At 41.9% G+C, this 72,089-nt stretch overlaps 2 protein-coding genes across 6 annotated transcripts in view; one reads left to right on the forward strand and one right to left on the reverse strand.

Annotated features, from left to right (window-relative positions):
- The first annotated feature begins 3,265 nt into the window (after nt 1-3,265).
- On the forward strand, nt 3,266-49,219 carry LOC143300632 (Golgi apparatus protein 1-like). 3 transcript variants are annotated; one of them, XM_076614433.1, is made up of 26 exons: nt 3,266-3,857; nt 9,500-9,532; nt 10,200-10,286; nt 11,077-11,295; nt 13,366-13,611; nt 16,164-16,344; nt 17,065-17,300; nt 19,025-19,146; nt 20,688-20,789; nt 22,247-22,412; nt 22,917-23,066; nt 24,308-24,457; nt 24,979-25,092; nt 25,980-26,068; nt 26,633-26,747; nt 27,305-27,397; nt 28,697-28,768; nt 30,230-30,289; nt 31,387-31,513; nt 33,909-34,051; nt 34,686-34,787; nt 35,261-35,531; nt 36,926-37,032; nt 38,334-38,497; nt 39,217-39,230; nt 47,958-49,219. In XM_076614433.1, exons 1-25 carry the CDS (start codon nt 3,288-3,290, stop codon nt 39,218-39,220), a joined length of 3,723 nt encoding a protein of 1,240 aa, XP_076470548.1. In that variant the 5' UTR covers nt 3,266-3,287; the 3' UTR covers nt 39,221-39,230; nt 47,958-49,219. The 3 variants fall into 3 exon arrangements, with proteins under 3 accessions (XP_076470548.1, XP_076470546.1, XP_076470547.1); XM_076614431.1 differs by lacking the exon at nt 39,217-39,230 and adding an exon at nt 42,815-42,887; XM_076614432.1 differs by lacking the exon at nt 39,217-39,230.
- A 14,362-nt stretch (nt 49,220-63,581) lies between these two features.
- Nucleotides 63,582-72,089, reverse strand: part of LOC143300635 (junctophilin-1-like) — a 213,561-nt gene continuing 205,053 nt past the window's right edge. For all 3 annotated transcript variants that reach the window (XM_076614437.1, XM_076614435.1, XM_076614436.1), the window contains 2 exons: nt 71,401-72,089; nt 63,582-67,344 (listed from right to left, as the gene is read on the reverse strand). The exon at nt 71,401-72,089 is cut by the window's right edge and continues 447 nt beyond it. In XM_076614437.1, the coding sequence (XP_076470552.1) occupies nt 67,258-67,344; nt 71,401-72,089 (776 nt within the window). In that variant the 3' untranslated portion in view covers nt 63,582-67,257. The remainder of the gene's footprint in view (nt 67,345-71,400) is intronic.

A 72,089-nucleotide genomic window follows, 5' to 3' on the forward strand; every position in this document is an offset into this window, starting at 1 on the left:
AAGACCCACTTCCTCTACACTGGATGGAACCCTCTTCAACAGGTCCAAGAGAGCCCATACCTAGGAGTCCGCTTTCAGCCGACCTGAAGTGGAGCCGGTACTCACATCACCAACATCTGCAATAAAGCTGGATCGTTGGTATGCTTCCTACGCCGAAACCTTCAGAAGTGCCCACAGGAATGTAGCATACATCTCCCTCGTCTGATCCAGACTTGAATACGCTGCAGTGGTATGGGATCCCTTCTACAGACAGAATGCTGACAGACTGGAACGAATCCAACGACAGGCTGCCCGGTTCATCACGAGGGGCTACAAGTCTAGGAACCCGGGCTGCGTCACGAAAATGCTGGAAGACCTCAGCCTCCCCCCACTGGAAGAACGCTGCAGACAACAGCGTCTTAACCTACTACATAAGATTGCTGAAGGACGAATCCTACGGCTCTACCACCAGGAGAGTTCCTCAAACCAGTCAACGCAGGCCGCCGGAGGATCCACCCAATGAGGTACACAGGCCCTATCAGCAGCAACATCATCGAGCGACAAGTAGTGAACAACACCAGAGCTGGCTTCAGTATTCCACACATCAACACAGAACAGCACAGGAACTCCTATTTTGTTAGAACAGTAGCAGAGTGGTATCACGAGCTGTCTGATGAAGCCATCACAGCAGGCCCCGCCAGCGCAGCACCACCAGCGCATGGTGGATCACCATCAAGGCCTGCCCCAACCAGTTAAAAACATATATATATATATATATATATGTGTGTGTGTGTGTGTGTGTGTGTGTGTGTGTGTGTGTGTGTGTGTGTGTGTGTGTGTGTGTGTTTAGCCAGCTCTTTCCTGGACTGTTAGCAAAGGCTGGCGGGACTACCCCTTCTTCCCATCAAGGGATAGTCCTTGTACAAAATTATTTTAATTTTGTGTGGCTCTCAACTGAAGCGCGCCCCCAGTTTTCCGTTGCGACGATAGCCAGTATTAGCTCCTCAACGTACAAATCCAGATCCAGATCCAGAGAGATCCACTGAGATTTGATTCCATTTTCAGAGTAAATTGATATGCGGCCACCGATCGCAACCTTACACAATTTTACTTAGCTTGATAAATTTACTTAAACTTAACAAATCATTTTGCTCCCATATAACAGTTTACAATAATTGTATGCTCAATGAACGCATGTATATTTCTTCAGGATAGACTTCAGTAATTGAATCTGATTTCCGAAGCATGATCGTATTTGGGGCATTCCACAACAAAATGAATTTCATCACCAAGTTCATTTCTGCCACAGTCTCTACAAAGACATTCTTCACGGAGAATGCCAAATCGTTGTCCGACTTCAATCATAAGTCTATGCGAATTATAGGTTTCTTCTTCGATATCTGACCAATGGGTATGTGTAAGCATTTGAAAACTGATGAAGGCTGTGTATTTTTATCCGAGCGTTTAATTAACGTCTGTTTTGTAACTTGTTTCTGTTCAATTATATATTTGTTACTTAACTGAATTTGAAGCTTCACTCAATGAACGTAGGCTACATCTTGTACAGGCGGCCACGCGCCGGGTACATATTTTCTGCAAATATTCTATATATTAGACTACTGGCACTGGAAAACTGTTAATTGTTTCCGGCAAAACACAACGAAATAACCTCAGTGTGTCAACAAGAATATTTTGCGGCCGGAACAATTGAACCGTATAACCAATCAGATGTAAAAACATCCGCCAGATTTATGCAAATCATTCAGTATGGTAGTAGTAGTGGTGGTGGTGGTGGTGGTGGTAGTAGGTTAGTGACAAATACAAGCTTTGAAACTTATAAACAGTCCCTTCTTTGATCTCATGAATATTCTGTTATAGACTTTGGTCAAGGTTTAACGCTTCATTTACTTTTATTTTATGTATTTATTTGCCGGTTGTTTTGTTGTTGTTTTTTTGTGTGTTTTTTATGATTCATCAAACTCTCTAAAAAATAGTCAAGAATTTTGTAAAATTGTCTAGTTGATTCTTGAAAGTTAGTTGATGGTGCTTGTTTTAAATGCAGTGGCAGTTGGTTCCATACATTCGTAACTCGGTTATTGAAGCAAAACTTTCTTGTGTTTGTATTTGAACGTTGTACAAAAAGTTTTCCATAAGTATTTCTTGTGGAAGTGTACTGAGGTGCAGAGTAAGAACTGACCCCAAGATACATCAACATGACCATTGAAAAGCTTAAATGTCTCAATGAGATCACCACGTATCCTTCTACCCTTATGGGAAAATATACTTTCAAATATGTTAATCGATCATTATAGGACTTAAATTGAGCCTATATATTCGTGTACAAGCTTTGTGGCTATTCTCTGTACCCTCTCAATTGCAGTCGATTGTCGCTTTAGATAAGAACACCATTTATTTTAATTATTGTTTCCTTACTCGGCCACTCTTAAGTGAGGTCGCACCAGAACTTTATATAGTTTTACAAAAATATCACGGTCAAAATTAGTAAAAGTTCTTTTGATAACTCCAATCATTTGATTTGCTTTATTCATGCAGTTATGAAATATGTAGGTCAAATGAAAGATTCCATCAAAAGTGACTCCTATTCGTATTTTTCATGCTCACATGATTTTGCTGTGTTTATGGTATCATTTGGTTGCATTGTTTTGTTTGGATTTCTTCAACCAGCATGCATCACTTTACATTAAATTTGTTCATATTGAACAACTTGAGCCTCAGTGGAGTTTGTCTAGATCTTGTTGCAGGATGTTACTATTTTATACTAAGAAGATTCTACACAGTCTGGAAGGTCATTAACAAAAATAGTAAAAAGTACTGGTCGCAGAATACTTCCTTGCGGTGTTCCACTACGAACGTCTGTCTCGATTAGAGGAGTACTCATCACCAACTCAGACTTTCTCAGTGAGTTTTTCTTGTCCGAATCTCTTGTCCATTTGTGTAAACTACTGACTATACCACAAGTTTTAAATATACAACAAATTCTCCGAGTGTGATTTGTGATGCGTTTGTGCTTCCATGTGAGTAACTTTCGATTTTCCTGGAACAGGGTTGTATAACTCAATTCCAGGGGAAGTCAGCTGAATGTCTATTCCGGCGAAGATCAACTTCGGCACTAAGTTATGAAGTAAGGAGAGTAATAACGAGTTCAAACTGCTTTATTTACATTGACAGCTGTTAACTTCAAGTTTTCCCCACAAACATACACACCCTTTTCACTTCTTAACTGTAGGCCTGCTGTAAGTTGCATGGTGTATGAATATTTACGGTAAAAGTAGTCCAAAACTGTCAAGATGGCGGCCTACCGACGACGTGTCGTTTGCCTTCTGCTATCTACGTTGCTTTTTGTTGCTGTCTCTGTTTGCCAGGGTGATGGAAATTTTCAAAGTAAGAAGCTTTTTGATGATCAGCCTGGCAGAGGAAAGAAAGACATTCCCGTAGGTGACGGTCTCGGGCATCAGCAGAGTTTCCGTAACATGGGTGTTATGGAAAGTGCAGGCGGTGCAGGTCAAAACAGCAAACTTGGAGGAACAGGAAACCTCGCGAACAAATTTCGGCCAGTACCCGACGAAAATCTGGCTGGAGACAAATTTGGTCGTCACGCAGGTATGGACAACCAGGGAGGTATGATGTTTCAAAGGGGAGCAAGAAGTCGAATGGGTGGCAACCCCAACAATCCCGACCTCCACAATCCTGTCGACGTAAACCAAATTGGCAGAGTAGATGATGCGCCCAAACACAGACCATCAAAGATCAAACTATCAAAAACCGAAGAATGTGCGGAAGATGTGCTGAAATTCTGCAGCCAAGGCGTCAAAGATAACAACTTCGCCATTCTTGATTGTTTGCAGAGTGATGAGAGGGTAGGTTTGCCAGCCTTTTTTTCTCTTCCTCTTCTTCCCCACCCCCTGCCCTAGTGGGGTTGCAGGGTATATAAATGCTTTTGTTGAAATAAACTTGAATATGATTTGATTAATAGTAAAGAAGTAATTCCATTGTATGGCAGTACAATTGCTGCAGCTTTTATTCTTTTCAGTATTGTTCAGAGCTGTTGATGTTTATTTGTGTTGTTCCCAGGAAACCAGATTACCATTGACAGTTTTGGCTGATGGACCTATTGTGTCTGAAAATTCTCAAGTGTTTTATGAAATTAAAATGTGTTCCATTCATCACTAATCCTCTGCCAGGTTTTGCAATGAATTGGATGAAATGATCAAGGCATACCCAGAGTTTAGGCTTTGCCTTTATAACCCATTGAAGTAATAGGTGCCATAAAAGGATTGTAATTATAGTCATATTGTACAGTATTTCTTCCCTATAAGTTCAACAAGGATGGAAAGCTGACCACACAAATGAGAGTTCTCCAACAGTCCAAGGCTTTATGGTTTACCTCAATATTTATGGCTTGGTATTGAAAAAATAGAAATAGTCTCTGTTCCTGAACTTTATTTTATGTGCAACTGGAAAGAAAAAAATATAGATAGATAGATAGATATCAGCCATCTTGTCAAAGAACTAAAGAATTGTTGTTTGATTATGTGGATGCTTCCTGTAGTATAAGATATAATAAAATGGCATTACATGCTTTTGACCAGTGCTGATTCAACTGTAAATCCCCCTCAGTAACACAGGGTACTCTTGCATACAAAACATGCAGTGATGAACAGAACACCATGACTTACAACTGTAGGCAAGATTATATTTATACTCAAGAGTTATTTAAATGCTGTACAGGTAGTTGCATGAAGTGCTGTGCATGTGCCTGACTGCTATAATGATCAACTGATGGACTCAAACCCACACAGGGCAGGGAAGTGGATTTGATCAAACCTGTGTACATGAATCTCCGTTGTGTGAGGAAAATTGAATGATGAGGACAGATGATTCTTAGAGAATTACAACTCTAGACATGCTTATATTACTATCATTGCTTGAATCTGTGCAAATAAAGTGTTAGTGAAAGCAAAGAGTTGTCGGACTTATTTATGACAAAAAGGGTCTTCAGTGTGTCTGAAACATAATGAAAAAGATGATGGAAAATTAAACGAATGATGTATGGTGAATTGAATGTAATGTGATGAATGATAGTAATATAAGTATGTCTAGAGTTGTAATTCTCTAATTCTCAGTGTACATCTCTAACCTAATTCAGTAATTGTCCTTGTTTTTTCCCATGCCATTTTTTTTTCAAATGATTTTTGACATGCTTGATATAATATTGGATCAGTGACAAAAGTCTGATTTGTTCACATCAATTGTTGGTACTATTTTGATTCTGTTTAGTAATTTAGTGTGTCAAAACTTACCAAAAAAATGTTTGACAGAGTTGAAGGCAGATGAGAGTGAGGCATTCCACATTGTGTGTTTGCAGCATGGTATCCGTTACTGTTGACATGTTTGAGCCCCACTTACTGCAAAGTTTGTAGCATTGATCAGGCTTTTACAGGTTTCAGTTTGAAGGTTTCAGGATTGAAGAATGATTTTCAGAATTTTCTGACCAACCAGTTCAACAGATATGTCATCTTGTTGGTGTCTGAAGTTTTGTGTGTAAATCAATCTATACATGATCTGTACATTCTATAGCTAATGTAGCATAGGTTTGCCTATGGATATATATCTTTACAATAACAAATTATAGATCCTGCAATAGGTGCACATTTAAACAATAAAAATTGGCGAGTAGTCTGCTTCTTTCATTGTCTCATGTCATGAAATTGCACACATTATTGATTTTGTAGAGTACAGTAATACACGCATGCACCCACGCATGCACGCATGCGCACATACATACACACACACTTCAATAGTCTATCTAAGAAAACAGCATGGGATGTCATTCTTTGCCCTTATCACTTTCTGACTTCGACAAATTTCACTTTAAAAAAAACAAACAAAAAACAAAAAAAAACCTGCAGCCCATTTTGATCGTAATTAGTACTGATTAATGTTTAATAGAAATAGTAACAAATAGGGAAGAAGTTTATAAGTTTGGGAGTTAGGCAGGGAATGAGAGCAGGGTGTGAGACTCAGACTGTCTCTAGTGTTTGCTGAAAGTCCTCTTTGAATGCATGAAAGCATATGATAATATGTACCTCTTGAACCACTGTTAAGGAGTGGAGTTGAATTGGTGACTTGTTAGTTGTTGGATGCCATGATCTATTACTGTATTAGCACAGGAAGATTAGCTGTTCCCTCTGGATGATTGACAGGTCTGTTGTTGCATGGAAGGAAAGTAGGAAGAGAAAAAGAAAGGAAGAGGGCAATATTTAAGAGTCTTGACAAAAGCATGTGAGACTATTTTAAACAGTATGATTGATAAACTGTAGTAAAGTGGTCATTTCCTGCTGCAGTGGACATCATGGGATTATGATTTACAGATTCACAGTGTAGCCTCACTGTAGGGGACAGTGGGCAAATGGATTGTGGGTGTGTGTGTGTGGGGGGGGGTGGGGGGTGGGGGGGGCCTGGCACATCTAATGATCTATATATATTGTCACAGGTAACAATATGTGCCAATACCAACAGCACATATTATCACCAGTTGTGAGAGTAAACAATTCAACAGTTATATGATGATAATGATTATGATGATTATGATATGATCATCATCATGATAAAGATCAAGAGGAGGATGAATGTGTGTGTGAGTACATATGTGACTCAGAATCAGAATTGTATTTATTTGTCATGAAAACTATTATTAGTATTAATAAAGGTCTATAACTTGTATAAGATAACAATAAAGGGTAAAACAGCGAAACTGAGCTTAATATGTGAATTTATATAATGTGGCATGGCCATGTATTTTGAAATTTTTGTTTTTTAATTATGCAAGTTGAGGTTGTGCAGGATGGTATTTATACATGTATATATATACGTATGTGACTATAAGTATAGTGTGTCAGAAAGAGAGAAAGTGTGTGTTCGGGGCTGTGTGTTAGGGGATGTGTGTGAGTAGGTGTTGTGTGAACGCGCAGTACTGGGGCTGGTTGAAGAGATTTGCTGCTCTTGTGTCCATTTCCATGTGAGTGATCTCTGTGTAAGCAGTCATAAAACAGTCCTAAAGTTAGCCTGTGTAGGTGGAAAGCAGGTTCTCATCAGCCTTATGTATATTTTAGAATTAGCCTAAATGTTAGCTTTGCATGTGCACATGAAGAATAATTAACTGCCGAAACAGCTGCCCAGGGTTCAGTGGAATTAGTATGTAAATTGTAATACAGTAATATACTTAATAATGAATATTATAAATCATCAGATTTTGTAAAATTCTATATATGAAACTCTAAAAGACAACTTCCACAAACTTTTAGTTTTACAATCCCACCATCTGGCACCCAAGGATGACGAGTTGTTAGCTCATTTTTCTGACCCAACCAGCTGTCACACTACATTGAAGAGACTGTATTCCCACTTATCTTTCTGTCTCGGATAAGGAGAGTGCACGTGCACACACACACACACACACACACACAAATTTGCATGCACAAAAAGCAAGCATGCCTGCATGAATGCACACTCTCACACACATTCATGTCTTCTACATGCATGCCAAATACACACAGAATGCTCCCTCACTCCCAGGCCTCCTGAACACTCCCCACCCTCCAACTTTGCACATACATACAAACGCACCCTTACACACCCATGTCAAATACATGCATGCACACATCAGCAAATGCACAATTTTCACACTCACTTACACACACACACACACACACACACACACACACACACATCTGTTGCAGTGCACATATTGTCATATATATACTGTTGTCTGTGCAAGTTTCTTTCGTTATTTTTATTTTTTTTATTTTTTGCAACACTACTACCATTATATTTATTATCACCAGCAGTAATACATGCCAAAGTGCAACAACATGTGGTGTGAGGGTTGGCACACATTGTTGCTGGTTACAGTGTGTGCCCAGGGGCAATATGCTGCAATGAAGAAAGAGAGGATGAGTTAACCAGGAACATAAATCTTACTAGTAATGTTGGCATGAATCCAACATCTTCATTTGACCTCTCTTCCTGAGCCTCTGTGTGCAGTCTTTAGTCCTCATGTTGAGCAAAATTGATATGCAGGACACCTCTCAGTCTTTTCTTACTATAAGTATAACCTGAATAAAGTTAGCTCTTGTTCCATTTTCCACAGGTACTGATGGCTGATTTTCTTCCATTGGACTTTTTCTTTTGTTTAATCCATTTTACAAGGACAGCATTACAAGTACAGTTTGACTCATTTTAACATACTTAAATGTTTTGTTGTTGTTCTTTAGACAGGTATACTTGCAAAACACACAGTTTTTCCAGAGTCAGAGGGCATATTTTATTTATTTCATTTTTATGACAATGGCAGACATGTTTTGACATGGCCTTGGCAGGTTATTTTGTTTGCAACCTACAGGTGGTTGTCACTGCAGACATGAGAGTCACAGATCTGGCCAGGTGGTTGTCACTGCAGATGTGAGAGTCACAGATCTGGCCAAGACAGACCCGCATTTATGATTAAATACTTAATCTTTTATATTAGTTGATAACTAAACAGTTTTACCATTTTTGACACTAATGTTTGTAATAGTCTTCTGATATTAAGCATTATTATTATGTGTAGGAGATGATATTTATATGAGTGTATATGCATGTGTGCATGTGCACATGTATATTATATCAAATTCTAACATTTCTAATAGTTATGCAGTGTAACCGTCAGCTATTTGTGTGATATTATAAAATAAATTTAATAAGTATTGGAAGAAATATACAATAATTAGTCACAAGCAGCAGAGGAAAGCAGCATGGTCAGTCCTTTACTTTACCACTTCAGATATGATCTTTTGAAGATAAAACACTATGTTAAAAAAAGAAAATTCTGTGGATTGTTATGTATTATCATTGTATGCTGTTGTGTGATCAGTATTGGAATTTTCTGGAATCAGTTATCAGAAGACCACTATTCAAAGCTAGTAAACAGAACCACCAGTCAACTAGGCAGCCAGCCAAAGCAGTCAAATCAAGGGCCACTTAAAATCCTTAGTTTTCTGACTCTCCAGTTACTGTGTTGGAAGTTTTGGGAGCAGTCAGTTGCTGTCCAATGCACTGACCAAATTGTGCCTGTTTCAGGCGGAACAGACCTGTTTTGAATCATGTTCATTGTAACAACTTCTTCTAAAAAAAAAAGAAATGGGAACAGGAATTGGTGAAATGAAAATTATAACCTATTGTCTTAAACATTTTGTTATACCAAAAGTTAATGTCAGGATATAAGAATCCTGCCTAAGATTTTAGTGGAGGTGTTTAGCATAGGTTTCATCAATCAAGCAGATTGTTTTTAGTGTTCTGTTTACTTTGTGTTTTTCATTGTAGAAAAAACACTTTTTATTATAATCAGAACTTGTGTGTTTTTTCAGGATAGAAAAGAAAATACATAAATTGTAAGTACTAATCTGGGTGGTTTTTTTTTGTTTTTTTTGTTTTTGTTTTTTTGTCTCTCTCTTCATTTCAGACAAACAACGAAGTTACAGAGAAATGCCAGCATGTAAGTATGCACATTGTGTGTGTGTGTGTGTGCGCGCGTGCGTGCGCGCACGCACGTGTGCACATGCGTGTGAGTGCGTGCGTGTATGAGAGAGATAGAATGACCCTGTGCATTTGTTTGACAAACTGGTATGTCTGTGTATCCAGTCTGTTTGGTCTTTCCTTTTGCTGACTATTTTTTGACAAGCAGAAAAGTTCTCTTGTCTCAGTCTGATTGTTTCTTAGTTTTAGATTCTTGTTTATAGCTGTTGATGTTTATTATTTCAAAAGGTTACTCATTTTAACAAAGGAAAGTTTGAGGTGAGTGAAAAAGTTTCAGAGTTGTTTCAGTATCAAACTGCAAGCAGTGGGGGTACCATGAATTACACAGGAGCATATAAAAATGTCTTGGAAACACACAGCATGCTCATTTCTACCTGTGTGGAGCCTTCAGTATTTTGTGTAGTATAAGAATTAAACTTTGAATGTGTTAACATTCCAGATATGTTCAGATTTTGGTGCAGCACAAATTATATAAGCACCACAGCAGTAATTGTGAAGGTCTGTCAACATATGTATGACTGAGGATATTCATACAGTTCACTATTGATTACAACATCAAAGACATTTTGGAATAGTATTTCAAATATTGGAAACTGTGTTCATTTGCTTATGTTTACATTTTGCAGTTTCTGTGGCAATACAAGCGGAACCTTACCAAGGATGACCGTTTTGACACAGCTTCTGGCGAGATGTGCTCAGCAGAGCTGAGTAAGGTGAGGTTCAGTGGTGCGGATGGTCCAAAGTGCAGGAGTTTGCTTGTTATGTATGATACACTAGTACAGTGTTTCTTACTTAGTGTTCTGCTTATAACATTGTATTCTGTTTGTATGTTCACCATCAATGCAGAATGAGCCCTTTATTGATTGGTGTGTTTTTGTGTATGCCATTATAGTTATACTTTTTATAGTTCTGACTTGAAGCATTCTGTAAAAACGCATATACCAGTTGCATTTACAGTGTTCGTGCCTGAGTGATTTTAATTATGTCTTGTTAGGGATTTTGAAAAGGGAAAACTTTTGTCAGCAAACAAGTAGAACTGATATCTCTCTCTTGCACAGAATGTGCTGGAACCACACACAGAAGCTACATACACATGAGTACGCACACACACACATACACACAAATCACTTATTCACAAAAATGCATGCACACACACACACACACACACAAATCACTTATTCACAAACATGCACACACACACACACACACACACACACACACACACACACACACAATGTAACTCAAAGCAAATGGTTCACTAATTCCCTCTTTGTTCATTCTTTTCCAGTTAATTCTTTTTCAGTCTCTCCCCTCTCCATCCCAGTTCCCTCCCTCTCTCTCTCTCTCTCTCTCTCTCTCTCTCTCTCTCTCTCTCTCTCTCTCTCTTCCGTGGTTCCTTTGTGTGCACACTCAAATTTATACTCTTTGTTTAATTAAGAACTTGTGGAGCCATGATGAGTGACTGTGACTACATTGGTGGTGCTGTTGTTTATCTGTTTTCAGATTGGAGAATGTAACCGGCTTCCTCATGGCAAGGGCCTGATCATTCCCTGTCTGATTGAGAACTTTGAAAACATCACCACGCCCAGCTGCCAGAAGTTTCTGAACAAGATGGCGAGCATCATCTTCTCTGACTACCGCTACATCTACCACTTTCATGAGACTTGTGAACCTGACATCAGCAAGTTCGAGTGTGGGCGTCTGCATCTTGAAGAGGATGATGTAAGTGCAAGGGTGTGCATCCACACAGACAGCAGGACGACTTCTGCCCTGGCTCGCCCGAACATAAAAGCACATTTGCCCTCTTTCAGAGATGAATGGCATGTATAGAAACCAGTTGGTCTGCACTTTTTTTTTTCCACTTCCAATATTTACTAGTTATGATAAACATGAACAAAGTATTATTGCTTACTATCAGTTATTGAGAAGACTGTTTTTTTTTAACACTTACACATTCAGCAGGCAAAAATTAGAGAATCATAAACAGTTTCAAGGGACAGTCTGAAATTTTCATATTGAACAAATTGGTCAGAAATGTCAGTAAGTTTTAGATAGCTGAATGAAAATTATGAAAACAAGAAATAAAACAAAAAAATGTGGCACATAAACAACAAATAACACTGGCATTTGAGAAGAAACCTTTTGTTTATAGGTGGACAAAGGGAAGTAACAAACGTATCCGGGCTTGTTCTTTCTTCCTGTCCTGTTCTCCCTGTCTCCCCCTCTTACTCTTTTCCACCACCGCTCTGTCTTATCAAAATAAGTTTCTGAGTTTTTTTCTCTCACTCATTTTATTTATGTGTGTGTGTGTCTCTCTCTCTCTTTCTCATGAGTATTGCTTGAGCAACTGGTTAGGAATCTTCAACGTCAAGATTTTTTTTTCAGCAAAAGAAATAGAAAACTTAACATGTCGTGTACAGTTGGGATGAAAATCTCAAAATCATTCAGCATAAAATAAGCCAAAGAAGCAAACAGAAATATATTCAAATTCCCTGCCTTCAGGTTGGGGGATGGCGGGGGTTAAACACTGGTAACAGTATCTCTGTCTTTTCTCTTCTCTTCCAAAAGTAAAACGTCTGCAGCTATGGAAAATTTCCTTTTGGCTCTGTTAATTTCTATCATTTCCATTGACATGCATTCTTTCCTACTTGAAGACCTTCAGCTTTGATCCCAAAAGCTTCATTTACTGATGCTGGTGTTCATTGTGAGGTTATGGTTGTAGTCATGCCAGCTTGCTCAGAACTGTTCATTGCGTCACAGCCTCTGAATTAATGTCATTACAGAAAATCTAGCGTAGGATCTCTGGTCAGCAACCATTGGATGTTTTTTTTTTCTTTGGAAAAATTGAGAAGTGGTTCTGCATTTAGCCAAATGACCATGGGGCAGCAAATATGTTTGTGTTCAAACCATGCACAGAAGAGATTACATCTTGTTCTTCAAATGCTAATGCAATGATGCAATAAAACGGCCTCAAGGGTGTGTTTGTAACCAAATCACCTTGGGTCAGCAAAGAAAAAGCAGATGTTTTTGTGTTCAAATCATGTGCACAAGAGATTACATCTTGTTATTTAAATGCCTGTGCATGAAACTGCCTCAAGGTTGTATGCATAATGATGCTATTCATATTTTGAGGATGTGGTTTCTTGGATTTTGCTTCTGCATTATTCACCTAACTTTATTACAATACAAGCCAGCTAGGGAGGCATGTGTATGCTAATCAGTATTAGACAGCGATCATACACTCACAATCACACTCATTTGTGACCTCAGGTAGACTTGCACATTTGCACACACACGTACACACACACACACACACCACACACTCGCGCATTCAAGGTAACGTAAACACAGGCATCAACAGACACTTTTAAACCAGTCCTTTTATGGCCCTGTGCGGTCAGCTGGATGGTAAACAGCAATATCAACTCTCTGAATACAGAAGCTGTGTGTGTAGTGTGTTGTGTAACAGAAGCAATTCCTGTGTGTGTAGTGTGTAACTGAAATATTCCATGTTTGTGTGTGTGTAGTGTGTCATGTAACAGAAGCGTTTCCTGTGTCTGCGTGTAGTATCGTGTAACCAAAACGTTCCCTGTTTGCGTGTGTGTAGTGCGTCGTGTAACAGAAACGTTTCCTGTGTCTGTGTGTAGTGTCGCGTAACTGAAACGTTCCCTTTGTGTGTGTGTGTAGTGTGTCATGTAACAGAAGCGTTTCCTGTATCTGTGTGTAGTGTGGTATAACCATAACATTTGTGTAAGTGTAGTGTATGGTGTAACCAAAGTGTTCCATGTGCAGTCCCCGCACTCCCAGGGCCGCACAGTGGCCTGTCTGGCAGAGCACCTGGAGAAGCTGACCAAGAGCTGCAAGAAGCAAGTGTTGAGGGTGTACGAGCTGCAGTCTGACGACTACCACATGGACCGCCCCTTGTTCTACGCCTGTCACGATGACCGTGAGAAACTGTGCGAGGAAGTGAAGTCCGGGAATGGGGCAGTGTTCCAGTGTCTCTTTGATCATCTGGGCAAGCCAGATCTCTCCCTGGAGGTAAGTCTGTCGGAGTGGCGAGTGATTAAGGAAGCAGAGCTGGGAGTGGCTCTGGAAAGAAGTGCAAAGCATGACAATGACCTGGGGTACAGTCAGACAGAGATTGTGTACTGTTAGGTTGGAGTGGCTTGGGAGAGAGGTGCAGAGAGTGACAGTGACCAGGGGTACAGTCAGACAGAGATTGTGTACTGTTAGGTTGGAGTGGCTTGGGAGAGAGGTGCAGAGAGTGACAGTGACCTGGGGTACAGTCAGACAGATATTGTGTACTGTTAGGTTGGAGTGGCTCTGGAAAGAAGTGCAGAGAGTGACAGTGACCAGGGGTACAGTCAGACAGAGATTGTGTACTGTTAGGTTGGAGTGGCTTGGGAGAGAGGTGCAGAGAGTGACAGTGACCAGGGGTACAGTCAGACAGAGATTGTGTACTGTTAGGTTGAAGTGGCTTGGGAGAGAGGTGCAGAGAGTGACAGTGACCAGGGGTACAGTCAGAGATTGTGTACTGTTAGGTTGGAGTGGCTTGGGAGAGAGGTGCAGAGAGTGACAGTGACCTGGGGTACAGTCAGAGATTGTGTACTGTTAGGTTGGAGTGGCTTGGGAGAGAGGTGCAGAGAGTGACAGTGACCAGGGGTACAGTCAGAGATTGTGTACTGTTAGGTATTGAAGTGGCTTGGGAGAGAGGTGCAGAGAGTGACAGTGACCAGGGGTACAGTCAGAGATTGTGTACTGTTAGGTTGGAGTGGCTTGGGAGAGAGGTGCAGAGAGTGACAGTGACCAGGGGTACAGTCAGACAGAGATTGTGTACTGTTAGGTTGAAGTGGCTTGGGAGAGAGGTGCAGAGAGTGACAGTGACCTGGGGTACAGTCAGAGATTGTGTACTGTTAGGTTGGAGTGGCTTGGGAGAGAGGTGCAGAGAGTGACAGTGACCAGGGGTACAGTCAGACAGAGATTGTGTACTGTTAGGTTGAAGTGGCTTGGGAGAGAGGTGCAGAGAGTGACAGTGACCAGGGGTACAGTCAGAGATTGTGTACTGTTAGGTTGAAGTGGCTTGGGAGAGAGGTGCAGAGAGTGACAGTGACCAGGGGTACAGTCAGAGATTGTGTACTGTTAGGTTGAAGTGGCTTGGGAGAGAGGTGCAGAGAGTGACAGTGACCAGGGGTACAGTCAGAGATTGTGTACTGTTAGGTATTGAAGTGGCTTGGGAGAGAGGTGCAGAGAGTGACAGTGACCAGGGGTACAGTCAGAGATTGTGTACTGTTAGGTTGGAGTGGCTTGGGAGAGAGGTGCAGAGAGTGACAGTGACCAGGGGTACAGTCAGAGATTGTGTACTGTTAGGTATTGAAGTGGCTTGGGAGAGAGGTGCAGAGAGTGACAGTGACCAGGGGTACAGTCAGAGATTGTGTACTGTTAGGTATTGAAGTGGCTTGGGAGAGAGGTGCAGAGAGTGACAGTGACCAGGGGTACAGTCAGACAGAGATTGTGTACTGTTAGGTATTGAAGTGGCTTGGGAGAGAGGTGCAGAGAGTGACAGTGACCAGGGGTACAGTCAGAGATTGTGTACTGTTAGGTTGGAGTGGCTTGGGAGAGAGGTGCAGAGAGTGACAGTGACCAGGGGTACAGTCAGAGATTGTGTACTGTTAGGTTGGAGTGGCTTGGGAGAGAGGTGCAGAGAGTGACAGTGACCAGGGGTACATTCAGACGGAATGGTGTGTGTTACCAGGCTGTATCATTCTTTGGACTCATCGTTCAAGATTTTAGCACAAATAGTCAATTGACTGTGATCAGGAATGTTAAATTGCAGTGTCTGTAGAAAGTCTTGATCTCTTATCTGTGGGGCTTATTTGTCTCTTTCACCTTTGTCTCCTTCACATCTGTCTGTGTGTCTGTCTGTCTGTCTGTCTCTTGTTCTTTTGATACACCTTTCCTTTCATATTTTTTCCTCCCAGTTCTTTAGTCTAAGAAGTGAAAATGGAAAATGAAGTGAAAACAAAAACAAAACCCAAAGTCAAGTCAGTGTTGAAATACTTAGAGTGCATAAAATATCAAGAATACATTGCCTAATCGTTTTGGAGTTGACTTTGACACTTAACAGTACTGGTTTCTTTTTTCAAAGTTTACAGCTGACATGATCAGAAGATCTTTTATCCAGTGTTCTGGTTCCTGCAGACAGTGTGGCTGTACTGCGATTCCTGCTGGTATTTTATTATCAGTAAACCTTTTGTCAGAAACATTTTTTTCTGATGCTTATTTTTCCTGAGCATGGAAAAAAATATTTATAAAATTATGCACTATATGCAAACTGAACAGCTTAGTTTTGTTCGGCTTAAAACAAAATATATATTATATATACATGTATATATGCTGAACTAAGACTAGTAAAAGAAGTATGATCTTCCTTTGATGTCAGTAATTCTCTTATTTTTATAAATGTCAAACTGAAAACACTGAAAGGTGGTAAGTAGTCATAAGATTATTTCAAAAAAAATTCTATGGAACTATGGATTGCTGATAGTGAAAGATTTGAGTGGCCAAACTGAGTGGTTTCATTCTTTCTTCAGTGTCGGGAGAAACTGGAGTTACGTCAGCGTTTGATGTCGGAAGATGTGCGAGTGGAGCACACATTTTATTCCAAGTGCCTGAAGGACATTGAGAAACACCAGTGTCTGGGGGGAAGCACAGGACAAGAAGATGCAAAGCGAGCTCATGTGCTCCTGTGTCTGGAGAACGCCCACATGAGTGGTGAGCGGATTCATGGGAAAAGAGTGGTCGGTTTTGTTTGTAAACTGAGTGAATGGATATAAGATATACTGATACAGGGAAAAAAGTGGATGGTTCCAGTTTAGTGTGTAAAGCGTGTGAATATATATAAACTTGCTGATACAGGAACAAAAATGGATGGTAAAAGTTTTCTGTGTAAACTGAGTTAATACATGTAAACATGCTCATACTGTTGGTTGTATGTGTGTTTGCTTTGGGCATGTGGTGTGCTTTGTGATGTGAGAGAGAGAATAAATGAAGGACCAGGGGCCTAAAGGCACACCATTGCTCCAAGACCGTAGTTGCAGAGTGATTCACTCTCAATCCCTTGACTGCTGCTGACAAGTATGATCATTTGTAAAAGGCATGATAATTGCATGCAACTCTTTCATGGGCTAGCAATATTTTAAAGCCACCCTGACTGTTAATTTGCGAATGTGACCTTAGATTCATTCATGACAAGTTGTCAGACCGATCAGTTGGAAGGTAAATTTTTTGCACGTTAATGCTGAGTGATGTATCTCCATAGCACTTAACATCTCATCAGATATTTCCTTCTTTCGAGTCTTGAGAGAATGAAAGTGATGATTTGTGTATATTCTTTCTTTCTCTCTTCTGTTACTTTTTGAGTCTTGAAATGATACACAGTGTAGCTGAATTGCCTCCATGTACAATTCACACTGTTGCAATTTTGGTTGCCAGGGGAGGAGAGCAAAGTGGATCCAAGCTGCGTGCAAGAGATGATCAAGGTGCGGGAGCGACTGCTGGAAGATTACCAAATCAACCCTGACCTGATGGTGATGTGCAGCGATGAGATTGAGCACCAGTGCAAGGGTCTGGAGCCGGGCGGCAACACACTGCACTGCCTCATGGGGCTGGCTCGATCCCAGGCACGCAAGCCGAAGAAGCATCTGATTCGAGATGAGTGCAGAGCTCAGGTAAGTTGGAGCATGGAGAGAGAGAGAGTGTGTGTGTGTGTGTGTGTTTGCGAGAGTGCATGTAGAGAGAGAGAGAGTGTATGTGTGTTTGTGAGATTGCATGTGTGTTTTAGGAGGTGGGGTGTGTTTGTGTGTGAGAGTACATGTGTGTTTTGGGGAGGAGGTGGGGTGTGTTTGTGAGAGTGCATGTGTGTTTTGGGGAGGAGGTGGGGTGTGTTTGTGAGAGTGTATGTGTGTTTTGGGGAGGAGGTGGGGTGTGTTTGTGTGTGAGAGTGCATGTGTGTTTTGGGGAGGAGGTGGGGTGTGTTTGTATGTGAGAGTGCATGTGTGTTTTGGGTAGGAGGTGGGGTGTGTTTGTATGTGAGAGTGCATGTGTGTTTTGGGGAGGAGGTGGGGTGTGTTTGTGTGTGAGAGTGTATGTGTGTTTTGGGGAGGAGGTGGGGTGTATTTGTGTGTGAGAGTGCATGTGTGTTTTGGGAAGGAGGTGGGGTGTATTTGTGTGTGAGAGTGCATGTGTGTTTTGGGAAGGAGGTGGGGTGTGTTTGTATGTGAGAGTGCATGTGTGTTTTGGGTAGGAGGTGGGGTGTGTTATTGTGTGTGAGTGCATGTTTTAGGAGGAGGGTGGGTGGAAGCAGGTGCACATCTGTAAAAGAATGAGCAAGAGGAAATATTGTATGTGTTGGCATGTGTGTGTGAGAGAATGAACAAGTCTGATGTGTGTGTGTGTAACCATGTTTCTTCCCCCTCCCTTAAAGGGTTCATTATTGTTTTTAGCGTTGCTTGCTGTAGTTTGTGTGTGTGTTTCTGTGTGAGTGTGTGTGTGTTATAAGATGAAACATTTTGAAAGGATTTTCTTTGGGAGGGTTGGGGAGAGGGGGTTTGGGTGGGTGAATACCACTTTTTTTCTTCTTCCCTTTTTTTTAATTTTTTTTTTTATATATATAGTTTCAATTAGTAGGAGGTGCTAAAGCATGCAGACTGATCCATATACACTACACCACATCTGCTGTTAACAAAAAAGAAGAAAAAACAGTAAATGAGTAGGTGCCTGACAGTTGCAATAAACCCATCAGGTTGGTCAGACCTTGAGAACCTAACCTGGATTTGCATAAAACATTTGTTGATAAAATGAAATCAGGTAATTGAACAAAGTGGCCATGGAGCAAGTGGATCAGGACAGAAAGGAGCATGTGAGTACTGTCTGTGACAGTTGGCGTGACTGCTGTAGGAGACCAGTGTTGCAGAGGACTTCTTAAGATCCTCAGTTTTCATCTTCCGTTTTCGCTTTCTGTTTTGTAGTCAGAATACATGGTGGGCACATTTTTTCCAGAAAATATTTTCTATTTCACTCAGTTCTTTGATCTGCAGTATACCCTGAAAATTACTCATACAGGGTATTTTACGAAAATGCCTTTTTAAGTGTCCGGCTCCAATTCTCATTTCTGACATGAAATGATTTTCCAGTCCATTGCTGATGCAACCATTTCTGAAATACTATCATGTTGACCATCTTTATGCCTGCTTTATCTTCATCAGCTTCCCTTAATTTCTGTTCTTTCTTTTAAAAAGCTCTTTGATTTTGAGATTTTTTTTTTTTTTTGCCATACAAATTTGTATAACATAGTGTTGAATTGGTTCAACTGTTTCTGGGATGCCAGTTGACTGCTTTACAAAAGAAAGCTGAGATGGGTAACATAAGGAGCATGTAATTGGTGCTGTGACAGTTGGCACGACTGCTGAAGGAGACCAATGTGGCAGAGGACTACCGACTGGACAAGCCCCTGCAGATTGCTTGTGGGGATGTGGTCACTGCTGTCTGCTCACACATTCGACCTGGTGGCGGATCGTAAGTACTTTCAGATCATCTTGTTTGCTGGGGGTGGATTCTGTTCTTAACGTTTCCATTGTCCAAGTGGTTTGGGTTCTTTTGGTTTATATGTATAGCCATGTTCAGTCTCCACTACTTTGAGCCATGGTAGTTTAAATGATAACCTGTGTGCTGTGTTTGACCTTGAGACTTGTTGCTTTGCAGGGTTAAATAAAAACCTGTTTTGCCATGTTCACAGTCTTTATGCTTTGGAACCTTGCTGGGTTAGGCAGCCTGTCTTCCAGAACTGTTGATGAGAATGTGGATTGTGGCAAATGGTTTGAGTAATCCAGTTGTGAGAATTTTCATCCTGGTGAAACAAGTGATTATGTTCATTCTTTCTTGCCCTCCTGTCTGCATGTGTGTGGTAAGTTTTAACCCGGAGAGCGCGATGAGCCACGATCGTGGCTTTCCCGGTAAAGTGCGATGGGCCACGATCGTGGCTCTGTTTACATAAGGTCCGACATCGTACGGCTATGCTCGGCAGCCTTCGTAAAACTGCCTCGTTCTGGTGTTACTGCCTCCCTGCTTGTGTTTGCACAAACTTTGGCCGAGTTTATAAGTCCAGATCTTCGTATTTTTTGTAAACAATGAGTGACACTGAAGTTGACAAAGCTCAGGAAATGAGTGACCTTGTCACTAGTGATGATTCATTTGCTGACAGGGATTCTGGTGAAAACGGCTTTGTTATTTTGACACTTGGGCATGCTGGCTTGCTTGTTGTTCATTCAGTTTTGTGTCTCCAGCCACAAAAACTGGGGGGTGGGTGATGGGGGTGGGGAGGGGTGGTAAAGTGGGTTAGGCATGGGTCTATTGTGATTTCTTGACCAAATCAAGCTAGAAAACTGGAAATTATTTTGATTTAAAGCATTCTTGCTGCTTTTGAAAGCAACATGAGCTAAAAGAAAACATTTATTTCTGTTTTTGCCTGTGATTGCATAAAGTATTGTAGATGTGCGCGTGCGTGGCGTCGGTGGGTGTGTCTCAAACAAATAATACAGTGCTTATAATTTCATTGTTTCAGTTATATTCATTTCATGATTCTGCAGCCAGAACATTTTCTGCACAGTTTAATGCCAATTTTGATATTTTGACTCTATAAAAGATGTGAAAATCCCTATAAACATTGTGGTTGACGTTTTTGGAAAACAAGTTTGCAAAATTTGTTGTTTATATCCTGTGGAATATCTCCAACTACTTACAAGGTACAGCCTTTTTCTTACTTTTATCTGATTCTTCATTCACTCTACTTTCCAAAAATGTATAGGTTTACCTATTTATTCTTACTGATAAGCATACAAATGCCCCAAATCAGAGCACAGGTAGCGGAGGCAAACTATCCCTTTGTTTTAAGCATGATTTCTGGAAGTATGTTTTATTATATCCAGCACTTTGAGGGTTAAGCATTCCTAATTGTTTTTAAATGTTTTGAGCTGAATCTTGATGGCATTGCATGTTAGAAAGAAATTTGTTTTTGATGTTTTTGACTTTGTTGATGGTAAGTTGTTGGGTATGCACAGGATTATCAATTGCTTGATGGACAACATTGATGAGGACGAGATGACGGATGAGTGTGAAGAACGTCTGCTGGAAATCCAGTTTTTCGTTGCCAGAGACTTCAGGTATGTCAGTCATCTTCTCTGTGGTGTAAGAAGTAGTATTATAGGTGTATTATGTGTTTCAGAGCTTAGCTCTGGATCATCAGTGTTGGCAGCAGTCCTCTGTGGGGATGCTGGGGGATCTTTCAAGTTCAAAAGTATCCGCATCTTTTGGAAATGTTATTCCAGCAAATTCTCTTTTTTGTCTTTGTTTCTGGCTTTTCCCTTTTTTTCTGTTACCTCTTCCTTTATTTTCTGCCTTGCCGGTCCATTCACCCACATGTTTTTTTGTTTTTGTTTTTTGTTGTTGTTGTTTTTTTTAATAGAAAACCTTGAATATTGTCTTTTTCAGGACTTATTAACTGGGCTCTCATTATATTGAAATATTTTTTGCATCAAGGACATGTAAAGTGCCTCTTACTTAGCAGTTCTTTGTTTTTCAAACCTGTTATTGTATATGATAATCTTTATTAAGTATGATTTTGCTATGTTAAGGTTAGTCTCTTTTTTTCTTCTTCTTTTTTTAAAAAATCCTCAGATGAAAAATTGATGGAATGGTTAACATTAGAAGCATGCACTAAGTTTATATGCATTAATGAGACTGTACTTGTGCCTTGTTTTCTTTTCCAGGAGTTTGTTTTCTTCTGTTTTGTTTTTGTTTAGTTTTTTTTCAGGTTCTGTGGAACCAATGATTACAATGGTTCAGCCCTGCGATGACCCTGTATGGTCATTTTGCAGGATATAAACATCTTTAGATAACATATTGGCAGAATCATGGGTGCCATCATTTGAGGGCTGTAGTTGTGATGGATCCATCTGGGAGGGGTTGTAGATGGTAGGGATGCTCAGAACTCTTGCCGTTAAAACAGAGAATGAGAGTTCAGCAGCTTGTGTCCTGTTTGTTTTGAACTGGAATGGCTGAACTGAACACCAGTGAAGTCACTCAGCACCAGTGGTGCATCTTGTCTTGGTGGATGGCCTACAGGATTGTCTCACATACATGAGAGTCTTATTCCTGGGATTGGGATGCAGACAAGAGTCTTGAGCACCGTCATGGGTGAGGAGCAGCCAGGATGGGTAGCTGGAGAAAATGCCTCTGGAAGACCAGAGATACAAACATTGGGAAAAAAGGAAGTAAAAGAAAATTGGTTAAAAGGAATGAAAGAAAATTGGTGTATGTGTATACATTCAAATTCAGCAGCACCAGTCTTTCTGATAGTCCTTATTTCATAAAGGCATGCATGAAAGTCATGGTATAATAAACACGGTTAAGAGTATCAGACCGCCCCCTCTCATCCCCCACCCCCACCCCAACCCCCACCCACATATCACACATGTATACTGAAAACATTCTGTAACTTAACCATTCTGGTACTGATGGAGCACTGTCATCACAACCCTAGGGTATCACAATTTAGAATATCTGTATGTGTGTGTGTGTGTGTGTGTAGTATATCTGACCTGTGATGGTTGTCTTGCAGGATGGATCCTGACTTGTACAAGTCGTGCAAGCGAGATGTTCGGATCTACTGTCATGAGAGTGGAAACTGGGCGGACCCAGATAGAACTGACCCTGATCAGGGACCCTTGGTTCTGGCTTGTCTCCGCCGGCACTACTTCCACCATGGCGAGGATCCCAACGTCCCTGTCAGTGTTCTGGCTGTTTTTTTTTGTTGTGTGTGTGTTGGTGGGATTGAGGAGGTGATGGGGGGTTCTTGTGTCTGTGTGTGTGTGTGTGTGGTATGTGTTTGGTTTGTGTTTGTGTGGGTTAGGATGGGAATTCTTGTGAGAGTGTGTGTGTGTGTGTGTGCTTTATGTGTGTATGAGGTTTATATATGTGTGTGTTTTGGATGATTGATAATATGAGAACAGTGTGACTGAGGGTGCATGGAAGACTGGTAGATAGAGGAGAAAAATAGATTATTTTCCACAATCAGCTCATATGTCTGGGTCTCTTCAGCAGGAAAAGCAAGGCATGGAAGTGGTGAGAATGAGCACAGCAGATTCTCCCAAGAGATTTTTTTCCCCATTTTTTCTTTTGTTTGTGTGGTTATCAAGTAATTATCAAGTGTCCTGCACCGCTTTCATTGTTATCTTGTATGAACCTCAGTGTGATGACTGTTGTGACATGTTCAAGGTCTGTGGTTTCAGCAACTGTCCCGAGCCTGCATCTTTGCGGTGCAGCGAGTGATGCGTCGCCGTTCACAGAGTGTGGATTTGCACCCAGAGATTGAGGAGGCTTGTGTGACAGATCTGGGAGACAAGTGCTCTGAAGACAGAGAGGATGTGGAGAAAGGAGCGGTGAGTCAAGTTGGCTTAAAAATAAAAGACACTTGTTTCTGTTGGATGTTTTAGGTGTCATACTGATAATTGAAGATGAACTGGCCAGCTTAGTGGAACGTCTCGACAAAGATGATTCTGCACTTGGCATGGAAATTGGTGCTGAAGAGACTAAAACTCATAATCAACAGCGCCCTGAGTACCACTTCAGACATCAAAGTCAGTGGCTCAAGTTTAGAAAGAGTGAAGACATTCAAGTACCTTGGCTACATCACATCAAATAAAGATTCAGAACTTGAGATCATGGCAAGGATTGCACAATCACCAGCTGCGATAGCAAGACTTTAAACCATCAGGAGAGACGAACATCAGTCTGTGTGCCAAGATCCACCTGTTGCACTCCCTTGCCTTTTCAGTCTTCTCTGTGCCTGTATGATTTAGATGCTCATAGCAGACATATAAAGAAAGATCGTGGCAACTGAAATGAGATACTACTGGAAGATTTTGAGCATCCACTATACAGATCATGTGACAAACAAAGAGGTCCACAAGAAGTTCCAACAAGCAATAGGATGTCGTGATGACCTCCTCACAGTTGTCAAGAAACGGAAATTGATGTGGTGTGATTCCCACTCATCAGGACTTGCAAAGACCATCTAACAAGGGACAGTTAGAGGATGCTGAAGACAAGAAAGACAGGAAGAGGTAGGAAGATGATATCCAAGAATGGACTGGCATGAACCTGGTGGAATCCCATAGAGTGGTGGAGGACAGAGACAGATAGAGGAGAGGTGTGGCGTTGTCTTCACTGGTGTCACATCTTCATTAGAAGACAAGGGATAGGTAACAGTAACAAATTAAATCTTGGTGAGGAGAAACCTGGACAAAGAAAAGCTTGATTTGACTTGTGTAGCCATAAAAACAGGGTTTGTCTGCCTGAATGGTACAGTAAAAATGGCTCTTCACACAAAAGTCTGCTCTTAGACACGAGTAAATATACTAGCATGGGAGTTTGTATCCCACAAATACAGAAGTTGGTTAGTTAATTTATTTATTATCTGTTCATATGTTTTGATGATTTTAGGCTGTAAGTAATTCAAAATAAGGTCTGTGAAATTACATTTGTTATGATTTCAGCAATACTCAAAATACCCCCCCCCCCCCCCCCTTTTTTTTTACCAGAAAATCTTTCCTGCGCGCTCACCCCTCCTCAAATTATTTATTTTCTTTATTCCTTATCCTTTACTTTTTTTCCCTGCTAGGAACTGGAGTGTCTGCAGACTCACTATGAGCTCCTGGAGGCTAAGTGCAAAGCGGCCATTGAGAAGTTCACTGAAGAGGAATCAGAAGACATCCAGATGGACGCCATCCTCATGAAGTCCTGCACGCCCATGATCAAAAAGTTCTGTGAGGTGAGTATCTCCATATGGCAGAAAGATAACATAGACAGAAGCTGCTTTGTGTGTGTGTGTGTGTGTGTGTGTGTGTGGCTAGGTGTGTTTTGTCTGTAAATTGGAGTCTGCTGAACATGAGTTTCAGAAGATAAGAGAAAGCTGCTTGTGTAGCCATTGTTTGTGTCAAGAAAAGATAGAATGTTTGTTGCTGTGGACTCTCACTGAACTTTGCGTCATGACTAAGTGGTTACTGTCATCAGTTGGGAGCAGACGTACCTGAGCGTGGTTTTGTTCGGGATGTTCGGAATGAGCGGTATGAGAGTAATGCCACTAAAACAAAACAAAAAAATATTTTCAAAAAGTAAAGAAAAAAAGAGGGTTGATAAGGAATATGAAATTTGCTTGTGTAAACCAGGTTATTGTGCTACTTTTAACTGGATTCCATTGTATATTCTGCATGTGTGTGTGTGTGTGTGTGTGTGATCTTTGATATGCAGTCAGGAGTTTAAGACATGTCATCTGTGTTTTTGTCCTTGTAGGATGAAATGGAGAACGATGCAGAAGCGGATGATGTTTTGGAGTGTCTGATAGAGCACAAGAACCATGTGGACATGCAGCCAAAGTGTGCAGCCGGCATTGAGCATCATCAGCTGGTACGCCTCTCACTCTCTTTCAAAGGTTTTTCTTCTCACTTTGTGTTTGAGGAAAATTTTTGGGGAGGGGGCAGGGAGGGAGGAGGGGGTTGAGGTGGGGGGGAGGGGGGGTCCTGTCAGCACAGTGAGCATTGGAGGAAGAACCCTGACTGCTTCTTTCATTGAAAAGACCAAGTCGTTGGCCAGCCACACCACCACCATCACGGCTGATATAACTTTCCATGGACTGAGGCTAAGAACTGTTCAACAGTTCCCTTGCTTGGGATTCATCATCTGCAGTGAAGGAGCCAAACCAAAGACCATGTCAGATAGCAAAGACAACATCAGCACTGTCCAGATTGAAACCTGCATGGAAAAAAGGGGGCATTTTTCTTTCTCTTATGTAGAATGGTCTTGTACAAAAGCATCTGCTTGACAAAGATGTGTAAGGGTTGGCAGATGGTTTTGTTGCAGCTACCATTTTGAAATATGCATCTCTGTTTGTTAGGAAATATGTATTTGACCACACACACACACACACACACACACGTACATGCGCGCACACCTGCACAGATATGCATATGTTTATTTGGGGTCTGTCCCCCAACCCTGCACCCCCCAACTCCCCCAGTTGGTGTATTTTGTCGTTTTTTTTTCCATTGTTTTTATTTATTTCTCTTTCATTACACTATTATGGTGACTGTTTTTCCTCACAAGTAGAGAAGGGAAACGGTCATTCCTAGATACGTAATATACAAAGAAATGGCTGTGATTGAATCTCCAGAACTTATCCTTCAACCCTGGATGACTTGAACATTGAGTTGTTCATGTATCACCGAGCCCTTGGCTTCCCCCTCAACAACATTGGACTCTGACTGTTCCATCACCACTGTTGCTCTCTGTTGCAGATTTCTATGCAAGACTTCAGGTTCAGCCACAAGTTCAAAGAGGCCTGCCAGAAATCTGCCAAGAATTTATGCAAGTCGAAGACAACCAAGTGAGTATCCACAAAGAGTACACAGCCATGGAGAGTGTCACATAAATTCTAAGACAATCTATTTATTTAGCGCTTAGGTGTAAATTTCAACTTGGAGAGTAGAGACAGGTGAGATCATCATCATGTATTTAGGTTTTACATCACACACAGCCCTGTTAAAAAAAGAAAGAAAAAAATTAAATTTTAAGTTTAAAAATGTTCCGTTAATCATTGTGTACACATGTAGCCATGTGTTCTTTTGATCAAAGAAGTGTGTATGTCTTCCACCAGCCAGTATTGAGACATTGCCCAGGTATTTATTGACACCTGGGTGGAGTGAAGAAGATCAGAGTAAAGTTCCTTTCCCAAGTAAACCACCATGCCAGAAAGGGGCTTTGAACCCTGGTCACTGCGGATTGTACCTCCTTCAGCAGACAGGGTCACTGCAGAAATATACATGGTGTCCAAGGAGATGGTATTTTTGAATGAGGGCTATGATACAGGACTGTATAGACCTTCGCAGAAAGAACTGAGGCATTGATGCGTTCTGTGATGGTGTTGTAACATGCCGCGAATGTATGGCAGGTATGAGGTGGTGAGCTGTCTGAGTGAACATGTCCGCAACGACACTCTGTTGGACAAGAAACATCGAGTGGAGCCTGCATGTCGCAGACAGCTCAAAGTCGAGCTACTTCAGAGGGTGAGTGTTATCTGTGTTTTCCTTGTACATGAGAGACAGACAGACAGACAGACAGAGAGAAAACATATGCAGGAGTGATAGAATATACATTTAAAGAGATGTGTGTGTGTCTGCATGCACTTTTGAAAAGATTGAAAAACACTGTCTGCTGTATTTTATGTTAGCGAAAATTTATAAACTGCTACTCCCTCCCTGCCTCCTTTCCCGAGCTCCCACTTCATCGCTATAGTTTGCCTGTTATTTAATAAAGAAATGGTAAGTAATGTATTCTTAAAGGTTAATCATTCTGGTATGGTGATTGTTGGTGCAGTTACTCTCAGACACAGTTTTGTTACTCTGAAAATGCTGCTCTAAAGTCCATTTAAGGATAAGCAGGGTTGACATGAAAGAGTGAATCACACACCCTCTCTCTCTCTCTTCAATACTCATTCACTCACACACACACATATACACACACACACATTCTCTCTCTTACAACGGCTCACACACTCATGCACGCACACTCAAACACATACACATTTACAACACACACACAAATGTCTTTTATTCTTTTTCAGGGGGAGAGCATCAAGCTGGACCCAGAACTACACAAAATGTGCTCAGCAGATGTCAAGAGCTTGTGCTCCAATATCAGTCCTGGGAATGCCGCTGTAAGTGTGCAGTTTGTTCAGCCTTTAGTTTTTATAAGTCACTCAGTCCTGAAAACCCTCAACGTGTGTGCCTAATTATTGTGTCTTGTGTGCCTAATTATTGTGTCTTGTGTGCCTAATTATTGTGTCTTGAGACAAAGAAACAGTCTGTGGGAACCCTTTACAGTGTTTCTGGCCAGGTACCCACCCTGTGTGACATGTTTGAAGCCAGCAGATTTTCTGTTCGGTTGACAGCCCTTTCAGCCCTCCTGGTGGAGGAACGAGCTGTCACCTGCTCTGTTGTCACTTGGAAATTCCTACATAGATGAAGGAGACTCTAGAATTTCAGTATTGACAGACAGATCAGTACCTGTTGGCTCCCTTCAATACTTGTTGGCTCTCTTTATTTCCATTATTTCCATCATACAGATACCTATAAGCTATCTTTATTTCTATCAGACAGATCAATACATGTTGGCTATCTTTGTTTCCATCAGATAGATCATTACCCATTAGCTGTATTTATTTCCATCAGACAGATCAGTACAGTTGGTTATCTTTATTTCCATTAGACAATACCTTTGGCTGTCTTTATTTTCAAGAGCTGATTTGTTAGGTCTTGATGCTTGTATGCTTTCATCATGTCAGTAACTGTTAACCCATTGTTTTTCTGGCCCCCATAATTGTATTGAGATATTTTTATAATGTAATAGTGCGCAAGGCTGATAAATGACACAAGGCTTAATTTCTGCTCCAAATACTGTACCTGTACCAGTACCTGTACCTATAGGTAGAGGGCCCTTACAATCGAGCCAAGTACGTTTGTGACCTGATACAAGTCTTCGTCAGATACAAAACATGAGTGTCAAAGAATCGATAGACAGATATACGAAAAAACTTAGCCGTATGAAGAGCACAGGATCAGGAGTCAAGATGGCTGCTGGAAAAAGAGGGCGCTAGTCAGGGATGTACAGGGGAGGTAACCTACTTCGGGAGGTTATCAGCTGTAGCTACTTTCGTTTTCTCCACATAGGCGGGTAGTAGTTTGCACAGGACAGGAATCAGACCCCTGCCAGAGTCTGCACTAGTGGGTCACAGTAAGTTTGTTACTTAAACATAATTTTAGGAAGAAAATTTCCTTTTTTCTGCCCCTTTCTGATATTGTTTTCTAATTTGTCATTCAGTTAATTGATTTAGGAAAAAAAATGTTTACTTTCATGGAGTTCTATGGCAGTGGTACTTCTGTGGCAGTTCTTGTTGCTGTTAAATCTGAGCACTGTTAAAACTGATACGCCTGTGTGTGTGTGTGTGTGTGTGTAGGTTCTGGAATGCTTGAAAAAACACAAGGAAGATCTGAGCAAGGACTGCCACAAGCTGCTCTTCAAGAGAGAGGTGAGTTCTTTCAGTTAGCTGTTGCTAGAAGTCTGTCACCTTTTCAAACACCAAATTTATTCAGATGAAAACAGCTTTAATTATCAAAAGCTTTTGGCAAGATGTATGTTATCTTACGCCCAACAGGACGTTGGCAATGTGTCTGATCGTATTACAGCAGTTTGCAAAGATAGAAAGAAACGAATCTTGTGTTGGCTGAGAGGGGATGTAAGAAAGGAGAGTCTGTACCAGTTGATAAAACTTTTTTTTTTTATTAACTTCAGCTTGCGTGCCTTTAGTATGGCTTAAATCTGTTAACCTCTGAATCTGGAAGCTTTACACTCATTACGATGGAAAAGAATAAAGTCTTCCATTGAATCAGAATCTAAAAAGTAATTCACAAACAACTCACATTTCTCAAACAACACACTTTAGGGACTAGGGAACAGGGCTGATTCAAGAAGGCGGAGATCAACAGTGGAGACATGCGAGCAGATGGTGCAGCATGTGAAGATAGTTTTTATAATGATGTTGGGGCCTTGACATCACCTGACTAAAGATGTAAACATGGCAATGGTAAAGACAGCAATCAACCCATCAGTGCTGTCTTCTTACTTATCATTTGGATGTGTGCCTTATGATATGCTGCACATGATGTAACATTAAAATCTGAATTAATATGAAACAAAAATGAAAAAAAAAGGAGAATGTGTCAGAGCAGTAAATATGGTGTATTCTCAGCAAAGTTAACAAGACTACATGAAATAAAAATTATCCTCCGAGAATGAAGTCGGGTTTTATCAGGTGAATGAAAAGCTTCAAGTTTGAAGAAAAGAAAAGTTTTGTTACTGCGTTCCTCTATGCATAATTTTGTGTATTTGTACCTGTGTGGACTTAATTTCATTTATGGTGGTGGTGGGTTTTTTTTTTATTGTAAGCAGTGTCCAACAGCAACAATAAACATAGTAAAATGGGAAAAAATGATTATTGCTTTCAGATTATTCATAACTCTGATTGTACTAATGATGACAGCTTATTTTTTTGCGTTTTTATTTATTTATTTATATTTTTTTTTTTTTAAATCTTTTGTTCATTTTTTTTACTTCTGTTAGTTTTCTTTATTGTATAGTTAAAGCTCAAGTCAGCATAATTCAAGTTATTTGATAGTATCTGCAAGCAGAGATTGAGGCTTGAATGGATAATCTTGTATGCTTCTTGTGTTTTCCAGAAATGACTGTCGTAATAGGTGGGGTGCAGAAGGAATGTTCACTGATAACAGAAGTCTGCTCCAGAAACAGAAATCAGAAAGCAGTAGTTATTTTGAATTGGGAAACAAGTTAGTATTTGGTTGATGCTTGAATGTGCTCCCTGTGTATGCTCAGCAGATGTTTGGTATGTCGATTTTGTGCACAGATGGTAACCGTGTTAGGGTGTGATGTTTGTCATTTTTGTACTCAAGTTTTTGTTTCTGCTTGCCAACAGGAAGAAGCTTTTGCCATCGCCGATTATGCTCTGGTGCACACCTGCAAGAAAATGATCAGAGTGAGTTTTCCATCTTTGGTTTTGCTGCTAACAAATTCACAAACTTCCACTTGCATAAGCAGACATTCAGATAAATGAATGTGTGTGTGGGTGTGCATGTCTGCAGAAGATGTCACAGTGTATGAATTATGACAGCAGTGTGTGGAGTTGTTTGTCAGACAACAGTGACAGTGCAGATTTTATACCACATTCAAAAAGTGATCTTGAAGTAGAATGCAGGCAAGAAGGTGAAGTGTTTGATGACATGGTCAAGGAGGGCATGGCTCTCATCATGAAAGCACATTTAATTGATATTTGAAATGTCCAGTGTCATATCAACCTTGGAGATTCTATTTGAAACCATCCATTTAAACCATCCTTGAAAATTTGATGATGATACCTTTCAAAACTATGATATCATGAGTGTTTAAGTGATACAGCCCAATTTTCACTGCAACTGCTTTGTGTAGTGCTGGTCTGGAAAAATTGTAGTGCATATGTAGATATGGAGTTATCGGTTTGAAGGTTATTCTCCCCTCAAAGTATATTGAAGGGTGAATGGTTTCAGGGAGATTTGAATGCATTTGGTCTCTATCTCCACAGGTACATGTACAAATGCCTACAGCACACACTAACACATACACACACACAGACCGGATACATATCATACCCATTTAAAAGTGTGATTCTTACCATCACAGATCACTAGTTTGTGCATCACAAAAGAAACACTTGAAAACTGACTGATGTTGCTGCCATGTATGTTAAGATAAAGAGTAGTGCTTTTTTTTCCCCCAGACACATGAATTCAGACAGACCCATTCAGATTGAACAGAAAACTGAAACTGGAAAATGATTTCAAGCTTTTAAAATTGAGAGGGTGATCACAGACACTACCAGTGATGGTGGTCAGTGGTCTTCACATAACTGGATTCCATAGTTCAGGGTAGTTTTACGTTGTTTTTATGTTGGAGCATGGAAGTGCATTGATCTGTGTGTTGTCTGGAGCCTGTGTGTTTTGTATATCTGGCTTTTTTTTTCACTTTATTTATTTATTTTTTTATTCATTATTAAATTTTTGTGAAGTTGTATGATATTTTATTTGTTTTGTTTTTCAGCAACACTGTGATCCTGCACTAACGGAACCAGAAATCTTTGATTGCTTGAAAAAGAACAAGGATGACGATGAGTTCGATGACAAATGTCGACGCATTGTCATACAGCGCCAGATCACACAGTCCAGAGGTGAGCTGGCCTGATTTTCTAAACCACTGGTTCATTGTGAAAACGAGTTGGAAGGAGAGGGTTGCCATTTCCACAGTCAGATCTGTTTTGAAAAGAAAGATATACAGTGCAATGCAGTACAGGACAGGACAGTACAGTACCAACTTGTCGCAATTCAACTTAATACAGTGCAATGCAGCTCAACACACTACAGAAAGGTACAGTACATATTGTATAGTGTAATACATTGCAGTAGAGCAGAACACAACACAACATAGTGTAATACAATAAACTGCAGCATAATGCAGGTCACTGCAGCAGGGCTTAACATAATGCATTGTCATACAATACAGTGCAGAACAGTTCATTCTAACATCACTCTACTCCTTACAACACCATACCACAGCACTTCACAAGACATGACATGACACGACACAATGCGACATGATACGACAGTTTCGACCTGAACTAAGACAGTGATTGCAGTGTCTGTCACTGTAACAAGTGAAAACCTGACAGAAGTGATGATGTGAGTTTGTGTGTGTGAATCAGAATTAAATGTATTTGTCATGAAAACCATAAGTGAAGGTTTATGGGAAGAACAGTGCAGTGGTAAAAACTGTAGGATGTATACTGTCATGCACTCTGAAACATCCACATATGAATTCTGCTTGTCAAGTTTGTACAGCTTCATACTTACACCTATGACTAACTGTATCGTATTATAAAAAAAGAAGGTTAATTCAGACTTATATTGTTCAACTAAACTTGTCATTAACCCCTAGGCTGCCTATATGATGAGATAACTCATCAGCATATTTTTTTTTTATATTGTTCAACTAAACTTGTCATTAACCCCTAGGCTGCCTATATGATGAGATAACTCATCAGCACAAGCGTGTATGCTTCGCTGCCACAGTGACGAGATAACTTGTCATCAAAATATTCAGACTTTCCTGGTTTGCATTGAATTCGTTGACAAAAATACTGGTAGCTTTAGCTTGGGGAATCTTTCTAGATTCTATTTATATCTAGAAACTCCATCTGTGTCATGATGTAGTCCTTTATTTAAACGTTTCGGTTGGGTTACTGCAGCAGGGTTTCCCTGGCTCCTCTCTTTGCTTGCTCAACAAAATGTCGGACACTGTGCTCAAGACATGCAATCGTGGTGCGCTAAATCAACCAAGATTGCTTTCTTTAGCTGATGCTCAGAAAGAATTGAAGCGTAAATTCAAAGGAGAAGACAGTGATGAACTATTATCAGACAATTTGAAAAAAAATAAATAAATAAAGGAGCAATGAAGAGACTGGCCAAGATACAACTATCAGTGAGTGATGCCAGCTGTACAGCTGTAGCAGATGACAGAAAGTGACCAAATTATTAGCAGGACACAGTGTGAATGATTTTCTTGGCACTCAGCCAACGCGGTCTGATTAGAACTGGCTGAAGTGACCGTGTGAGAGGGGTGAAGAGGAGGGGGGTGGAGACTGAGGGGGCGTGGCCTCACATCCATGTTGTCGTTTGCATTGTGTATCTCTCTCTTTGTTTTTCTTCTTTTTTTTTATGGTTGTTCTAGTTTAATTTGTGTGTACAGGTATTATCCATTTGTCCAGAAAATATATTCTAGTGCAAATTACCTGACTAATGTATGTAATGAAAAAGTTGAAAATGTAACAAAAACAGAACACTGATTTCAAAACAACAGCATGTCACTGAAAATATATAAAATTGGAAAACATGTGTTTTGTATTCTCTATTCAAATTTCCTTTCAGAAAATACATACTTTTATGGGTCTTTCTCCAGTAACAAAGAGCACAGAATTTTTTGAAAATATATACCCATTTTTGTTTTTTTTAAAATCATTTACCTTTCAGAAAATATATACTTTTATGGGTCTTTCTCCAGTAACAAAGAGCACAGAATTTTTTGAAAATATATACCCGTTTTGGGTTTGTTTGTTTTTTTTGTAAAAAACAAAACAAAGCAAAAAAAAAAAACCACCTGGCAGATAGATTTCACTTGAATCTTATTTCCCTGGCAGTGAAATGCTTAATGTTTATATCTTTATATTTGTGGAGAACATGATACTCTTCTTCTAACACACAATATATTTTGCATCCTCTTGCATACAATATATTTATATACATGTGTATCTGCCTCTTTCTTCTTTTTTGAAGATCATATGCTCTTGTGTAAAGTTTGCATATGGTGATTCTATGCTCAGTTTTTCTTGGGAAGATCAGGTTCAAGTCTGTATTCTTTAGTAATATAATTGCAGATTATTATCTTAGATTTATTTTCATTTTTCTGCTTTCTCCAGAAGTTTAGAAATTGACACTCCAGTTTGTTTAAGAGAGCAAGATGATGACAGGATGTTGATATGTCAACAATGTGTGTGTTTACATGATGAGCAGATTACCGCCTGAACCCCCTGCTTCAGAAGAGCTGTCAGCAGGATATCCCAAAGTTCTGCTCTGATGTCATCGTCAAAAACAGCAACGATGGCAAGCTGGAAGGCAAAGTCATCAACTGTCTCAAACAGCAGTTTCCCATCAAGGTCACTAACTCAGGATGTTAGGGAGGGGGTGGGAGAGTGTGTGTGGTGTACATGCATGTGCATGCGTTTGTGTGTGTATGACAGTGAGAGTACTTGTTGCTTTGGTTGTCATCCTGCTTGCAGATGGATGTAAAACTGTAGATGTCTTGTTTTACCCCTTAATTGCTGAAACTTGGTGAAGTTAGATCAGTCAGGGTTTAATGCTCGTTGTAAAATTGTAGTGATTTGGACCTCTCTGTCATAAAGAAATGAAAAAGTTGATGATGTTCTTGAACATATTTTGATGAATGGAGAAACTAACAAATACAAAAGATAAACAACCAAACAAAATGATGATGTTCTTGAACGTACTTTGGTGAATGGAAAAAGTAACTGAACAGTTATCTGTTTGATAGAAAATAAAGTGATAGTGATAGTTTAGCTGAAGGTTACTATTTTGAACAAAGTAAGAAAGTTTAAGTGCTTTGTGTTACTGTGTATGTGCTCAGTGTGTGCGCACTTGTGTGGGTGTAAAAAATATAGGAATGTTTTTCTCATGTACTCCATTTTTGTAAAACAAATAAATTAAAAGTTTTCTTTGAGACATCCAAGTGAGCAGGATCTGTTTGACAAAAGCATTTCTCATTTGTTACAGAGACTGTCATCATCCTGTGCGCACCAGATCCGTGACCGTATCAAGGCAGCTTCCACAGACATCCGGATGGCACCTGTTCTGTTGAAGGCCTGTCGAGCTGAGGTGTGTACTGCTTTTTGTTTATTTGGTGTTTTTGTCTGGCTTGTTGTAAGAACAGAAAATACAAAGGAAAAGAAGTTGCTAGAATTAACAATCAAATAGTTGGAAAAACTGGACGGTGATAGTTGGTACTGGTGCAAATTATTTTGGGAAACTGAGGGTAGCTTTCACTGTATTTTGTCACATTTTTGTTGACACTACACAGAGTGTTTGCATGGGTAAGATGAGATAAGAGGTCACATGTTTGTTTACACCAAACAGAGTGCTCAGTGTTTGCTGGGGTCCAGCCCTGAATGGCCCCTTTGCGCTCGGCTGGATTGTAGCAACATGGTTTGATTTGATTGGCAGGGTTGAGCTGAGAAAAGAGGTAATTTTCTTCTTGATCACATGTGTGGTCATACTGTTTTCAGGAAAAGATGGCAACAGAAGTAGTAACATTTTTGTTTACACTAGACCTTTTTTTCTCTTTTCTCCAGATTACCCGTCTGTGCAAGCAGGACCTGCTTGCGGACCACGGGGATGGGATTGAGAGCATGCACATAGCTGAGGCAGGTCAGGGCAGGATCATTGAGTGTTTGAAAACTCAGCTGAGCGAGCGGAAGATTGAGGATGTGGTGTGCCGCCGTGAGGTGGCCAACCTGCTGGCAGAGAATCACGTGGACGTCAACGTGGACCCCCTGCTGCACACCGCATGTCAGCAGGACCTCATCACTCTCTGCAGATCCGTCTCCGCCGGACAGGGCAGGCGTGAGTAGTGGGTTGTGCTGGCCGATGTCCCTTCTCTGACCTTCTGGACGCTTTGGGGAGAAGGTTTCCTTGATGGGGGAGGTGGGGAATGAAAAGTAATGTGCTTTGAGCAGTATTTCTGGAGAGACTGCTATATAAATGTCCATTTAATTACTCATACTTAACCGTGACCCAACTAGTGCAGACTCTGGCAGGGGTCTGACATTCCTGCCTGTGCAAACTACTATCCGCCAATTATTACCTGTATTTTTGGAGAAACCACTATATAAATGTCCATTATTATTATTATTATTATCAAAAGTAGAACTTTTACTGTATGTTTTATTGGATTCACACCACCGTCCTCAGCAAGACTACAGGGAAGTCTCTCCAACCCAAGACTTTGCTATGTCAGTTTTTATGAGGGAGGCGGCATGAAATTACTGAAAAAAACAGTAAAAGTTGTAGCTTTTCATCCTGAGCAAGGAAACTTTCATCTACAGTGTGCTCTGCTGTCCTAACAAACTGCTCCACTCCTGTCAGTCCTCCTTGCCATGCAACCACTGTGCAGCCAACCATGATCACATGATCTGCGCAGCTTCAGATTTGTGAAATGTCTGAGAGAGTAATGATAATAATGCAGATTGACGCTTACACATTCAGTCTCCCACACTATTCAGCACATTCTTGGAAAGCATCATAACTGATGCATCTGTTGTTCTCAGTTAATGTCTGTCACGTAGCATGACGGACTGGTTTCAGAGATGTTCTATCTGTTGTCCTTTGGTAATGTCTGTCACGCAACATGACGGACTGGTTTCAGAGATGTCCTGTCTGTGGTCCTTTGGTAATGTCTGTCACGTAGCATGACGGAATGGTTTCAGAGATGTCCTATCTGTTGTCCTTTGGTAATGTCTGTCACATAGCATGACAGAATGGTTTCAGAGATGTCCTTTCTGTCATCATTTTGTAATCTCTGTCACAGTATGATTGAATAGTTTTGGAGATATCCTGTCTGTGGTCCTTTAGTAATCTCTGTCTCAGTATGATTCAGTGGTTTCAGAGATGTCCTGTCTGTGGTCCTTTAGTAATCTCTGTCTCAGTATGATTCAGTGGTTTCAGAGATGTCCTGTCTGTGGTCCTTTAGTAATCTCTGTCTCAGTATGATTCAGTGGTTTCAGAGATGTCCTGTCTGTGGTCCTTTAGTAATCTCTGTCTCAGTATGATTCAGTGGTTTCAGAGATGTCCTGTCTGTGGTCCTTTAGTAATCTCTGTCTCAGTATGATTGAATGGTTTCAGAGATGTCCTGTCTGTGGTCCTTTCGTAATCTCTTCTCAATATGATTGAATGGTTTCAGAGATGTCCTGTCTGTGGTCCTTTAGTAATCTCTTCTCAATATGATTGAATGGTTTCAGAGATGTCCTGTCTGTTGTCCTTTCTGGATGAAGACCCCCGTGCCATGACCACTCACTGCAGAGAGATGCTTCGTAAACGCAAAGAGATGTGGGAGTATGCGGCTCAGGTAATCGTTTGTTGTTCTTTTTCTTATATTTGACTCACTTGTGTAAACAAAGTGAGTCTATGTTTTAACCCGGTGTTCGGTTGTCTGTGTGTGTGTGTGTCTGTGTGTCCGTGGTAAACTTTAACATTGACATTTTCTCTGCAAATACTTTGTCAGTCGACACCAAATTAGGCATAAAAATAGGAAAAATTCAGTTCTTTTTAGTCATCTTGTTTAAAACAATATTGCACCGCTGGGATGGGCACAAAAAAATAAAAAAATGAAGCCTAATTATATGCAAACTGCATTTACTGTTATATTTCTATTTTTTGTATTCTCTAAACTTGGCACTTTGATCTGATATTCGACCCAACAATAAGAGCAGTCATAATTATCATTTTTTGTGCAAACAGGAACTTCTTTTGCTAAGCATGGAAGTTTTATTTATTTTGCAAACGTTTTGGTGCAGATAGTAAAAAAGGGAAATTACTCTAATTAATGCTAGGGGACTTAATTTGTTTTAAACTAATCTTTCTCATCTTAAACATTACATTTTGAAACAAGAGAGGCAAGGCCTTCAAGACTCACTTGTGATGCACTTTAAAAAAAAAATCCAAGCTTTTTATGCATTGAGTATAATTTCAAAATGTAATGTTTAAGATGAGAAAGATCAGTTTAAAGCAAACTAAGTCCCCCAGCAGAGTAATTTCCCTTGTTGTACTGTCTGCAACAAAACGTTTGCAATAAACAAAACTTCCATGCTTAGCAAAAGAAGTTCCTGTTTGAACAAAAAATGATAATAATGACAGATCTTTTGTTGGGTTGAATATCAGATCAAAGTGCCAAGTTTAGAGAATATAAAAAATATAAATATAACAGTAAATGCATTATACTCGATACATAAAAAGCTTTTTTTTTTTTTTTTTAAAGTGTATCACAAGTGAGGCTTGAAGGCCTTGCCTCTCTTGTTGCTTCTTCGTTGGGTTTTTTTGTTTTGTGTTTTGTTTTGTTTTTTTAAAGCTATGATTATACCCATGTTTAAGATATTAAAATATGTTAAGAACCTCCATTTTTGATGATGAATTTGGCTGGGGAATGAAATGACAGTTGTTTTTAGGATTAGTTTCCATTCTTATTATACTGAGTTCTCATTATTTTTCTTGAAAAAGAAAAAAAGCTGTTTTCCTGACTGATGTGATGTCATCTTCATAGGAGCTCAGAGCATCTACATTGTGAGTGGAAGGGAAATAGTGTCCATCATGTGAGAAGTTGTGATGACTTACTCAGTGGACAGGGCTTGGCTGTGTGTGTGTGTGTTGCAGGTGGCTCCTCCTGAAAGCTTTGGGGAGATCTACGATTCCATTGCTTCTTCCCCATCCAAAAACTATTTCATGGTGGTCCTCTTCACTGTCGTTGCCATCATCTTCATTGTGGGAATATCCTGCGGACGTGTGACAAAACGTGTCAGAGCCGAGATCAAGAACAAGTAATGCAGGCTGCTAGAGAGATGCAAATGTGTATATATATGTGTGTGTGTGTGTCTGTGCATGTGTATGAGCAAGAGGGTACATGTGTTGAGTCGGTGCATGTGTGAGTATGTATTTTGGTGATCAGATTGTATTGCTGCTTCAGTGCAGTGTGTTTGAGAATAGTGATTTCTTTGTCTTGCCAAACAGTATACCAACATTCAGATTGACACTGTTGTGTTAAAAGCCTTTGGAACAACATAGCTCTCTCTCTTTAACATTTTTTTTATTTTTTTTTTTTTATGACCTATTGTAAGGGAAGAAAAACTACTTGTCATATGCCTATTGTATTTAATAGCCAATGGATCCTGAACATATGCTTGACTTGTATATGACACACATGCACCCATACAACAAACACAGCCATCATCAATACTTGATACTGAAATAGCACCTGTTTTGATGTCAGTGTGTACAGGGTTCATTGCATGGTAATGAATGCAATGCAAGACATGGGTATCAAAAATGATGATTGATCAAAAAAAGCACCACGGTGTCTGGCACTGTGGGGCAATGCCTCCCCCCCCAGACCCCCTTTCTGTTTGTTTCCCTCAGATGAAAGGTGTGTGCAGTGTGCAGTGTGCGAGTGATGTTTCATGTGGTGCGCAAGATGTCTCTCATGTTGAGGAGACCTCATTCCTGTCCCTACACATCTATTTTTCTTCTGTTTATTTTTCAGATAGAGATTTAATGGTACCTTTTTTATATGTGCTTGCTGGCTCATTCTGCTTGCTTTCTCTCTGCTTCTCTCACTGTCCCTCACCATTTGCTGTTTCTCTCACTCTCAGCATAGCTCACTTGCTGCTTCTCTGTCCATGTCATAATTGTGATGTATGTGTATGTGTGTATATATATATATACGAGTACAAGATTTTCCCCCTATTTTCTTGCAGTGTCAGGATTCTGCTATTAATATTTTTGCCTTCATTATTAATGTGTTTGAGCGAGTGGAGAAACATGTTTTGAAGTCATGTCATGTAATAAGAAGAGCAGTACTGATCATACATGTGGATCAGCTGTTTTGCATTTCTACTTACTCAAAAGGGGACAATAAGTGAATGAAAATTGTGGTCAGTTCTCATCAGTTTGGTTCTGTGTACTATTATTATGAAGGAAAATGTTATTTTGTGATAACTGCTGTGTTATATGTATTCGTTTCTAAGGGGTTTTTTTTATTACGAAAAAAAAAGAAGATGAATTTAAAGCATGAAAAATTACCGGTTTGACATGTGCTCAAAGGAGAGAGGTTTTATTTTGAGATATATAAAAAAAAAAAAAAAATACTCTGGTCACTGTAGAAGAGATGTTTTATACTGAGATTAAAAAGAAAAAGAAGATACACAGCTAATTGGCATGTAATGGTAGTATTGGGAAACTATTGGTATAGCAATATTAGAAAATGTTGGTATAGCATTACTAGGAAACACGTAATTAATGGAAAAATAATACTGAAAAATATTGGAAAACTTAAAACTTCAGGTATTGAAATACTGTACTTGAAATTATAGGTGAATGTATGTGGTGAGGAAGGATGACCAGGCCTTTTCTATTAGTCCTTAGTCCATGTTCACTGTGTTGGATTTTACTGGAGCAACTGAGACAGGACACTTAGACACTGAACATGTGCCATGAGTTAGACTGAGGGGCCAACCAGTTTTTTTTTTTTTTTTTTTTTTAGCAAGGTGAACTATTTCGGACTGTTGCCTAGAGGATATTTTTAATTCCTTTTGTATGGATTTTTTTTTATGCAAGGACAGTTGCTATCGGATTACAAAAAAAATCTCTTTAGGGAATTATTGACACTGGAAATACAGGATATATATGTGGGGTGGGGTGGGATCAGATCACTGTCAGGCTTTTGTGGGAAGGTGGCTTGGCTTGTGTGAAACATCTGCTAGGAATGATACTCATGGATCAGTGCTGAGATTGTGTCTGCCTTTGAAATGTTTATTCTTAATGCTTGTCATTTTTATGCAACAGTTGCAGGTTTCTAAAGTGAGGAGAGATGAATTTGAGATGTATTTGTGGCATTGGAGTAAACAAAATTTTGAAATGCAGTCATTGAAGAAATTCAAGAAAATTGTGATTTTACAGAAGAAATTCATGTAAAGTATGGGTGTCTGGAATAAGAGATTGATGATGATGATTGTGATGATGGACTTGGAGTGAATTAATAAAGGTCAGTTCAGTCTGATATTATGTCTGGTTCTGTGTTCTCTGAAGCTTCAACATTGCCTGGCTCTGTGCTTTCTCTGCAAATATCATGTATGATTCTGTGCTTTTAGGCTTTTGCTAATGTCATGCACATCTGGGTCTCAGTTCACTGTACAGATATCATGTCTCATTCTATGGTCTCTGTGTATGAATATCTGGGTCTCTGTTCTCTTAAAATTTTACAGATATGAGTGTTTTCGAGTGATTTGTCTGTGAATGAAGTATCACCATGAAGTATCTGCTTTGAAAGCACTATATAAATGTTCTGTTATTATTATCATCATGTCTGGATCTGGTGGTGTTTTTTTACACAGGACTATGACAGATGCTTGGCTTCATCTTCGTTTTAGACATGTATATTCTCTAAGGCTCTAACTCTGGCTGACTTTAGTTTTGTCGCAGAAATTAGTCAGGAGCTAAAGCTTTGTTTTATCATTGGCATGTTGACCACATACCTAAATGTTTACCGCATCTGTAAAACAATGTGGTTTTCAAAATAATGCAAGAAATTGACTGATGGAATAGCTTGGGTTTTTTTTTTTTTAAATGCTTGCCAAGCAATGAAGTATTTGCTTTTGAACATGATCATCGATGAAAAACAACAACAAAAGAGACCAGAAAAGAAACCAAGAAAAACCAGGAAAAGAAAATACAGCTGAAAAAATGTTAGAACTGCGCTCACACTTCATCAGTGCCATTGCGCAGAAATCCACCAGAGTTGTGTCATTGTCCACATTGATGACACCTGACAAAAACAGTACACAAAAAGAGATTTGATCAGTCATTAAAGGCCAGACAACTGGCAGAAAATCACGACTGGTTCCAGAGCAGTGCTGGTGTGGAAGGTGCAAAGCATTGCTGATGGAAAGAGGGAAGCTGTTGAATGATCGTCTTTTGGTCTTTTTTTTTTTTTTTTTTTTTTTTTTTTTTTTTTTTTGCATGCAGACCAGCTCCAGGTCTTGTATCATACTCTTGGCAAGAAAAGAGTTGTTGCCATCTGGGAAAAAGATATTTATCAGGATTTTTTTTTCGCCATGTGTTTAAGATTAAGTGTGTGTGTCTGTGCAGCATGTTTTGTTTTGTTTTTTTGTTGTTTTTGTATGTGTATGAGAGAGTGATCCAAGATTCTTTCAGCAAGAATTTTATCATCGTTTTGTGTTGGGATAATATGATATTGAGCGGCACAAAATTATGGTAATTATTTTGTGGCAGGAGAAAAACAAAAACAAAAATTATTTTGCCAAATCTATTGCTTAGATCAGATTTGACTGTCTTGTGTGCTACTGGTATATGTATATTTTAAAAAGTTATGAAAATGGGAATGAAAGTTTCATGAAAATCAGAAAATGTCCATCTACTTACATGTTTACTTATTTCTTAATTCATATGAAATGTGTTGTTTTACACATGTATTACATGTTTGGTTTCTATCAGTGAACTGAAATCTAACTCTGAAAAGGTTTTTTTTTTTTTCTTCATGCCAAGTTTGCTCTGTTCAGTTTTATTTTACTTATTTTTTTAATTCATATGAAATATATTGTTTCAAACATGTATTACATGTCTTTGATTTGTATCAGTGAACTGAAATCTAAGTCTAAAAGAACATGCTTGATTATTTTTCTTCATTTAACAGTTTGCTTTATTCAGTTTTGTTGTATGTTAATTGCAGGTTTCTGTATGTTTGTGTATTATGTACAAGGGTTCTCCTTATTAAATGTTCATTGTTATCACAGGTCCAATAAACTGAGGAGTGGTTTTATGACTGTTCTTTTTTTGAAGTTTTATATTTTCAGTTTTGTCCTTCTCCTTCTCACAAGCAAAATGGCCGTATTTGGCAGCAAAAGATGTTTTTCTTTTTTCTTAGTTTTGTTGTATGAATCTTTGATAATACAAGTGGTTAAGACTACCTGTTTAGTAATCAGTACACCGGCTGTCTAAGGTTTGCAATTTCCTGTCCTGGGGGTTTAATTAAAGGTGTTCATGGTTACATACAGTCTGCTGTTGTCTATGTGTGCTGGCAATGGTACACACTCCTTGCATAACCTGTTGTGTTTGTTTTACAGACAAAAAATACAGATCTATGACCAGGATGGTGAATCAAAGATGGTACTGCCAGTGTGACTAACAACTTGTATGGTAAATAATCCAGATGTACAGCCTCTAAAACTGTTGTCAAAAGACTTAAAAGAGATATGAAAGAAGCATGGGAAGGATGATGTGAAATGTTTTTTTGAGCTGACTGACTTTATCTCAGAGAATGACATGGCCCCATCCCCTCTGCCCCCTTTCTTCTTCTGTATTCATGGGCTGTGACTCTCACGTTCACTCGCATGTATCAGTGGGATTTTAGGTGCATGACCTTTTTTACCCTGCCATGTTGGCATCCATATTCAGTTTCCGGGATGTCCATACTGGGTTTGTTCTTGTTTCCATAAACCACTGAACACTGACATGGATTACAGGATCCATGTGTGTATGATCTTCTGCATGCCTGTACATAGGAGGCTCAGGTACTTGGTCTGCATATATGACGTGGAAGCTCAAAACAGTCTTCACCCTTAACCCACCAGGTGCGCCAAATCCAGGGATCAAACTTGGGCAAGAGTCAGCTCTTTAACCATTCAACCACTGCACCCGTCCTTTTTGTTGATTGTTGGAGTTACATTGATGTGAGAGTTCATTTGGGTGGATTCTTTCAGTGGATGTCCCTTCAGTTGTTTGCAGTTTGACGGAGGTTATGTTTTTGCTGGGGAGGGCAGTGAGGGCATTCTTTGGTTTGTCTTCACCATGCATGGGGAAGGATGTTCCACTCTGGTCTAGTGGGACAGGAGGATTTGGTTGACAGGAAAACCATCACCACTTCTCGGCACTGGTCCCAAAACACCGTGAGCATGACCTTGCCAAACGAGGGTTGGATGCGTGCCTTTGTAGGTGGCGAGTCAAAATGCTTCCATGGCTTTGACTGGGTTTTTGTCTCTGGATCATAGTGATAGACCCATATATCTTCCTGTGTGATTTGTCTGTTGAAGAAGTCCTCTTAACGGTTTTCTTGCCTCATGGCCAAAAGAGCCTGGGAGCATGTGACTCGTTCCTGTTTCTGGAATAGTGTGAGCAACCGGGGTATCCATCGTGCAAACAACTTCTGTGTGTGCAAATGGTCATGGATTTTTTCCACAGACCCCACACTGACCTTGGGCGAGTTGGCGAAAAGTTTTGCGGCAACCCTTTAAAATGGCAGCCTCCACTTGCTGGATGGTGTCTTCATCAATTGTGTAATGCTGTTGCCCGGGAAAGGGAGCCTTTTCCAATAGCCCGAACACACTTGAACTGACGATGCTAGTGCTTGACCATGTCATATGACGGGGCATCCTCCCCATTAAGTGTCTTTAATCTCATCGAACATCTCCCTCAGTGTGCGGCCTCTCAAGTACAGAAACTTGATGACCACAATGCATTCAACTGGCTCTATTATCACACCTTGCTTCACCATGGCACCTGTCAAAGAGAAACTGTTTAAGAGTTCAGAGATGCAAATAACTACCTGAACCATAAACGTATGTATTATTATACATGTGCAGTTTCAGCATCCTACAGTACCCGGAGATAAGTCGGAAATCTTCAATGAACATACCCCATAGTCGGTGATAAAACACCAGTAGTAGTTTTCTGGATAGAGGCTTTGTAAGCATCCATTATTATGATTATTATTATTTGTTTGTTAGGCAGATTTGATGTTGGTTCTTTTAAAACATTTTGCTTTTTAGAAATCTTGAAGCTACAGTAAAGTAGAATGCTAATTTCCACTTTGGTGTCATATACTGTACCATGTCAAACTGATGCAAACTAGGCCTATCGGTTTGCTCTGCTTGGCCAAATTTCGCGCGGTTAACAGTCCGCTCTTAGCCAATCAAACGCCTCTAAAATCTACAAGCGCTGAATCATTCCTTTGGCCAAGACTCTCCACGCCATCTTGTCAGGTTTACGCTCTGTCTCGTCTTGCGCTTTTTTTGGCTATTAAGCGTATTCATTAGGCCTTATTTTGCTGCGTGCGGCTTGTGTTTATTGTATTCTTACATTCTGTGTACTCGATTTGACTCGGCCCCCTCGATTCGTTCGTTTTTCTCTACCTCTAAGTCGATCCTGTCTTTCCTTTCTCTGTTGGGGATAGGATTTTCGCAGGGTGCCTAAGTGCGGGTACCATGTAACGTATGCCATCTTACGAAGGCAGGAATCATGATGCTGGGATTGAGACTCGGCAAGAGACTCTCCCAGGCCCGGAGCTCATGATTCCTCCCGATAGGGACTGCGGTGATGCGTCTTTAGACGCTGATCGTGGAGGCGACACTTGTACCAGTAAAACGGTCATGAAGGGGACTGGGGGGAAAGGGGTACGAGCGCCGCCTCCCGACGTGTCCCAGCGCGAGGCAGGGAAGGGGGGAGTGGCAAGTCCTCTCTTGGCGGTGGGGACTCACGGCTAGGCGCGAACTCCCAAGGGGAGGCTGCACCCGGCCGTTACCTGGATCCCCACTCGGAGACGGCCCTCAGGGGCCCGATTGTTGTTCCCCCTCCTCCCTCCTCTGCCGACCTCCCTCCCCCACCTCCTTCTGGGGGGGGTGGGGGGGGGGGTGTGTGTGGGAATTTTGGTTCCGGGGGGTGACCTCTACTTTGCCCACCCCGGGCCAAGCCACCCCAGTCTCCCCACGGGAGGGGATTCGGGGCGCGTGGCCACCTGCTCTGCAGGTCTTCCCGCTATCCGGCCGGTGTCCCCTGCTGGGGGAGGCCCGCGCATGTCAAGTGGTTGCGGGCAGTCAGCCCGCTCATCTTCTGGCGGGACTGACACCCAAGTCGGACCTGACCTCCCTCCGACTTGGTCTCCCTTCATGGAGGTCAAGGCGCCAGTGACGCTTGGGGTTGGGGTCACAGGATGGCTGGTGCCCACGGGTGGTTACCCCCATTCTACCCCTACTGGGCGCACCTATGGTGCACGCTGGGTTGCCCTTGGTTTTGAGTTCAGTGGTATCATTGATTATTATGTTTTAATGTCTTGGGAAATCGTTGACTGTGTTTTCATGTCTTGGGAAGCAAGTGTCTTGGCCTTTGATTCCAAGATGTCATTGAAGAGGTTTTAGTCCTGGTTTGGTCTCTGTTGGGCAACAGTAAAAAACAAATCAATAAAGAATTATGAATGACAATGTCTCCTGTACATTTTGCCTGTACACACCATAGTGTGTGGGATAAGGCACACCTAACTAGCTATCCAATTTCAGGGAATTAGGGGTTGGGGATTGGGAAGACTGCCAGACTTGGTGGGTAGCTTAACCCTCTGACATTTTATTCTGCTGCAGCCCCCCCCAACTGAAAACCTCCGCCATTTCTGTATTCGCTCTGCAGCCTGCTACCTGGGAGTCAGGCATGGGGAATTTCCATCGCGCACTGACCACGGCCTTGTACACACACATATGACTTAAGATTACCCCCCCCCCCCCCCACCTCCCATTCTTAAGAATTTGGCCCCCGTCTTGCCGCTTCACACGCTTTCTCAGAGGTGAGAATGGCGGCCAGTAACAAAAATGAAATGTGGTAGGATTACACGAAGGAAGAAGATGAGGCTATTGTGCGTCAACTGGAGAAATTCGAAAGAGGAAAAAACACATGATTTTGAAATAGATGAAGACAAATTAGAAGATAATGAAGCGGAAAGTGATCCAGAAGATGCATTGTTGCAGAGCGTGTGTTGAAGAAAAATTTTTTTTTCGAAGTGTGGCAAACGAAACCAACAAATACGTGACATGGTGTAGGGTGACAGGTGACAGTTGTGACACTGGGGTGTGATGCCTGCACTGTGACAGTAATCCAGCTGACTGTTGGTGAATGAGTCACCCAGTGTTCATGTAAACAGTAGGCTGTGTGTATATTTGTAAATAATGTACATTGTGTGCTACAGTCAGTGTTTTATTCAGTGTGTTTGGGTACATTCCAGTCGGAAAAAATAGACTTGGTGACACTTATTTTGTGACAAGTGTACATATTGGATTACCATGCAGGTGGTTCGGTGGGGGACATGTTTAGGTAGGACTGTACTTACTATCTCTGAGTGACAAATGTATACTGCGCATGGCAAAGGGTAGCTGTACACTAACTGCATATCACTGTGATTTGACTTTCTTTTTGGTGACAATAGAGGCGACAGCACCATCTACTCAGGACAGACACACCTAATTAGCTATCCAAACAAAGCTCAGTAACTTGTGAACACTTCAGCCAGATATGACCGCTCTACAATGAATAGTAAGTCTGTGGTGCTGTGTGTGCCTGAGGAACCATAATTTCATTTAAAATGTGTGAACAAATTTAAATACTGGGAAGTGCTGAAGGGTTTAAAAATTAGCAGCCTGATAGAATGATCTGGATCTGTGTGGATAAAATAATCAAATGATTGAAAATACAAGTTTTCTTTGGAATGAATAGAGAGGATTTCCTTGGTAAAGAGAATCAAGTCACAAGGCAAAAAAAGTATTTTCCAGTTAAAGAAACAACACTGGGAAGAAAAGCACGGAGTGTTTTCTGTTGTGGGAAAGCAAAACAAACGAAGTGAAGATTTGTAAAGAAGAAAATGTTTTCTTCAGAAACAAACTGGACTACAAGGCGCTGGCCGTATAAAAGTAAGCTGATGACAGAGACCTTCTCGGGGATAATACCAATAGTCTCTAGTTCTGATAGTTTACTTTGATGTTGATATTCATTTTATTAATTGAACTGTAGCTGGAAGGATCAGATGCTGACAGGTTGCTACAATTCATTGGAGCTGTCATCTTTTGAAAGCATACATTCATGATTCATTTTTTTAGTTTGGCGGATGGCATTGAGGACCATTTAAGTAAATACATTTCATAAAGTGATGTGCATGTGTACATGAGAAACTGTTTAGCTGTCATAAATGTTGCATTACAAGCTTTTGCAGAAAACACCAAGCATCTAAAGTCATGAACGAAAGAAGAAAAACTGTTTTGATGTTGGGGTTGTAGATTGTAGCACAAGTGTTCACTTAACCCGTTTTGGATAATCAGTGATCGTGCTTTAGCAGGTGCATCAGGCGTTGTATTTCTGATCCACTGTTCAGTGATATGGGTTTGAGGCCCTGTTTCAGCATGGTGATGTGTTGTTGAGAAATGCACTCAATATTTTGATCTTCCTCATTCCATCCAGGTACCCGGCTTCGAAACAGTAGAAGAGGACTGGGACCCACCTTACGCTCCTGACCCCCAAACACCATGGATATGAATTCACTGGCCTGATGGCTGAAACAAACTATGGGACCTTTAACCTTTACAAAAAAAAAAAAAAAAAAAAAGGAGTTAAAAGCCAGTGAAAATATTGACCTGTAACAAGTTGTCTTGCTTCACAGTATTGCTGTTTCATCAACCTTTTTGCTGCACCTTGTGCAGTTTCTCTTTATCAGATAATGAAGTTCTTCTTATCATGTCTTAGCTTTCTCTAAATCAGTGGCAATATTGAATAACAAGGCATGTGGTTCACATCAGTTAACTTGATCAGTCGATGTAAACTTTACTAATATGATGGCCATCAGCCGAAGCCATGTACTTTTTTTTTTTTGAAAAAGAAAACTTGTTATAGCACAAGATTATATTGAAATGTCTGTTGTTTTCTCTTCCTTTTGAACTTACTTTGTTTTATTTTGGTGATAATTCGTTTGTAGACTGTTGTTAGGTTTTCTGTATGAAACCTTGCTGGACTGTTGGTAGGATGAATCAGTTGTGTCTTGGAAAACATCTTCCTGTCCAGGACAGCTTTCTGGAACAAAGTAAGTTAGTGATAACAAGATTGTAGATTTTGGCGAAGGGGAAATTCTGCTTGTAGGATTTTGTAAGGAAATTATTTGCCACCATTGATTTATTAACGAATGAATGTTTGAAACGACCTCCATGCATATCTTTTTCCTGTGGCATTTTGATAACTTTCTGTTAGCATGCTATTATCAGTGCTTCGTTCAATGCAAGCTGGATAGCTGTGGCAGTCTCTGACAGAGCCTTGGAATTTCAGTGAAGGGTGTGATTCTTCAGAGTTAGAGTGGAAAAGTGACATCCATTTTTTAGTCCTGATTTTTAAGTTGTCTCTCTTCTCTGAAAAAAAGCATAATTTCTAGCAGTTGCTGATAAAGCACAGTAGTGAAACGTTCCATCTGATTTTGATTTTGAAAGTAAAATGATGATCAGTAACATGAAAAAAAAAGCATACAAAAAACCACAACAAACCTTTATGCTAAAAGGATCTTTCCAACCGAACTTTCGCTTTCAGCTTTGTACCACACAGACGATTCATTCGAGGAGCATGGGGTGGCAGTCAAGATCGTACATTTCGTCTGGGTTCTTAACACTATATGTTTTATAGGTTTTTTAGGTTTTTTCTCATGTTTTTGATTTTGTGAATAAAATCCCACATGAGCTCTATACCAGACTGGGGGTATCTGGATGCTTCTGGATGAGTGCATCATCAGCTGTGTTTGCTGCTTTGGGGTATGGGGAAAATCAGCTGGCAGCCAAGGCTTTAGAGACGACAAGCTATACATGACAGGCACCACTGTGTATATTTACACCTGTTGGAGAGTCGACACACTGATGTACTATCTGCGACAGCGAATGGTGTAACTGCCACTACTGTATTTGAACCTGTAAAGTGGTGGCGAAAAATCCCCGGGATCCCAGTTAAAAAGCAGACACACGGTTATCTGCCTGACTACTCTGCACTGGCATCACTGACATGCTGTCAGGAGTCGACAGGGATTCCCATACTGGCTGCAAAACTTGGGGAAGGAATCTGGTCTGTAGATAAGTCTACGCTGAGTAGCAGTGTCCCCAGTACCAGGGTTTAGATGCCTGATACACAACCTTCACTTCATGTCACTTTAAACAAGGGCCATAACGCTTGCTCCTGTGCCACCCTCGCTCGCTCTCCTTTTGCCGGTTTGGAAACAACTTATAAACATCACCATGATGTGTAACAAATCCGTTCGTTCTACGTCTAAAATTGAAACTTATTTAAGGGACACAGGTGAACTAGCATTTGCAACTTCTCTCTCTCTCTCTCTCTCTCTCTCTCTCTCTCTCATAAATCGAAACAATATGATTGAGCTTACTGCTGTGCCATACGAAAGCAGGATGGAGGAAGCCCACATCTACAAGACCGAGAAGTATGCTAGTCTAGCCAGAGAGAGAATATGGCTTCCAAGCGAAAGTCCTCGCCATAGAGATTGGTGCAAGAGGGTTTGTGAGCGTATATACCTACAGCCTCATGAAACAGCTGTCCATTTCTGGCAGAGAGAGGACAAGGGCTGTCAAGGCAATGGCAGAAGCAGCAGAAAAGTTCCAGCTGGATCTGGTCGATCTCTACTCAAACTAGGCATACGATGGCTCAGTGGTAAAACGTCTGCCAGAAAGATGACTCAGTCCTGAAGTGGCGACTACCCTGGAGGTGCGGGTTCGAACCTGCTGAGGACCAGGTTGGAAAAAAAAGTCGGCAAAATAAGGGCATCCGGGAGTCATGACCTGGGTGCGGCCCGGCCCCATTGAGTGTAACAGTTGACAGAGGGGGGCATCTTCATAGAGTGTAACAATTGACTGAGGGGGTGGGGGGGTGGGGGGGGGGGCTTCTTCTCTGAAGACCTTGTATTGTCCAGCTCTCCCTATAGTTTCTTTTGACAGTTAGTGGATTATTTCAGACACTGCAAGACATTTTCCGAGTTTTCTTCTTTCTTCTTTTTCATTTCTTTTCTTTTTTTCTTCTTTTTTTTTCTGCGTGCGTGCGCGCGTGTATGTTCTATACTTGAATCATTTGAACTTGACATAAAATTATGACAACGCCTGCCAGCTGTCACGGCCTATTGTCGCCGGTGACGACATATGCTGGGGCGGAGACTGTCACAACTGCAAACCAACAGCACCAAAAACGACATCATTATGCCAGCGACAAGATGTACTGCAACAGTTTGTGTGTGTGTGCGCGCGCGCGCACCCACGTTTGTGTGTGTGTGTGTGTGTGTGTGTGTGTAGATTTGGCTTTTGTATAAATGTGAGTGAGAGTATTCATGTGTGTTCAGAAGCCAAGGTGGCGGTATGTGTGCATGTGCGTTTATTTAGTGTGTGTGTGTGTGTGTGTGTGTGTATACATGCGAATGTGTGTGGGCGTGCACTGTTCATATCTGTGACATCTCTTTGCCTCTTCAGCATGGGGCGGCAGCTGGCTGGGTCGTAGACATTGAATGACAACCGTGTGTGGTGGTCAGTAAGATTGTAGTACTTGGGAAGTACATTCTTCACCGTGGCGTTTGTCGTGGTTGTAAGAGGGGGGTTGGAACCGACTGACCAATAAATAGAGGGAGTGGCAAAGGACTGCCAACTGGTTCTCCCTGTGGCCGCCATGCTGCCGGGCAGCCATGCGCTGTATGCTACATTCAACGCTGTGAACGGTGTGCAGCTTTAACACTCTTTTCGGTTCGGGGATTTCTGTATGGACACAACTGATTTGCCTTATGATTAACAGAACACTGGAATGTTCGATCTATACAGAATTAATTAAGTGTGTAACTGTGAACTGCCAATCCCAGCTCCATGACGGTGGTACCGTGTAGTCATTTTATTTATTTTGCTTATGATTATAAAAAAGACAATACTTTTGTGGGCTGCAAATCTCAGTATTACGAAATAGAACTGTTAATGTATATCAGTGGAAGTTTGAAACCATAAAATGTGAGTAATATCAGATTAACGGGGGAAAAATGGAGCAGACTTGTGTTTGTCAGTTGACACAATGAAAACAAACCCACCAGCCACCAGACACATAAACATAGCCACACACAGCATTGTAACGGCCGGGTCACACACTTATAGCCAATCATGACGGGCGCAACAGCCGAGTGGTTAAAGCATTGGACTTTCAATCTGAGGGTCCCGGGTTCGAATCTCGGTAACGGCGCCTGGTGGGGAAAGGGTGGAGATTTTCCCGGTCTCTCTGGTCAACATATGTGCAGACCTGCTTGTGCCTGAACCTCCTTCGTGTGTAAACGCAAGCAGAAGATCAAATACGCTTGTTAAAGATCCTGTAATCCATGTCGGTGTTCGGTGGGTTATGGAAACAAGAACATACCCAGCATGCACCCCCCCCCCCCCGAAAACGGAGTATGGCTGCCTACATAGCGGGGTAAAAATGGTCATACACGTAAAAGCCCCCTCGTGTACATACGAGTGAACGTGGGAGTTGCAGCCCACGAACTAAGAAGAAGAAAGCCAATCATGCGCACACTCACACATATGCACACACACACAAACTCTCTCTCACACACGCACACACACACACACACACACACACACACACACACACACACACACACAGAGGGCCAGGGAAAACAGCAGTAATACAAAGAGAAAAAAACGGGAAAATAGAAACCTAGTAGATCCTTTTTTCAGAAGTGAGGAAATCTAAGCTTTATTAGAGAATAACGCTGCCACAGAAATGACATGCTGAGAGCGTACTCGTAAGTTGTGTGTATCTACAAAAACCACCTTTCTCTCCTAAACCTGCGTGGGCACTCCAGATGACATTTTCACACATTTAGTACAGCTTTTAGAAAGGATGGGGATATCCGTATTTTAGCCAGGCATGTTAAAAAAATGCCACATTGCCAAAGTAATTACCCAGGTTATTTGTAAATATTTAACTGATGGTTCACTAATTGAAAATTTTCTGTTTTTGGTTGAAGCAGATAATAAAATATTTTGAATTGAATTGAAATTGAAATAAAGCAAGCTCGGCCCCAGTATATGCCACCAGATCTCCACACTGAACCTCCAACAATCCTGTTGGCTTTTGCCTGTTAAATAGCGTTGTTTCATTCAGCGGAATTCAGATGAAAAACACATCGAAAACACTGTTCCAAAATGAAAAAAGGTATTTCAGTCTTAAAGGTAATTGCAATCAAAGGCTTCGAACAACGCCACCTCTTTAGGCTTTATCGATCACTCGTTCTCAGTGTGACCGACTAGAGCAGGACAAAAAAACTCTCAATCTCCCAAAGCAGCCTCCTAAAGTTACGGAAAGAATTCAACATGACTGAAGCTATGAGACTGATCCATGGAACGGCGAGAAACCCGTACGGAGACCATGTGATACCTGTTTGACCTTCCCATTCAATGCAGGCCAGAAACAACAGAACAATAACAAGTCAGGTCTGTTTCAGAGCATGAGAAAATCTTCAAAACACACTGCTCGATTCAGTTAAGGAACCAAAAGACAGTCGTCTCAGACTCGGAAGATATGGATGGGACAAGCAGAAGACGCAACCCAGCTAGCATGTCAGCTGCAAGAACTGAAAGAAACAAAAGAATGGGAGGAAAACCATTAACCTCAAACATCTCTTGAACACACAATCAGTGCAGAGGTGGAGCTACACAGAAAAAAACACAGAGAGACAAACAAAAAACCAGTAAATGAGAGGACCTTATCATATACACAGATGGCTCAGTCACCAAGGACCAGTCGTGTTGGAGTTTCACAGCAAAGCAAAACGGGAAAACAATTAGGGAAGAGAATGCTGCGTACAAAGAAAGTCACACCCTCCAGCCTGACAATGGAAGCTGAAGCTGTGACACATGCTCCCCAGCGGCTGTCATCTATTCGTGCGCCCGGAAATCAACATGCCATGATTCTGACTGACCCAACGAACCTCTAGAAAACCACCACCACACACACACACACACACACACACACATACATACAAAGAAAGTGGACGGGGAGCTCAGAATCAGATGACAGGAGGCAATGCGAAACTTTCACATTCAAAAGCTTACAATTATGGATATACTGTCCTGGACTTGCGGGTGTGAAGGGAAATTAGAGCCGACAGTGCAACAGTAAGTGGAAATCTGAAATCCTAAGAAAGCGATGTAGTACCTAAAACAACAGGTACAAGGCCATTACACCATTGATCGCCACACAGAAAGAGAGAGGAAGCCGCTGTGAGTCCAGTATGAAAGGAAGACCACGATCCTTTGTTTATCAATCCATCACTGGCATCATTTCCAAACCAACATCGCGCACATTTCTTCAGAACGGAACAGTTTCTTTTGGCTTTCCCAAATACATTAGACTGAGCAACACTCTAGACGCAAAATTCATAAGATCAGAAATCTTTTCTCACCCCTTTTGCGGCAAATCGATGGCAGTATGTATGTGTGTGTGTGCGTACGTATGTGTCATGAGATCTCTCTCTCTCTCTGTGTGTGTGTGTGTGTGTGTGTGTGTGTGTGTGTGTGTGTGTGTGTGTGTGTGTGTGTGTGTGTGTGTGTGTGTGTGTGTTGGAACTCGTGTGCTTTCATGTGAAGGGTTGGGCCTGTGTACATTGTGTTTTCATAGTTGTGAGACTGCATATTTCTTTCATATCTGGTGTGTGTGTGTGTGTGTGTGTGTGTGTGTGTGTGTGTGTGTGTGTGTGTGTGTGTGTGTGTGTTTGTGTGTGTGTGTGTGCGTGTGCGTGTGTTGCTGGTGGGATCTGCAATACGTGGGGGAGAGAGACAGAGACAGAGAGAGAGAGAGAGGAAGAGAGAGAGAGAGAGAGAGAGAGAGAGAGAGAGAGAGAGAGAGAGAGAGAGAGAAATAGAATACAATAGAATAAATTTTGTCATGAAACCATAAGACGCAAGTGCAATGGTAAATAAGTGAATGAATCAGTGAGAAATACACAATTAATTATATCATTTAATTGCAATAAATTGCAACAGCATTCATAAACAAATTTTTACTAATTTTGTTTCTATATATTCATCATCTGTTAGCATCACCTGACTGGGAATATTTCCTGTGTTATTCAAATTTTGAATTTTTTTTTAAAATGTTCCCTTAAGGTTATATATTTAATACAATGATCAAGAAGATGGATTTCGTCTTCCAGTATGTTACACTTGCTGCACAATCTGTCTTCTTGTGGAGTATTCAAATATCCCCCTGCCCTTCTCAGTTTTTAGGTCATGCGCGCTTATTCTAAGTTTTGCTAAAGCTTGTCTGTGTTTCGTGTCCGATATATTTAAAAGATGGGTTTCAATTTTTTACTCTGCGACAATCGTATTGCAAAATTTCAGCTTTAATGGGTTTTTTCTCTTTAATCTTTCCAGTGTTTGATATATTCATTTTCTAATTTTTGATATACCACGTATTTCAGTCTATGTACGCCGAATGTGAATTGCTTTTTCCAAATGTGATCAAGGCCTATAATTTCGAGTATCTATCTAACAAATATCAACTATGGGGAAGTTATTATTAATTTGTTGATGAGGTAAGTTTCTGGTAATTGAATTCTGTGAATCCAGTATGTAATAATTTGGTATATCATCTTTAAACTTATTGGGAATCTGCCCAATTCATCTAACACAGGAAGCACCCTTGCTTTTTTGTGTACTCCAAGTATTTGCTTACAGAATTTAATGTGTAATTTTTCATGTGGAAACTTATTCGATAAACAGACGTCAAAAAAGATGTGCTAAATCGAAAGAACCATCCAGTTTGACTGGGTAAGGAAACAATACCTCCGCCCCATAAATCGATATTGGCGTTATCAAAGTATCATTCAGCTTAGTTATGGTACCTGGATTGATGCTGATATTTTTTTTAATGTTCTTCGTAAAGTATGCGATACTTTGTCTGCTTGTTTAGTTAGGTGTTCCTGTGCTCTAATCAGGCTTCCACTTTTGTGGAATATAACTCCTCAATATTTATATTCTTCTGCTGTTTGTATTTTTTCTTCCCCACAGTAAAAATATATTGATATTTTTGGGTTAGATCTTGTAAAAATTACCACTTTCTTTTTTTTTCTATTAATTTTTAATCCCCAGTTATGGCAATATGTGTTCAAATTATGTAATTGTTGTTGCAATCCTTTTCTTGTGAAAGACAGAATGACCAGATCATCAGCATAAAGTAAACATGGTGCACTGCAGGGTGAAACAGTATTGAATTTTGGAGAGTCGTTACTTTCCAAATATTTTACATGTGATTTATAAAAATATTAAATAAAGTTGGGCTTAGTGCATTGCCCTGTTATACACCCTTCTGTACAGTTATTCCTCTGCTGAGAACTTCGTATGAATTTATTTGAATTTTGGAATTATCATACATGTCTTTAATTATATCATAGCATTTTCCAGTTATGCCCATTCTTTTCAACTTTAAGAACAAGGCATCGTGCCAAACATTATCAAAGGCTTTTTGAAAATCCACAAAACAACCGTATAATCTACCATTTAGACCGTGTTAGTGTGTGTGTGTGTGTGTGTGTGTGAGCGTGCGCGTTTTGTGTGCACGTGTGCGTTTATTTATGTATGTAAAGTTATATCATTTCAAGAAGAAAAAAAAAAGAAGCCGATAATGCAATGGCACAAGTGAAACACACAGCTTCAAAGCAAAATGGTCACCATTTTACCTGTGTTTGAAAACAATATATGACACGTTCATTAACAGTAAAGATACTCAAATTGTAATGTATGAATCTCCAGGATCCTATGTGTGATTTAATGGTGCAAGTTTCAAATGGTTGATAATTGCGTATATAAAGTATGTACTGTGTTGTGGCATATGGAATTTTTTTAATTTTTGGTGGAATGGGTGTTTCTCTTTGATGATAATTATATTCAAATGATCTTTTTACCTAAATTGCACCTACCCTCAATGTATTATGTGTTTCATGTGTTTTTCACCTTTTTTGTTTCGTTTATCATGTACCCTTTTGTTTTCCCTATGAATGTATTGAGTACTTGTGCCAACTGTGTATGTGTAATCTGAATTGAAAATATCTATCCAAAAAAAAAAAAAAGAAAGAAAAACGTTACAAACAAATATAACTTGCATCGTAAACGTCACGTATGTGTTAGGTATAACCACACAGTACGAAAGTGACATGTTATCACCTCATGGTGTTCAGACAAACGTTCGTCTCGGTCTAAGGGAAAGAACTAATGTCACAATCTCTGTCTCCCCTCGTTTGCCTCCCTTCGATATTCTTCGGTGAGGCAAGAGCGAAACCCAACCATATTAATTTGCTTGTTTATTTGTTTGAATATCTGTTAATTTGATTGAGTGTTTGTTTGTTTGATTGAATGTTCATTATATATATATATATATATATATATATAATTAATTTATTTATATTATGATTACTATCAAGTCCCGCTCTTTTCGAACTGTATGTGGCTCCTGTGTCGGATGTCAGCAGTTATCATGCGATGTCGCATGAGAGCTTTGCTGATGACACAACTTTTTCAGTCGGCTTCAATAGCTGAAACTGATGCACTGGTGACTTAAAAACGGGAATGCATAACTGACCTGAAGGACTGGACTGATGACTCTCAAAAAGCTGCAGCTAAATCACGGTAAGACTGAATTTATGATAGCCTGTCCAAAAACGTTTCGTCAACATCCCTCCTTTCCTGACTGTTCTGATCAACAGCACACCTGTTTCACTTTCTCTTCCTGTTCGCAGTCTTGGTGTAATCCTAGACCAGTCTCTTTCCTTCCAACAGCGGCACACTTTGAATACCTGTAAAGTTGTCAGTCTCTCGGGAACTGCATAGAATCAGTTCTATCAGCGACTATCTCTCAAGTGTTGAAACCAAAACATTTGTATATTCTTTGGTTCTCTCAAGATTGATTACCGCAATTCTCTTTTGGCCGGCCTTCCCAAACATCTGTTTGACAGACTCCAACGAATTCAGAATAACGCTGCCAGATTCTTTTTGCAGAGCTTCTAAATTTGACCATATTTCTCCTCTCCTTCAGTCTCTCCACTGGTTGCCCGTTTCTGACCGAATAGACTTTAAGCTATCCACTCTTTTTCTGCAGTTAAGGGATCTGGCCCAAAGTATCAGTCTTTCTCAACTCCTCCATATCTATACTCCGTCTTGTCGGCTCCGTACTTCCTCTGACACTAGACTTCTCAGGATACCTCATGTCCCAAGTAAGACCTAAGGACGGGCGCGCGCGCTTGTGTGCAAATGTGTGGATGGCAACTGCTAAGTGTGTGTGTGTGTGTGTGTGTGTGTGTGTGTGTGTGTGTGTGTTTAGTATGTTCGTCACAATTTGGTATTCATGTAATGCATACAGTCATGTAATGTGTTATGTAAAGAAAAGTATTTGTTAAAACACCCAGATTTCTGGATAGTGTGCGATGTAAGTATCCATTATCATTATTATTATAATTACTACTACTATTATCATTGTTATTATGATTACTTTCTTCTTTTCTTTTCATTTATTTATCTAGTCTTTATTTCCATTTCTATGGTGTTTCGCATTTTCTTATTATTTGTTTATCAACTTTCACTGTTACTACTAATGATAATTCATTTATCTTGCTTTCTTTCCCTTTCACTGTTCGTTTATTTATTTATAGTCTGTTCATCTAAGATGATGATATTAGACTGAAAATAAATGATATTATTATTATTATTTGAATTATTATAATTTCTATCATAATGATGATTATTACTAATTAGAAATCGACATTTCTGTATATTTGAATGAAAAGAGGGGCGGTTGAGGTTGGAGGTGAGGGCGGGGGAAAGGGGAGGGGACTAAGGAAGGAAGAGAGAGAGAGAGAGAGAGAGAGAGAGAGAGAGAGAGAGAGAGAGAGAGAGAGAGAACAGAATGTGAAAAAGATAAAGTACAAATTCTAAAATAAAGTACAAAGTCAAATTCACTGTTCAAGGCCTGAAGGTCACCATGAACAGGGACCACTATCACAGTGACAGCAGTGTGCGCCCTGTGTATAAAGCCGCACAGCTAAAACCTCTCCGTTGTCCACACAGCCGACCACGCTCCTACAACGTACCGCATCAAAGTCAAAGCATACACACTAAAATCAGACATTAGTGTCCATGGTCAAAGGGTGTCGGGGGAAGCAACAACAAATATCCTATCCGTCGGAAGTTAAAGAAGAGTGATTCCCCCTCCATTTTTTTTCTTCGAAAAACCGGAACTCGCTCTTCTTGATGATCGGATTGAAAAGACAACTTTTGTTACTTCCCCTGACAGGGGAACCAGAAAATTCTTTGAACATGAACAAGGTAGGCGGGTGAGGGAAGGGCGCATCAATGGACGTGTATGTTCCCAGAACAGCAGGTTCTGCTGAGAAAAGTGAATAAGAAAAAACATCACACACACACACACACACACATGCAGAAACACACACACACACACACACACACACACACACACACACGCACACACATGAACAAACAAGCTTTTCATCGAACCCCCCCCCCCACACACACACACACACATACACACACACACGCACGCGCGCGCGAACAAACAAGCTTTTCATCGACCGAGACCTCCCAGTGCATTAAATGACTAATTGCCAATATTTCTAATTAACAGCCTACAATACTGGAGAGAGGTACAGAAAAACAACAAGAACAACAACAACAGTAGCAACAACAACAAACCCACCTTACCTGGCTTCCGTGCAAGTCGACAATCCACATCCACACGTGTTCAACAAACATGTATCATGCTTCTCGGCAAGTCCTGTTCATCGACGGAAATCATTTCAAACACAACCCTTGTATGACGAGTTGTGTATTATGTGTTCGTCCCACTCCCTCCACTTGAAGGGCTACGAACCACTAGTGTGTGGTAGAACAAGCGCTGGTAGTTCTTGTATATAATATGATTTTTAAGCTCCTCCACCACGTTTTATAAACACACACACACAGGCCCCTTTCTTTAGACTGAAGACTCCGCGACTCAAACTCATTGAATGTTCCACTCCATATTCACAAAATAGGCACACAAATAGCCAAGTGGTTTAGGTGTTAGACTTTCAATCTGAGGGTCCCGGGTTCGAATCATGGTAACGGTACCTTGTGGGTAAAGGGTGGAGATTTTTCCGATCTCCCAGGTCAATATATGTACAGACCTGCTAGTGCACGTTAAAGATCCTGTGACACATGTCAGCGTTCGGTGGGTTATGGAGACACGAAAATACCCAGCACGCATAAAAGTGCTGGTAATGGTCAAAGTTATGACCGCTGAGCATTAATGGAAGAAGAAGAAAACAAGCAGTTCAACTTCATTCTGTTAACGAGGCTGAATGGCAGTGAATTCACAGAACTTTCTCTTCCAGAATGATGAGAATTCAATGTTGAAGTCCGTTACCATTTTTGAGTGTTTGTCTGAATCTGGTTCTCAACACCACTGATAACCATTCCGATTTTTGACCGAAGTCCCCATTGTACACTGTCAACTCCGTTCCTTTCAAACTGGTCTCTGTCTTGAGTTTTGAGCTTGTGTGAGTTTACGAAACCTGCTCGGACAGCTCGTGCTAAACTACACGAAATTTTCGGTCAGTGTGTGTCAGCAGAGGACAACGTCAAGACCCCCGAGTTGTTTGGGTGAGGGTAACTGAAGCTCATTTCCGCCCGTGTGTCAGTTTAAACATGTGTGTGTGTGTGTTTGTGTGTGTGTTTGAACATGTGTGTGTGTGTCAGTTTGACGTGTGTGTGTGTGTGTGTGTGTGTGTGTGTGTGTGTGTATGTGTGTGTGTGTACACGTGCACTCATTCCTACCCGTGTGTCAATTTGAAAATGTGTGTGTGTGTGTGTGTGTGTGTGTGTGTGCGCGCGCGCGCGCGTACACGTGCACTCATTCCTACTCGTGTGTCAGTTCGAAAATGTGTGTCTCCGTTTGTAAAAGTGCCCCTGACTGCATGTGACTGTGTGTGTGTGTGTGTGTGTGTGTGTGTGTGTGTGTGTGTGCAGTGAACACGAACATATATACATACATACACACACACATGGATACATATATATACATGTGTGTGTGTGTGTGTGTGTGTGTGTGTGTGTGTGTGTGTGTGTGTGTGTGTGTGTGTGTGCGAGAGCGCGCGTGATGTGCATGTGCATGGATGTGTATGCATGTCAGTCACACTCCTCGCAAACCAAGAAGCAGTCCTGACGACGGAACGTTATAAAGGAGGAAGTTTTATTTCACAATAATGTCGTATGGAGAGGATCATTCAACAACACACCACGTGGCGCGAGCAGAGAGCACGTGCACACAAGTCACGTGACTGCACGAGCCTGGGGTGGGCAAGGGCAAAAGTACGTACTGTACACAAAGACTAAAACTAACGGCACTCAAAGGTGAGGAAAAAAGGAATCAGTGGGGAAGAGCTCTACTGGATATCGCTGTTCAAAACACTCCATCGCAACAAAACTTTTTCTCATTAAAAAAAAAAGGACAAGGACAAGAAAAGAGTGTAAGAAGGGAAGGGAGCGAGGGGGGGAGGGGGAGGGGAGGGGAAGGGGGAGGGGTAGGAACTAAATCAAAGAAGAAAAAAAAACGTCCATGAGTAGCGATTCTCGAAATATGAAACTGATAAAACAAAATGGATGTGATAAACGTGTGTGTGCGATATATATATATATATATATATATATATATATATATATATATATCGTGATTTCATCGTGATATAAAGATGATCCTTTGATCTGAGAATTAAGTCAGTTCCCGCAAGATCTGCCGTGTCGTTCGATGCGGACCTCACGTTGTCATCATGCTACGATGGGCCGATGGGAACTGAGAACAATGTATGAACATACACACACGGGGACAGACAGAGAAAAGATGGATTAAAGGTAGGGATAAAAAGACAAACAAACAGAAAAAAAAAAGTTTCAAGCCTCTATTTTTCCCTTAGGGCGAATATAAGCCAGGAATAGAGGAGATAAAGGAACAACAAAAAAAATGCATTGATAAATAATGACCAAAATATGTAGATCAACAAGAGCCCACAGGCAAATCAGTGACTTCATGATCATCCATATTGCACATCACAAAGTATTAACCGATTTGATAACAAGTTATATTCACAACAGACAGAAGAAAAGCGATGGTGGTTATCTGTCCAATGCTGTGTAACAAATGATGCAGTTCATCATGGTAAAGGTAAATGCACTGCTAGTCCAGGCATGCCGTGATTTTGAAGAGTGCTGTATGCTCTGGCATGCTTTCCTTGGGTTATATCTGTTACAGCATGTCTCCGTCAGCATCAATCGCTCCCTGTGTGCTGTGGCTCTGAGGAAAACATCACATAATGACGTTCTCTCTTCCACCTCCACAGCGGCAAATCTCAAGGGTGGATAACGTTGTTTTTCTCAAGTTTTAAAAACAACCTCCTCACTGCACATGCGCTCACCGTGCGCTGCCTGGACTGGCCAATCCAAAGACACTCACGTGACCCGCGAGAGCGATGGCGATTGGTTGGCAGTATCACAGAAGTCTGGGAATCCGTAGTGTCGGGGGTGGGGAGTGGGGGGGGGGAGTGAAAGGGGGGGAGGAGGGAGGCAGGAGATTCCGCTCTTCCAGCTGCTCTCACAGAAGCTCGCTCAGACGACGCCAGGGAAGGACGATGTTAGTATGTAGGGTTAGTCTTCTCCGCGTGCCCTCACATGCATCACACTCACCAACACACTGACACCCCGGGGTGACGCTCTCTGTCTCTCCACCAACACAGACCCTGCGCCACTGTCCCAGCCGCTCCTCACTCTGCCGTCAAACACACCACTCAACAACAAGCCCAAACCAAAAACCTACACTGTCAGAAACTGACAAAGAAATCAATACAATACTGGTCACAAAAAGACAAAGCAAAATGGCTGACTTTTTTTCTTCTAAATGTGGCAACATGGTACATAATAACAATGAGTTGCTTCAATAAAAAGAAAGAAAATGAAAGAAACTTGCAAATTAAAGGCGAAAAAAGAAGTGAACTGAACAAACAAAAAAAATAAATAAATAAATAAATAAATAAATAAATGAAATAAAAAAAACCCGACTGATCGAAGCCAGAGGTATCTCCCGAAAAAAAGAAAACAATGAGTGTGAAGACCAGGATTGTGCAAACCACTGACTTGGTGCTGTTCTTCTAAACCGGCATCAATCAGAATCAGTCTGAACACAGACCGCAAACTCTTCTCTTCCCATTTACTTGCACCAACGACAACATTTTTCATCACGCAACTGAGTTATTATGAAAAGTGACTATACGAGAATAGGTACATCCAAAAAATCACCAAATAATGACAAGAAGCCAAACGATCGGAAAGCCAACCAACACGGGAATCTATTAAAAAAAAAGAAAAAAGAAAAAAAAAAGCACATGTACATGAAAACAAATGTTATAGTAGCGCTCGTGCACTAAGCCTTGGTACCTGACACACCAGAAAACAACAAAACAACAAGCAGACGGAAGGCATTCTTTCTCCGCATGAAAACTCATCCCTCCGCAGTTGAAAGGCAACACGCACTCTCATCACCAACGCCCACAGTCACAAACCGCGTCCCAAGGACCTCTCTCAGGACTACACACAACGGAAAGGCGGACGTTCTACACTGGCAGGGAAGTAGAGGTGGAGGTGGGTGTGCATGGAAAACAGTCACAATCCTGGGGACTAAAACAAAACAAAAAGTGTTAACAACGCCCTTCGTGATTGTGGAGGAATCGGAGAGGACTGGCAACTAAGCAGATGAATTGATGCAACTCTTCTCTCTGTGTGTATGTGTGTGTGTTCATATGTGTGTGTGTGTGTTCACGTGTGTGTGTGTGTGTGTGTGTGTGTGTGTGTGTGTGTGTGTGTGTGTGTGTGTGTTCATGTGTGTGTGTGTGTGTTCATATGTGTGTGTGTGTGTGTGTGTGTGTGTGTGTGTGTTCATGTGTGTGTGTGTGTGTGTGTGTGTGTGTGTGTGTGTGTGTGTGTGTTCATGTGTGTGTGTGTGTGTGTGTGTGCTCGTGTGTGTGTGTGTTCGTGTGTGTGTGTGTGTGTGTGTGTGTGTGTGTGTGTTAATGGGCTGTAATGAAGTGCATGGACAAAACATGTTCACCTATTCCCTCTACTATTGGCATGCGTGAGCTGCATGATGTGAACAATTCACTGATCTAAACCCAATGACAGGAATGATGGTCGTGGAGTGTTAAACATGCAGCTGAGTTTCATTGTTAGTAGTACAGTCCGATCATAAGACGCATTTAGTACACGCATAACTCACATGTATGCACACACACACACACACACACACACACACACACACACTCACTGTAACTTCTCACAACTGAACGAATCGCCATCTTGCATAAAGTGCAACATTATAGTACAAGGTTTCTCTTTGTCTGCAGTGACGCACTCCACAAGTAGGTACAGTCAAATACAATAATAATGTCTGATGACTGTCTGTCACCAGTTTTATGAAAACTCAGTGACAGGATTCTGAACAGACTTTTCTGTATGTGTAAACTGCGACAACTTTCCTGTGTGAAAGGAAACGTTTTGTGCTTTCAAAAACGTTTTGAATTTAACAACGAACAGTATCCTCCTTAAAACGCACACCCATTGCCTACGCTGTCTACGACCAAAAAAAAAAAAAAGTGCCAACCTGAAACAAGTTTCTTTCCCTTTGTACTGTTTGTTGGGGTTTTATATTTATATTGTCCTGACGACGTTGTAGATGTTACAAGGATGGTATGTCTGACTTTGAGATAACATGCACTGTTCTCTGTATACAATGTGTCGTGCCACTGGATCTGACAGTTGTTGAGTAAACACAAAAATATCAAAATGCACATCTGTCAAGTAATACAAACAACAACAAAATAATAATAGTGATAACAATCATCAACATCTCCTTTTACATTTTTTCATTGTCACATAGTCAACAACAATATAAAAGATAATAATATTAATAGTAATGACCATGATCAAAACAATAATATGTTATTAATAATCATAACAGAACTGTTAAAATGTATATGAGCAACCTCAAACACCCAAAATGTCTGGTGAGGGAAAATATCAACATGATATAACACGGCAGAAACAATGGCAGTAAAATTAACTTGTTCCAGTCTTTTCACACCAAGCACCTCACACAACTTTTGAGAGAGAGAGAGAGAGAGAGAGAGAGAGAGAGAGAGAGAGTTAAAACAAAAGAAATGTGTTATTAACACATCAAGTTAGGGTCAGACCAGGTACGTTTCACTCACTTGGAAAACTGACAAAGAAAATGAAAATAACACCCAACCAGAACGTACCAAAACTGTATATCAAACAGTTATGTTCAAGACAAATAAACACCCGAAAACTGACAGCCATTTTCTCTCTTCCTTGGTAATATACTGGTAAACTTTGATGCTTTTCAGCTCTTCAACGCAAGTTCACTGAAAACTGAAAAAAAGAAAAAGAAAAACAGAATTGAAGAAACAAACACACACACAAACAACAACAGCAAACACAGTTCAAAGCCAAAAACAAATTGTGGCTATACAATCTAATGTCTCGATGACGCTCAAAAAACTATTCCATTCCTTCAATGTTTTTCCGTGTTTCAACCACCAATCCCACCCACACAAGCAGCTTGAAAACCCAGATTGAAGACACTAGTTGGATAGCTGGAAAGTGTGTGTGTGTGTGTGTGTGTGTGTGTGTGTGTGTGTGTGTGTGTGTGTGTGTGTGTGTATGTGAAGCTTTTTTGAAGACGAAAGCCTCCTCCAGAACGACCCCAGGGACCTCTGTGACACGGTCCTTACTCTCCGACCTCCAGGTCCACGAAAAGTCATGTCCAGTGCAGCGCTGCAACAGCCAGGCGGCTGCTGGCGTTGGCTTCTGTATGGTGAACGAGCGAGCGAGTCTTGCCTCCGTAGTGAAGGGTCTGCCTTTAGCCGGTCAACCTTTATTATGTATCTTTTTACCGAAACGGACAGGAGAACGGGTTGTGAGCATTCACTGTGGCGTGTAGTGCGAGGACACAGCGGGACACGTGGGGTGTGGGTGTGTTTGGGCTGACCATCTCCCTCTTTCCCTTTCTCTCTTTGTGTTTGCCTTGACCATATGGCCAGGGATGATTTTTCGTTATCCTTGGTTTTGCCTGCATATACATATCCCCATCCTTGGTTTTGTCTACATACATAATTATTATCTCCAGGACCAGAAGCTTGCACCAGTTCATAACCTGAATGGAAGTTAAGTGTTCAGTGATACCAGATTCCTTTAACTACAACAACTGGTTCGGTTTCTTAATTCCGTACCGAATTTAAAGTGTGAGTGTGTGTGCGCGCGTGTTTGTTCTTCTCTTAACTATCACGAATTTGGTGAAGGAGTAAAAAGATTTCAACTGGGGTTGAGTTCAGTGTGTTCCTTTTTTTTCTCATTTTGCTTTTTGGAAAACTCGAATGTGATGGAAAGACTTCCACATAACCGTGTCCCCAAACCGTCCAAAGAGTAGAGAGTGTCTGTATCATCAACACCATGGGGGCAGGGGAGGGGGGGAGAAGGGACAGAGTGGCTGGTGGGGGTGTTTTGAAGTGATCACACACACACTGCCACGCCTGTGTGTAGCTCCAGGTGTGTATGTGTCCCCGAGTCAGAGAGGGTCCCTGGTGGGGGTGGGGGGTTCAATGAGGAGAAGAGCAGTCATCCTGCACCGTGCTGTGTCACCTGCTGGGGCACAAAGGGAAGCAACGCTTCATGCACACTTCCCTCCCCTTGCCGCCGACACTAACACTCCCTCGGTACTGTGGTGCATGCCAGAAGCGTTCAAACAACAGTCCCCCCCCCCCCTACTCCCACACACACACACACACACATCCTCCCCTTCCTGGACTGCCAGTGGAGGATAGCAAGTGACGAACCGATCTATGCGGGACACTCACTGATGGCTGTACAGGTCACCGCCACTTTCCCCAGGGGCGGACTCTGGCGCGCGCAGGCAGAGGTCACGTGTCAGGCTCCCCCTCATCCCGGGCCACCCTCTCAATGACGCCGCGGAGAAGTCGCCCGTCAGTCTCCTGGAAGAAGCGGAGAGGGCTGGGGGTGGGGTATGAGAGGGGAGTGGGGGCTAGAGATGGGCTGGGAGCAGGAGGAACAGGACAGGAAAGAGGGGGTGGGGGGTGGATGATGTCCATGCATGGTGTCGTCTGGAGTCCTGCCCCAGACGGACCAAGAATCAAAAAACGAAAAAGAAAAAAAAGGAATAAAACAAGACGGAACGCTGTGTGAAGCGCACAACGTTATGACTCCCCGCCCCCCTCCCCCCACCTCCCCTGACAGATGGTGATGTCGGGCAGGGCCCAGGTCCATGAAGGCAGTCCGGGCTGTAAGGTACCTCCCCGCCCGGCGGCAACGGGAGTGGGGGTGGGGTGGGGGGAGGAGAAAGGGGGGAGGGGCGAGTGGCACTGTCCCACACCCACCCACCCACCGCCTGTCTCCACCCACTGCCAGCCAATCCACCACCACTGACAACACATGCGCTTCACGGTGGAGTTCACAGACACTCCTTTCCACCCGGGGGTTAGCTGGCTGGACACCCCGGGTACAGCTAATGGGGTCAAGCAGGCCGTGGCCCGGGGTGGCGGCAGAGAAGTCGGGTGGCGTGGCCAGGCGGGCTGCACTCATGACAAGAGGTGGAAGAACATGGTGGCAAGGCTCAGGTTGACGGCGATCACAAGGACCAGCAACTGGCGTTCTTGGCACCAGTCCTGCACAGCACAGCACCACACACACACACACACACACACTCACACACACACACACACACACACACACACACACACACACACACACTCACACACACACCACACCACACACACACACACACACACACACATATATATATATATATATACACACACACACCAGCCACCGTCAGAGCTAAGATTGGTCATAAACCACCTAAAGTTTCAAAGGTATAGTTGGTCATAAACCATCAAATTTCAAAGGTATGACTGATCATGAACCCCCCAATAGTTCAAAGGTATGACTGATCATAAACCACCCAATTTTTCAAAGGTAGGATTGATCATAAACCACCCAACATTTCAAAGGTAGGATTGGTCATAAACCACCCGTTCTTTCAAGGCAGGATTGGTCATAAACCACCCGTTATTTCAAGGTAGGATTGGTCATAAACCACCCGTTCTTTCAAGGCAGGATTGGTCATAAACCACCCGTTATTTCAAGGTAGGATTGGTCATAAACCACCCGTTATTTCAAGGTAGGATTGGTCATAAACCCCCCAAGCATTTCAAAGATATGATTGGCCATAAAGTACCCAGCTTTTCAAAGGTATGACTGGTCATAAACCACCCAGCATTTCAAAGGTGTGATTGATCATAAATCATCCAGCATTTCAAAGCTGTGACTGGTCATACACCACCCAGCATTTCTAAGATATGACTGGTCACAAACCACCCAATTTTTCAAAGATACGACTGGTCATAAACCATCCAATATTTCAAATGTATGATTGGTCATAAACCACCTAAAGTCTCAAAGGTATGACTGGTAATAAACCATCAAATTTCAAAGGTAAGATTGGTAAAAGCAAAGAAACAAACAAACAAACAAAACAAACATCGAAAGTTTCAAAGGTATAACTGATAAGAAGCCATCAAATTTTAAAGGTATCATCTGTAATAAACTGCCTTACAGTTCAAAGGTATGACTGGTAAAAACCACCTAACATTTCAAAAGTCTGATTGGTAGTAAAACCACTAACATCTCAGAGGTACGACGGAAAATAAATCACCTAATATATCAATCACCTCACAGACACCCAAAGGGGAGTGTCAAAATCAGAGTCACTGTCGTCTTCTACATGCCAAAAGGGTGGTGAGCATATGCACAAATGATCATAAAAAATGCACAGATGAATATCACTCCACTTGTACATCGATGAAGCACGTCCCACAGGAAAAAAAGTCTCGATTTTGTAGCGTACTGTCCTATACTGTCTGTATCTGTCGATCCTTATCTACCTGTGAAAAAAAGTCTCGATTTTGTAGCGTACTGTCCTATACTGTCTGTATCTGTCGAATCGTATCAACCTGTGAAAAAAAGTCTCGATTTTGTAGCGTACTGTCCTATACTGTCTGTATCTGTCGATCCTTATCTACCTGTGAAAATCAAAGAAAAAACTGAACAAGGGAAGATCAACAACGTTTCTGCAGGAAGCGAGAGAATCTGAGCGCACTGGTTCGAATCCCGGCACAGTCACCAGTATTTTCTCCCCATCCACTAGACCTTGAGTGGTGGTCTGGACGCTAGTCATTCGGGCAAGAATGCATTTAGCGCACGTAGAAGAGCCGACGGCAACAAAAGGGTTGTCCTTGGCAAAATTCTGTAGAAAAATCCACATCGATAGGAAACCAAATAAAAAAATAAAAAACCTGCAGGCAGGAAAAAGAAAAAGAAAAAAAAGGTGGCGCTCTCAGTGTACCGACACTATTACAGCCCGGATTCCACACAGAGAAATCTGTTGTGAAAAAAAAAGGAGTGATACAATACAATACAATACAATGCAATGCAATGCAATACAATACAATGCAAATGATAAATTGCACTGTAACAGCTGACCAAAGGCAAATCATTGACAAGAGAGAAAGCAAGAGAGAGAGAGAGAGAGAGAGAGAGAGAGAGAGAGAGAGAGGAACGAAGTATTTGAGAGAGATGGACACAATCACAGAAACAGAGGCAGAGATCTTTTCCTTAATAATTAGTATGAACGATCACCCGGCTGCTGGATACAAAATACCAATAACAAACACATATAAGTGAATATATCTTCGACTGAAAGCTGAACTTCTTGTTTCCAATATGCGAAATGAATTGCAGAAAACACTGTGATATCCAACACACACACACACCACACATCCCCCCCCCCCCCACACACACACACATACCCACGCACAACCACACACAACCACAAATACACACACACACACCCCCACACACACAAAAAAACAACCCCACACAATCCCACCCACCTCCTAAACCTACACCCCCCACCCACACACACATACACCCCCCACCCAACACACACATACACCCCCCCCCAACACCCCCCCCCAACACACACATACACCCCCCACCCAACACACACATACACACCCCACCCAACACCCCCCCCCACCCAACACACACACAAACACATACACCCCCCACCCAACACACACATACACCCCCCACCCAACACCCCCCCCCCACCCAACACACACACACACATACACCCCCCACCCAACACACACACACACATACACCCCCCACCCAACACACATACACCCCCCACCCAACACACACAACACACATACACCCCCCACCCAACACACACACAACACACATACACCCCCCACCCCACCCAACACACACACCCCCCCCCCACCCAACACACACACAACACACATACACCCCCCACCCCACCCAACACACACACAACACACATACACCCCCCCCCCCCACACACACACATACACCCCCCACTCAACACACACACAGCACACATACACCCCCCCCACACACACACACACATACACCCCCCACCCAACACACACACAACACACACATACACCCCCCACCCCACCCAACACACACAACACACATACCCCCCCCCCACACACACACACACACATACACCCCCCACCCAACACACACACAACACACATACACCCCCCACCCCACCCAACACACACACACACATACACCCCCCACCCAACACACACACAACACACATACACCCCCCACCCCACCCAACACACACACACACATACACTCCCCACCCAACACACACACAACACACATACACCCCCACTCCACCCAACACACACAACACACATACACCCCCCACCCCACCCAACACACACACAACACACATACACCCCCCACCCCACCCAACACACACACACACCCCCCACCCCACCCAACACACACACAACACACCTACACCCCCCACCCCCCACCCAACACACACACAACACACATACACCCCCCACTCCACCCAACACACACAACACACATACACCCCCCACCCCACCCAACACACACACAACACACATACACCCCCCACCCCACCCAACACACACACACACCCCCCACCCCACCCAACACACACACAACACACATACACCCCCCACCCCCCACCCAACACACACACAACACACATACACCCCCCACCCAACACACACACAACACACATACACCCCCCCTCCCCACACACACACACACAACACACATACACCCTCCCCCCCCACACACACACAACACACATACACCCCCCCACCCAACACACACATACACCCCCCACCCAACACACACACATACACCCCCCCCCCCCCAACACACACACAACACACCTACACCCCCCACCCAACACACACACAACACACATACAGCCCCCACCCAACACACACACAACACACATACACCCCCCACCCAACACACACACACCACACATCCCCCCCCCAACACACACACAACACACATACACCCCCACCCAACACACACACAACACACATACACCCCCCACCCAACACACACACAACACACATACACCCCCCCCCCACACACACACACACAACACCTCCCCACCCCCACACCTACACAACACCCACATTCCCCACACCTACATACCCCACCCGCAAACCCACACCCACATCCCCACCCGCAAACCCACATCCCCACCCCCAAACCCAAACCCCCCAAATACACACCCACACCCCCCACCCCGAAGCCCACACCTCCACCCCCCATCCCCCACCCACCTTGACATCGCCCAGGATGACGCCCACGTCGCCGTGCCGCCGCCGCTCGGCCAGGTCCTGCAGACGTCGGATCTCCTCCCGCCTCTCGTTGCTCAGCCGGTAGGCCTCCACGCGGGAGATGGGCTTCACGTTGGTCACGTGCTTCAGGTCGGGCAGGCTGCCCCGGACCCGCGCCTCCCGCGTCTCTCGCCGCTCGGCGTTCTCCTCGATGCGAAAATGTCTGGGCAGCTGACCCGGGGCCCGCTGTGCCTGCTGGTGCACCTCGGCCTTCACCCGCTTCCGGATGCCGTTCTCGATGATGTAGGTCTCGGGGTTGATGGCGCGGGCCATCAGATCCTCGCTGGAGTGCGCCGTGGGCTGCTCCTTCACCGCCCGATGAGCGCGCGCCGCCGCCGCCGCTGCCGCCAACACCAAGCCTCCTCCCCCGGCGTCCCCCTCCGTGGGGTTATCCACGATGCAGGGCATCGTTCGCCTCCGCTGCAGCGGCCGCAGCTTGGAGTCGTCGTCGGAGAGTCCCGAGTCCGGGGAGGTGTCCTTGCCGGGGCGGAGCTGTTGCTGGAGGGGGTGGAGGCTGCTGCGGGCGGTGAGGTGGTTCCCCGCGGCGGGGTCGTCCAGCACGTCCCGGCCCAGCCCCGAGTCGTCCCTGTCGCCAGCCGAGTACTGGTCGAAGTGGTCGGTGAGGATGGTGG

This window comes from Babylonia areolata, chromosome 26 (genome assembly GCF_041734735.1).
Source record: "Babylonia areolata isolate BAREFJ2019XMU chromosome 26, ASM4173473v1, whole genome shotgun sequence".
NCBI classification, from domain to species: domain Eukaryota; kingdom Metazoa; phylum Mollusca; class Gastropoda; order Neogastropoda; family Buccinidae; genus Babylonia; species Babylonia areolata.

Coding starts and splice junctions, on each gene's coding strand:
- LOC143300632 (XM_076614431.1), top strand. CDS start 3,288: ATGGCGGCCTACCGACGACGTGTCGTTTGCCTTCTGCTATCTACGTTG. Junction 11,296..13,365: donor TGCATCTTGAAGAGGATGAT/GTAAGTGCAAGG, acceptor TTCCATGTGCAG/TCCCCGCACTCCCAGGGCCG. Junction 22,413..22,916: donor GCGAGGATCCCAACGTCCCT/GTCAGTGTTCTG, acceptor CTGTGGTTTCAG/CAACTGTCCCGAGCCTGCAT.